This window comes from Anomaloglossus baeobatrachus, unplaced genomic scaffold, assembly GCF_048569485.1.
Source record: "Anomaloglossus baeobatrachus isolate aAnoBae1 unplaced genomic scaffold, aAnoBae1.hap1 Scaffold_52, whole genome shotgun sequence".
NCBI lineage: Eukaryota > Metazoa > Chordata > Amphibia > Anura > Aromobatidae > Anomaloglossus > Anomaloglossus baeobatrachus.
The window spans coordinates 19807-91895 of NW_027444564.1; the positions used below are offsets into that span (position 1 = coordinate 19807).

Below are 72089 nucleotides of genomic sequence, written 5' to 3' on the forward strand. Positions count from 1 at the left end.
CAGCACAGCCCTGTGCACCCCGGTGCTCCGCAGCCTGCAGTGTAAGATCAGTCATCAGCACAGCCCTGTGCACCCCGGAGCCCCGCAGCCTGCAGTGTGAGGTCAGTCATCAGCCCAGCCCTGTGCACTCCGGAGCTCCGCAGCCTGCAGTGTAAGGTCAGTCATCAGCACAGCCCTGCATCAGCACATCCCTGTGCCCCCGGAGCTCCGCAGCCTGCAGTGTGAGGTCAGTCATCAGCACAGCCCTGTGCCCCCGGAGCTCCGCAGCCTGCAGTGTGAGGTCAGTCATCAGCACAGCCCTGTGCCACCGGAGCTCCGCAGCCTGCAGTGTGAGGTCAGTCATCAGCACAGCCCTGTGCCCCCGGAGCTCCGCAGCCTGCAGTGTAAGGTCAGTCATCAGCACAGCCCTGCATCAGCACATCCCTGTGCCCCCGGAGCTCCGCAGCCTGCAGTGTGAGGTCAGTCATCAGCACAGCCCTGTGCCACCGGAGCTCCGCAGCCTGCAGTGTGAGGTCAGTCATCAGCACAGCCCTGTGCCCCCGGAGCTCCGCAGCCTGCAGTGTTAGGTCAGTCATCAGCACAGCCCTGTGCACTCCGGAGCTCCGCAGCCTGAAGTGTGAGGTCAGTCATCAGCACAGCCCTGCATCAGCACATCCCTGTGCCCCCGGAGCTCCGTAGCCTGCAGTGTAAGGTCAGTCATCAGCACAGCCCTGTGCACCCCGGAGCCCCGCAGCCTGCAGTGTAAGGTCAGTCATCAGCACAGCCCTGTACACCCCGGAGCCCCGCAGCCTGCAGTGTAAGGTCAGTCATTAGCCCAGCCCTGTGCACCCGGAGCTCCGCAGCCTGCAGTATAAGGTCAGTCATCAGCACAGCCCTGTGCCCCCGGAGCTCCGCAGCCTGCAGTGTTAGGTCAGTCATCAGCACAGCCCTGTGCACCCCGGAGCTCCGCAGCCTGCAGTGTTAGGTCAGTCATCAGCACAGCCCTGTGCACTCCGGAGCTCCGCAGCCTGCAGTGTGAGGTCAGTCATCAGCACAGCCCTGCATCAGCACATCCCTGTGCACCCCGGAGCTCCGCAGCCTGCAGTGTGAGGTCAGTCATCAGCACAGCCCTGTGCACCCCGGAGCCCCGCAGCCTGCAGTGTAAGGTCAGTCATCAGCACAGCCCTGTGCATCCCGGAGTTCCGCAGCCTGCAGTGTAAGGTCAGTCATCAGCACAGCCCTGTACACCCCGGAGCTCTGCAGCCTGCAGTGTAAGGTCAGTCATCAGCACAGCCCTGTGCACCCCGGAGCTCTGCAGCCTGCAGTGTGAGGTCAGTCATCAGCACAGCCCTGTACACCCCGGAGCTCCGCAGCCTGCAGTGTGAGGTCAGTCATCAGCACAGCCCTGCATCAGCACATCCCTGTGCCCCCGGAGCTTTGCAGCCTGCAGTGTAAGGTCAGTCATCAGCACAGCCCTGTGCACCCCGGAGCTCTGCAGCCTGCAGTGTGAGGTCAGTCATCAGCACAGCCCTGTGCACACGCTGTGCCTCTTCTGCAGGGGATAGAACATGCGGCTTCTCTCCAATCTTCTCCTCTCATTGTGTTTGTGGCGTTCGGTGACTTGTCGCCCAGGGTTATGGGGTACTCGCCCCCAGGGTTATGGGGTACTCGCCCCCAGGGTTATGGGGTACTCGCCCCCAGGATTATGGGGTACTCGCCCCCAGGGTTATGGGGTACTCTGCCCCCAGGGTTATGGGGTACTCTGCCCCCAGGGTTATGGGGTACTCTGCCCCCAGGGTTATGGGGTACTCTGCCCCCAGGGTTATGGGGTACTCTGCCCCCAGGGTTATGGGGTACTCTGCCCCCAGGGTTATGGGGTACTCTGCCCCCAGGGTTATGGGGTAGTCGCCCCCGGGCGGTGTATAACTGGGGAGATGTCACTTTGGTGGCCGTTGCCCGGTTCCGTGTCCTGGGGGCTTTTTGAAAAGGGGGATATTTACCGGGGAGTTTATATGAGAGTTCATCACGTGACGCCACTTGCGGGTTGCGGCTGTGTGGATGGAGCCGCCGCTGCACAGGTCTCACTACTGGGGCTGGTGTTAGACCCTCCACAAGCAGGGCCGGGCTCCAGAGGATGGGTGATGTGGATGGGTGCAGAGAGAAGGTAGCCACACACAGGGCTGCAGTGTAACTGGTGCCTTTACTCACGGTCAGATGGTAACTGGTCACCCGAGGCCGGCTGGTCTCCACCGCAGGTCCCTTAGTCCCAGAGCCAGTTTAGTGACCTGGTGGCTTCTTCCCCCTGCACCTGTCTTTGGTTGGTGGGTCCCCATGGCTTGCAGCGGCTGGGGGTCCCATCCTGGTAGTCCCTTAACGGCAGTCCGTATGACGGTAGCATGAATCCTGTGGGGTCGGAGTCTCTGGTCCTGTTCTCCAGTTTTCCCTTCTGGGTCCTTGGGGGTAGGCCCTGTATCCTGGTGGGGATGCAGTACCTTGTAGATTCCTGTCTGCTTCAGGGGCGCTACACTTATTCCTGTGGATTTTCTCCTGTGATCGTCTTTGTGGTGTTCGGTGTCTTTTCCTGTGGATTTTCTCCTCGGATCGTCTTTCTCTCGTTCGGTGTCTTTTCCTGTGGATTTTCTCCTCTGATCTTCCTTGTCGTGTTTGGTGTCTTTTCCTGTGGATTTTCTCCTCTGATCGTCTTTGTGGTGTTCGGTGTCTTTTCCTGTGGATTTTCTCCTCTGATCGTCTTTCTCTCGTTCGGTGTCTTTTCCTGTGGATTTTCTCCTCTGATCGTCTTTGTGGCGTTCGGTGTCTTTTCCTGTGGATTTTCTCCTGTGATCGTCTTTGTGGTGTTCGGTGTCTTTTCCTGTGGATTTTCTCCTGTGATCGTCTTTCTCTCGTTCGGTGACTTTTCCTGTGGATTTTCTCCTCTGATCGTCTTTCTCTCGTTCGGTGTCTTTTCCTGTGGATTTTCTCCTCTGATCGTCTTTCTCTCGTTCGGTGTCTTTTCCTGTGGATTTTCTCCTCTGATCGTCTTTCTCTCGTTCGGTGTCTTTTCCTGTGGATTTTCTCCTCTGATCGTCTTTCTCTTGTTCGTTGTCTTTTCCTGTGGATTTTCTCCTCCGATCGTCTTTCTCTCGTTCGTTGTCTTTTCCTGTGGATTTTTTCCTCTGATCGTCTTTCTCTCGTTCGTTGTCTTTTCCTGTGGGTTTTGTCCTCTGATCGTCCTTGTGGTGTTCGGTGACTTTTCCTGTGGATTTTTTCCTCTGATCGTCTTTCTCTCGTTCGGTGACTTTTCCTGTGGATTTTCTCCTCTGATCGTCTTTCTCTTGTTCGGTGTCTTTTCCTGTGGATTATCTCCTCTGATCGTCTTTCTCTCGTTCGGTGTCTTTTCCTGTGGATTTTCTCCTCGGATCGTCTCTCTCGTTCAGTGTCTTTTCCTGTGGATTTTCTCCTCTGATCGTCTTTCTCTTGTTCGTTGTCTTTTCCTGTGGATTTTCTCCTCGGATCGTCTTTCTCTCGTTCGGTGTCTTTTCCTGTGGATTTTCTCCTCTGATCGTCTTTGTGGTGTTCGGTGTCTTTTCCTGTGGATTTTTTCCTCTGATCGTCTTTCTCTCGTTCGGTGACTTTTCCTGTGGATTTTCTCCTCTGATCGTCTTTCTCTCGTTTGGTGTCTTTTCCTGTGGATTTTCTCCTCTGATCGTCTTTCTCTCGTTCGGTGACTTTTCCTGTGGATTTTCTCCTCTGATCGTCTTTCTCTCGTTCGGTGACTTTTCCTGTGGATTTTCTCCTCTGATCGTCTTTCTCTCGTTCGGTGACTTTTCCTGTGGATTTTCTCCTCTGATCGTCTTTCTCTCGTTCGGTGACTTTTCCTGTGGATTTTCTCCTCGGATCGTCTTTCTCTCGTTTGGTGTCTTTTCCTGTGGATTTTCTCCTCTGATCGTCGTTCGGTGACTTTTCCTGTGGATTTTCTCCTCTGATCGTCTTTGTGGTGTTCGGTGTCTTTTCCTGTGGGTTTTCTCCTCGGATCGTCTTTCTCTCGTTCGGTGACTTTTCCTGTGGATTTTCTCCTCTGATCTTCTTTCTCTCGTTCGGTGTCTTTTCCTGTGGATTATCTCCTCTGATCGTCTTTGTGGTGTTCGATGTCTTTTCCTGTGGATTTTCTCCTCTGATCGTCTTTCTCTTGTTCGGTGTCTTTTCCTGTGGATTTTCTCCTCTGATCGTCTTTCTCTCGTTCGGTGTCTTTTCCTCTGGATTTTCTCCTCGGATCGTCTTTCTCTCGTTCGGCGACTTTTCCTGTGGATTTTCTCCTCTGATCGTCTTTGTGGCGTTTGGTGTCTTTTCCTGTGGATTTTCTCCTCTGATCGTCGTTCGGTGACTTTTCCTGTGGATTTTCTCCTCTGACCGTCTTTGTGGTGTTCGGTGTCTTTTCCTGTGGGTTTTCTCCTCTGATCGTCCTTGTGGTGTTCAGTGACTTTTCCTGTGGATTTTCTCCTCTGATCGTCTTTCTCTCGTTCGGTGACTTTTCCTGTGGCTTTTCTCCTCTGATCGTCTTTCTCTCGTTCGGTGACTTTTCCTGTGGATTTTCTCCTCTGATCGTCTTTCTCTCGTTCGGTGTCTTTTTCTGTGGATTTTCTCCTCTGATCGTCTTTCTCTCGTTTGGTGTCTTTTCCTGTGGATTTTCTCCTCTGATCGTCGTTCGGTGACTTTTCCTGTGGATTTTCTCCTGTGATCGTCTCTCTCGTTCGGTGTCTTTTCCTGTGGATTTTCTCCTCTGATCGTCTTTCTCTCGTTCGGTGTCTTTTCCTGTGGATTTTCTCCTCTGATCGTCTTTGTGGTGTTCGGTGTCTTTTCCTGTGGATTTTTTCCTCTGATCGTCTTTCTCTCGTTCGGTGTCTTTTACTGTGGATTTTCTCCTCGGATCGTCTTTCTCTCGTTCGGTGTCTTTTCCTGTGGATTTTCTCCTCTGATCTTCCTTGTCGTGTTCGGTGTCTTTTCCTGTGGATTTTCTCCTCTGATCGTCTTTGTGGCGTTCGGTGTCTTTTCCTGTGGATTTTCTCCTCTGATCGTCTTTCTCTCGTTCGGTGTCTTTTCCTGTGGATTTTTTCCTCTGATCGTCTTTCTCTCGTTCGGTGTCTTTTCCTGTGGATTTTTTCCTCTGATCGTCTTTCTCTCGTTCGGTGTCTTTCTTTTTCGCTCCTAATTGGGAGACCCAGACAATTGGGTGTATAGCTACTGCCTCCGGAGGCCGCACAAAGTACTACACTTAAAAGTGTAAGGCCCCTCCCCTTCTGGCTATACACCCCCCCGTGGGAGCACGGGTCCCTCAGTTTTTGCTTTGTGCGAAGGAGGTCAGACACGCACGCATAGCTCCACTATTTAGTCAGCAGCAGCTGCTGACTATGTCGGATGGAAGAAAAGAGGGCCCATATAGGGCCCCCAGCATGCTCCCTTCTCACCCCACTTTCTGTCGGTGGTGCTTGTTAAGGTTGAGGTACCCATTGCGGGTACGGAGGCTGGAGCCCACATGCTGATTCCTTCCCCATCCCCATTAGGGCTCTGGGTGAAGTGGGATTTTACCGGTCTCCAGGCACTGAGACCGTGCTCCATCCACAGCCCCTGGAGAAGCCGCTGGATATGGAGCTGAGTATCGTCAGGGACATGGCCCTGCCCCGTCAAGGTACTCTGTGTCCCCGTGCATACGAGCGCACACCGCAGCATTGCTGGGTGTGTTAGTGCGCCGGGGACAACAGCGCTGCTGCGCTTGTGCCATTTCCTCACTTCAGCTTAGCTGAGTGGGTAGACTCAGGGAGAACGGTCGCGCCGGCCGCTGGGACTGCAACGCGGCTGGGACTTGTGGTGCGCCGGGGACTTCCGCGCTGACCGTGCATATATCACGGCCGCGCTTATTACTACAGTCCCCGGCTTTTGCGGCCTAGTTGGTTCGTTCCCGCCTCCGCACCTGCCAGTCAGGAGGAGGGCGGGACGCTGTACAGAGCATCAGCGCTGAGGGCTGGAGTCTTTTTTACATACTCCAGCCCTCACACCAGGCACAGTAGGACGCAGATTCCCGCACTTTGTTTGTGGCACGCCCACGGTCCGCCCCTCTTCACAGAACGCCGGCAGCCATTCCTGCCTGCACGCTGAGCTGCAGAGGGGAGACGGGGAGACCCAGACACGGGATTCTACGGCCTCATACCCGCTGTTCAGCGGGCGGTAAGCAGCCTCAAGGGCTCACCCCCACTTGTGCCGTTTGTATACTGAGTATTTTGTGTTTGCAAATACTTTGTACTGTACGGTCGCTGGTGATTCTCGGCTATATACCCTCCTAGATTACAAGGAGGCAACAGCATGTCGTCCGCAAAACGCAAGGGTGCTAAGGCACAGACATTATATGCTGCCTGTACCGCATGTGGGGCTGCTCTACCGGCAGGTTCCACTGACCCCCATTGTGTGCAGTGCTCGGCCCCTGTGCAACTTGCACAGCCGGGGCCTCTGCTGGACGTGACCCAGAGTGTACCACCTGTGAATGCTGTCCAGGTGACAGGAACGGAGTTTGCAGCTTTTGCTGACAGATTGTCTATGACCATGTCAAGGATTCTTGAAACATTGCAGTCTAGACCAGTAACTCAGACCATGGACACTGTGGCATCATTGCTCCCTGGTCCCCCTCAGCTGGAACACTTCCAAGCTCCGGGGGTGTCACATGCACCCCAGGGTGACGATTCTGACTCAGACAACAGTCCCAGACAACCTAAGCGGGCTCGTTATGAGGGGCCCTCAACTTCGTCTCACTGGTCAGGATCCCAGCGGGACGAATCTATGGGTGATGAGGCGGATGTAACTGATCAAGATTCTGATCCTGGGTCCGCTCTCAATCTGGATACACCGGATGGTGACGCCATAGTGAATGATCTTATAGCGTCCATCAATAGGATGTTAGATATTTCCCCGCCAGCTCTTCCTGCGGAGGAGGCAGCTTCACAGCAGGAGAAATTCCATTTCAGATATCCCAAGCGTAAATTAAGCACTTTTCTGGACCACTCTGACTTTAGAGATGCAATCCAGAAACACCACGCTTATCCTGATAAGCGTTTTTCCAAACGGCTTAAAGATACACGCTATCCTTTTCCCCCTGACGTGGTCAAGGGTTGGACCCAGTGTCCCAAGGTGGACCCTCCAATCTCCAGGCTTGCAGCTAGATCTTTAGTTGCAGTAGAAGATGGAGCGGCACTTAAAGATGCCACTGACAGGCAGATGGAGCTCTGGCTGAAATCCATCTATGAAGCTATTGGAGCGTCGTTGGCGCCAGCTTTTGCAGCCGTATGGGCACTCCAAGCCATTTCAGCTGGGCTTATACAAGTCGACTCGGTCACACGTACATCTGCCCCCCAGGTGGCACCATTGACCTCTCAAATGTCTGCATTCGCGTCTTACGCGATTAATGCTGTCCTGGACTCTACGAGCCGTACGGCGGTGGCGTCAGCCAACTCCGTGGTTTTGCGCAGAGCCCTGTGGTTGAGAGAATGGAAGGCAGATTCTGCTTCCAAGAAGTGCTTAACCAGTTTGCCTTTTTCTCGCGACCGATTGTTTGGGGAGCGTTTGGATGAAATCATTAAACACTCCAAGGGTAAGGACTCATCCTTACCTCAACACAGACAAAACAAGCCCCAACAAAGGAGGGGTCAGTCTGGTTTTCGGTCCTTTCGAGGCTCAGGCAGGTCCCAATTCTCCTCGTCCAAAAGGACTCAAAAGGATCAGAGAGGCTCAGATTCTTGGCGGACTCAGTCACGCCCAAAAAAGACAGCAGGAAGAACCGTTACCAAGACGGCTTCCTCATGACTTTCAGCCTCCTCTCTCCGCATCCTCGGTCGGTGGCAGGCTCTCCCGCTTTGGCGACATTTGGCTGTCACAGGTCAAAGACCGTTGGGTGAAGGACATTCTGTCTCACGGGTACAGGATAGAGTTCAGCTCTCGTCCTCCAACTCGTTTCTTCAGGACTTCCCCACCGCCCGACCGAGCCGATGCTCTGCTGCAGGCGGTGGCCGCTCTAAAGGCGGAAGGAGTGGTGACTTCCGTTCCTCTTCAGGAACAAGGTCACGGTTTTTACTCCAATCTGTTTGTGGTGCCAAAGAAGGACGGGTCCTTTCGGCCCGTCCTGGATCTAAAGTTGCTCAACAAACACGTAAAAACCAGGAGGTTCCGGATGGAATCTCTCCGCTCCGTCATCGCCTCAATGTCTCAAGGAGATTTCTTAGCATCAATAGACATCAAAGATGCTTATCTTCACGTGCCGATTGCGCCAGAACATCAGCGTTTTCTACGCTTCGTTATAGAAAGCGAACACCTGCAGTTCGTAGCGTTACCTTTCGGGCTGGCAACAGCCCCTCGGGTCTTCACCAAGGTCATGGCAGCAGTAGTAGCTGTCCTGCACTCGCAGGGTCACTCCGTGATCCCGTATTTGGACGATCTACTTATAAAGGCACCCTCTCAAGAGGCATGCCAACACAGTCTGGACGTGGCACTGAAGACTCTCCAGAGTTTCGGGTGGATTATCAACTTTTCAAAGTCAAATCTAACCCCGACCCAATCACTAACATATCTTGGCATGGAGTTTCATACTCTCTCAGCGATAGTGAAGCTTCCACTGGACAAGCAGTGCTCTCTGCAGACAGGGGTGCAATCTCTCCTGCAGAACCAGTCCCACTCCTTGATGCGCCTCATGCATTTCCTAGGGAAGATGGTGGCAGCAATGGAAGCAGTCCCTTTCGCGCAGTTTCATCTGCGCCCTCTACAATGGGACATTCTCCGCCAATGGGACGGGAAGTCGACGTCCCTCGACAGGGATGTCTCCCTCTCTCAGGCAGCCAAGGACTCTCTCCGATGGTGGCTTCTTCCCACCTCATTGTCAAAAGGAAAGTCGTTCCTACCCCCATCCTGGGCGGTGGTCACGACAGATGCGAGCCTATCAGGGTGGGGAGCAGTGTTTCTTCACCACAGGGCTCAGGGTACGTGGACTCAGAGAGAGTCCACCCTTCAGATCAATGTTCTGGAAATCAGAGCAGTGTATCTTGCTCTGCGAGCCTTCCAACAGTGGCTGGAGGGCAAGCAGATCCGGATTCAGTCGGACAATTCCACAGCGGTGGCGTATATCAACCACCAAGGGGGAACACGCAGTCGGCAAGCCTTTCAAGAAGTCCGGCGGATTCTGACGTGGGTGGAAAACACAGCATCCACCATATCCGCAGTTCACATTCCAGGCGTGGAAAACTGGGAAGCAGACTTTCTCAGTCGCCAGGGCATGGACGCAGGGGAATGGTCCCTTCACCCGGACGTGTTTCAGGAGATCTGTCGCCGCTGGGGGATGCCGGACGTCGACCTGATGGCGTCACGGCACAACAACAAGGTCCCGGTTTTCATGGCACGGTCTCACGATCACCGAGCTCTGGCGGCAGACGCCTTAGTTCAGGATTGGTCGCAGTTCCGACTACCTTATGTGTTTCCACCTCTGGCATTGTTGCCCAGAGTGCTCCGCAAAATCAGGTCCGACTGCCGTTGCGCCATTCTCGTCGCTCCAGACTGGCCAAGGAGGTCGTGGTACCCGGATCTGTGGCATCTTACGGTAGGACAACCGTGGGCGCTACCAGGCCGTCCAGACTTGCTGTCTCAAGGGCCGTTTTTCCATCTGAATTCTGCGGCCCTGAACCTGACTGTGTGGCCATTGAGTCCTGGATCCTAGGGACCTCAGGTTTATCTCATGATGTTGTTGCCACCATGAGACAGGCTAGGAAACCATCCTCCGCCAAGATCTACCACAGAACGTGGAAGATATTCTTATCTTGGTGCTCCGCTCAGGGAGTTTCTCCCTGGCCATTTGCATTGCCTATTTTTCTTTCCTTCCTGCAGTCTGGGTTGGAAAAAGGTTTGTCGCTTAGCTCCCTTAAAGGACAAGTCTCTGCGCTATCCGTATTCTTTCAGAAGCGCCTGGCGCGACTTCCTAAGGTACGCACGTTCCTGCAAGGGGTTTGTCATATCGTTCCCCCTTACAAGCGGCCATTGGAACCCTGGGATCTGAACAAGGTTCTAATTGCTCTCCAGAAGCCACCTTTCGAGCCTATGAAGGAGATTTCCTTTTCTCGGCTTTCACAGAACGTGGCTTTTCTGGTGGCGGTCACGTCTCTTCGGAGAGTGTCAGAGCTGGCGGCGTTATCTTGCAAATCTCCCTTCCTGGTGTTTCACCAAGACAAGGTAGTACTGCGTCCAATTCCAGAGTTTCTTCCCAAGGTGGTATCTTCCTTTCATCTCAATCAGGATATCACTTTACCATCTTTGTGTCCGCATCCAGTTCACCAATTTGAAAAGGGTTTGCATCTGTTGGACCTGGTGAGAGCACTCAGGATCTACATTTCCCGCACGGCGCCTCTGCGCCGTTCGGATGCACTCTTTATCCTGGTCGCTGGTCAGCATAAAGGGTCGCAAGCTTCCAAATCCACCCTTGCGCGGTGGATCAAGGAACCAATTCTTCACGCCTACCGTTCTGCTGGGCTTCCGACTCCTTCTGGACTGAAGGCCCATTCTACCAGAGCCGTGGGTGCGTCCTGGGCATTACGGCATCAGGCTACGGCTCAGCAGGTGTGCCAGGCGGCTACCTGGTCGAGTCTGCACACTTTTACCAAACATTATCAGGTGCATACCTACGCTTCGGCGGATGCCAGCCTAGGTAGACAAGTCCTGCAGGCGGCGGTGGCCCACCTGTAAGAAAGGGCTGCCTGACAGCCCGATCACGAGGTATTCTTTTACCCACCCAGGGACTGCTTTTGGACGTCCCAATTGTCTGGGTCTCCCAATTAGGAGCGAAAAAGAAGAAGGGAATTTTGTTTACTTACCGTAAATTCCTTTTCTTCTAGCTCCAATTGGGAGACCCAGCGCCCGCCCTGTTTTTTCTTAGGGTATTTGTTTTTCGGGTGCACATGTTGTTCATGTTGATAAGTTACGTTCTCCGATATTGTTATCGGATTGAATTTGTTTCTGAAACAGTTATTGGCTTTCCTCCTTCTTGCTTTTGCACTAAAACTGAGGGACCCGTGCTCCCACGGGGGGGGTGTATAGCCAGAAGGGGAGGGGCCTTACACTTTTAAGTGTAGTACTTTGTGCGGCCTCCGGAGGCAGTAGCTATACACCCAATTGTCTGGGTCTCCCAATTGGAGCTAGAAGAAAAGGAATTTACGGTAAGTAAACAAAATTCCCTTCTTTCCTTTGGATTTTCTCCTCTGATCGTCTTTCTCTTGTTCGGTGTCTTTTCCTGTGGATTTTCTCCTCTGATCGTCTTTCTCTCGTTCGGTGTCTTTTCCTGTGGATTTTCTCCTCTGATCGTCTTTCTCTCATTCGGTGTCTTTCCTTTGGATTTTCTCCTCTGATCGTCTTTCTCTCGTTCGGTGTCTTTTCCTGTGGATTTTCTCCTCTGATCTTCTTTCTCTCGTTCGGTGTCTTTTCCTGTGGATTTTCTCCTCTGATCGTCTTTCTCTCATTCGGTGTCTTTCCTTTTGGATTTTCTCCTCTGATCGTCTTTCTCTCGTTCGGTGTCTTTTCCTGTGGATTTTCTCCTCTGATCGTCTTTCTCTCGTTCGGTGTCTTTTCCTGTGGATTTTCTCCTCTGATCGTCTTTCTCTCGTTCGGTGTCTTTTCCTGTGGATTTTCTCCTCGGATCGTCTTTCTCTCGTTCGGTGTCTTTTCCTGTGGATTTTCTCCTCTGATCGTCTTTCTCTCGTTCGGTGTCTTTTCCTGTGGATTTTCTCCTCTGATCGTCTTTCTCTCGTTCGGTGTCTTTTCCTGTGGATTTTCTCCTCTGATCGTCTTTCTCTCTCTCGTTCGGTGTCTTTTCCTGTGGATTTTCTCCTCTGATCGTCTTTCTCTCGTTCGGTGTCTTTTCCTGTGGATTTTCTCCTCTGATCGTCTTTCTCTCGTTCGGTGTCTTTTCCTGTGGATTTTCTCCTCTGATCGTCTTTCTCTCGTTCGGTGTCTTTTCCTGTGGATTTTCTCCTCTGATCGTCTTTCTCTTGTTCGGTGTCTTTTCCTGTGGATTTTCTCCTCGGATCGTCTTTGTGGCGTTCGGTGACTTTTCCTGTGGATTTTCTCCTCTGATCGTCTTTCTCTCGTTCGGTGACTTTTCCTGTGGATTTTCTCCTCTGATCGCCTTTCTCTCGTTCGGTGACTTTTCCTGTGGATTTTTTCCTCTGATCGTCTTTGTGGTGTTCGGTGTCTTTTCCTGTGGATTTTCTCCTCTGATCGTCTTTCTTTCGTTCGGTGTCTTTTCCTGTGGATTTTCTCCTCTGATCGTCTTTCTCTCGTTCGGTGTCTTTTCCTGTGGATTTTCTCCTCTGATCGTCTTTCTCTCGTTCGATGTCTTTTCCTGTGGATTTTCTCCTCTGATCGTCTTTCTCTCGTTCGTTGTCTTTTCCTGTGGATTTTCTCCTCTGATCGTCTTTCTCTCGTTCGGTGTCTTTTCCTGTGGATTTTCTCCTCTGATCGTCTTTCTCTCGTTCGGTGTCTTTTCCTGTGGATTTTCTTCTCTGATCGTCTTTCTCTCGTTCGGTGTCTTTTCCTGTGGATTTTCTCTATTGTTTGCTTCTTTGTTTTGTTCGGTGACATGTGATGCTGATTTCCTTTCCACTTAGTAATGTGATATTACAGATGTTGATTTCTTTGTCGCTCCTAATTGGGAGACCCAGACAATTGGGTGTATAGCTACTGCCTCCGGAGGCCACACAAAGCACTACACTTAAAAGTGTAAGGCCCCTCCCCTTCTGGCTATACACCCTCCCGTGGGATCACGGGCTCCTCAGTTTTCATGCTTTGTGCGAAGGAGGCACACATACACGCATAGCTCCACTGTTTAGTCAGCAGCAGCTGCTGACTATGTCGGATGGAAGAAAAGAGGGCCCATACTAGGGCCCCCAGCATGCTCCCTTCTCACCCCACTTTTTGTCGGCGGTGTTTGTTAAGGTTGAGGTACCCATTGCGGGTACGGAGGCTGGAGCCCACATGCTGCATCCTTCCCCATCCCCCTTAGGGCTCTGGGTGAAGTGGGATTTTACCGGTCTCCAGGCACTGAGACCGTGCTCCATCCACAGCCCCTGGAGAACCTGCTGGAATGGAGCTGAGTATCGTCAGGGACAGGCCCTGCTACGTCAAGGTACTCTGTGTCCCCGTACATATCGCGCGCACACCGCAGCGTTGCTGGGTGTGTTAGTGCGCCGGGGACAGCAGCGCTGCGCGCTGGTGCCATTCCTATCTACAGCTTTGCTGAGAGGGGACATGTATTTGAAACTGCCGCGCGGCCGCTGCTGTCAGTTTTTTCGCTGCGGCGCGGCTGGGACTTGTGGTGCGCCGGGGACTTCCGCGCTGGCCGTGCATATATCACGGCCGCGCTTATTACTCGAGTCCCCGGCTTTTTGCGGCCTAGTTTCGTTTCGTTCCCGCCCCCAGGCCTGCCAGTCAGGGGAAGGGCGGGACGCTGTACAGAACGTCAGCGCAGAGGGCTGGAGTCTGCTTTGCATACTCCAGCCCTCACACTGGGCACAGTGGGACGCCAGTTTCCCGCACTTTGTTTGAGGCACGCCCACGGTCCGCCCCTCTTCACAGGACGCCGGCATCCATTCCTGTCTGCAGTCTGAGCTGGAGAGAGGAGACTGGGAGACCCAGACACGGGATTCTGGTGCCCACACACCCGCTTTTCAGCGGGCGGTAAGCTGCCCTCAAGGGCTGACCCCCACTGGTGCCGAAGTGTATATTGTATTTTATGCTTGCAGCTTTACATTGCACTGTACGGTCGCTGGGGATTCTCTGCTATATACCCTCCTAGATTTCTCAGAGGACACAACAGCATGTCGACCGCAAAAAGCAAAGGTGCCAAGGCACAGGCTTTCTATGCTGCTTGTACCGCATGTGGGGCTGTTCTACCGGCAGGTTCCACTGACCCCCACTGTGTGCAGTGCTCGGCCCCTGTGGCACTTGCTCGGCCGGGGCCTCTGCTGGAGGTGACCCAGGCAGAACCTCCTGTGAATACTGTCCAGGTGACAGGGACGGAGTTTGCAGTCTTTGCTGACAGATTGTCTGTGACTATGACTAAAATTCTTGAAACATTGCAGTCTAGACCAGTAACTCAGGCCATGGACACTGTTAACTCATTGCTCCCTGGTCCCCCTCAGTCGGAACAGCTCCGGGATCCGGGGGTGTCTCTTGCATCCCAGGGTGATGGCTCTGACACGGACGACAGTCCCAGACAGCCTAAGCGAGCTCGCTATGAGCGGCCCTCGACTTCATCACACTGGTCAGGGTCCCAGCAGGACTCTCTGTATGATGAGGCGGAGATAGCTGATCAGGATTCTGATCCTGAGACCGCTCTCAATTTGGATACACCAGATGGTGACGCCATAGTGAATAATCTTATAGCGTCCATCAATAAAATGTTGGACATTTCTCCCCCTGCTCCTCCTGTGGAGGAGACAGCTTCACAGCAGGAGAAATTCCATTTCAGGTATCCCAAGCGTAAATTAAGTGTATTTCTGGACCACTCTGACTTTAGAGAGGCAATCCAGAAACACCACGCTTATCCGGATAAGCGTTTTTCCAAACGGCTTAAGGATACACGTTATCCTTTTCCCCCGGACGTGGTCAAGGGCTGGACCCAGTGTCCCAAGGTGGATCCTCCAATCTCCAGGCTTGCAGCTAGATCCTTAGTTGCAGTGGAAGATGGGGCGGCACTTAAAGATGCCACTGACAGGCAGATGGAGCTCTGGTTGAAATCCATCTATGAAGCTATCGGCGCGTCGTTTGCTCCAGCATTCGCAGCCGTATGGGCACTCCAAGCTATTTCAGCTGGTCTTACACAGATTGACACGGTCACACGTACATCTGTTCTGCAGGTGGCACCCTTAACCTCTCAAATGTCTGCATTTGCGTCTTACGCGATTAATGCTGTCCTAGACTCTACGAGCCGTACGGCAGTGGCGTCCGCCAACTCCGTAGTTTTACGCAGAGCCTTGTGGTTAAGAGAATGGAAGGCAGATTCTGCTTCCAAAAAGTGTTTAACCAGTTTGCCATTTTCTCGTGACCGACTGTTTGGGGAGCGCTTAGATGAAATCATTAAACACTCCAAGGGTAAAGATTCATCTTTACCTCAGCCCAGACAAAATAAACCCCAACAGAGGAGAGGACAGTCGGGGTTTCGGTCCTTTCGAGGCTCAGGCAGGTCCCAATTCTCCTCGTCCAAAAGGATCAGAGGAGCTCAGATTCTTGGCGGACTCAGTCACGCCCAAAAAAGACAGCCGGAAGACCCGCTACCAAGGCGGCTTCCTCATGACTTTCGGCCTCCTCTCTCCGCATCCTCGGTCGGTGGCAGGCTCTCCCGCTTTGGCGACATTTGGCTGCCACAGGTCACAGACCGTTGGGTGAGAGACATTCTGTCTCACGGGTACAGGATAGAGTTCAGCTCTCGTCCTCCAACTCGCTTCTTCAGAATTTCTCCACCTCCCGACCGAGCCGATGCTCTGCGGCTAGCGGTGTCCACTCTAAAAGCGGAAGGAGTGGTGACCCCCGTTCCTCTTCAGGAACAAGGTCACGGTTTTTACTCCAACTTGTTTGTGGTGCCAAAAAAGGACGGGTCATTCCGTCCCGTTCTGGATCTAAAACTGCTCAACAAGCACGTAAAAACCAGGCGGTTCCGAATGGAATCCCTTCGCTCCGTCATCGCCTCAATGTCTCAAGGAGATTTCCTAGCATCTATAGACATCAAGGATGCTTATCTCCACGTGCCGATTGCTCCAGAGCACCAGCGTTTTCTACGCTTTGTTATAGGAGACGAACACCTTCAGTTCGTAGCTCTGCCTTTCGGGCTGGCGACAGCCCCACGTGTCTTCACCAAGGTCATGGCAGCAGTAGTAGCAGTCCTGCACTCTCAAGGTCACTCTGTGATCCCGTATTTGGACGATCTACTTGTCAAGGCACCCTCTCAAGAGGCATGCCAACACAGCCTGACCGTTGCGCTGGAGACTCTCCAGAGTTTCGGGTGGATCATCAACTTTTCAAAGTCAAATCTGACTCCGACCCAATCGCTAACATATCTTGGCATGGAGTTTCATACTCTCTCAGCGATAGTGAAGCTTCCGCTGGACAAACAGCGTTCACTACAGACAGGGGTGCAATCTCTCCTTCAAGGCCAGTCTCACCCCTTGAGACGCCTCATGCACTTCCTAGGGAAGATGGTAGCAGCAATGGAAGCAGTCCCTTTCGCGCAGTTTCATCTCCGTCCACTACAATGGGACATTCTCCGCCAATGGGACGGGAAGTCGACGTCCCTCGACAGAGACGTCTCCCTTTCTCAGGCGGCCAAGGAATCTCTTCGGTGGTGGCTTCTTCCCACCGTTTTGTCGAAAGGAAAGTCCTTTCTACCCCCATCCTGGGAGGTAGTCACGACAGACGCGAGTCTATCAGGGTGGGGAGCAGTGTTTCTCCACCACAGGGCTCAAGGGACGTGGACTCAGGAAGAGTCCACCCTTCAGATCAATGTTCTAGAAATCAGAGCAGTGTATCTTGCCCTACAAGCCTTCCAGCAGTGGCTAGAAGGCAAGCAGATCCGAATTCAGTCGGACAACTCCACAGCGGTAGCGTACATCAACCACCAAGGTGGAATACGCAGTCGGCAAGCCTTCCAGGAAGTCCGACGGATTCTGACGTGGGTGGAAGACACGGCTTCCACCATATCCGCAGTTCACATCCCAGGCGTGGAAAACTGGGAAGCAGACTTCCTCAGTCGCCAGGGTATGGACGCAGGGGAATGGTCCCTTCACCCGGACGTGTTTCAGGAGATCTGTCGCCGCTGGGGGATGCCGGACGTCGACCTGATGGCGTCACGGCACAACAACAAGGTCCCGGCTTTCATGGCACGGTCTCACGATCACCGAGCTCTGGCGGCAGACGCCTTAGTTCAAGATTGGTCGCAATTCCGGCTACCTTATGTGTTCCCACCTCTGGCATTGTTACCCAGAGTGCTGCGCAAGATCAGGGCCGACTGCCGTCGCGCCATCCTCGTCGCTCCAGACTGGCCGAGGAGATCGTGGTACCCAGATCTGTGGCACCTCACGGTAGGCCAACCATGGGCACTACCAGAACGACCAGACTTGCTATCTCAAGAGCCGTTTTTCCACCTGAATTCTGCGGCCCTGAACCTGACTGTGTGGCCATTGAGTCCTGGATCCTAGCGTCTTCAGGATTATCTCGAAAGGTTATTACCACCATGAGACAGGCTAGAAAACCATCCTCCGCCAAGATCTACCACAGGACGTGGAAGATATTCTTATCTTGGTGCGCTGCTCAGGGAGTTTCTCCCTGGCCTTTTGCATTGCCTACTTTTCTTTCCTTCCTGCAATCCGGGTTGGAAAAAGGTTTGTCGCTCAGTTCCCTTAAAGGACAAGTCTCAGCGCTATCTGTATTTTTTCAGAAACGCCTAGCAAGACTTACTCAGGTACGCACGTTCCTGCAAGGAGTTAGTCATATCGTCCCTCCTTACAAGCGGCCGTTAGAGCCCTGGGATCTGAACAGGGTTCTAATTGCCCTCCAGAAGCCGCCTTTCGAGCCTATGAAGGATGTTTCCCTTTCTCGTCTTTCACAGAAAGTGGCCTTTCTAGTAGCGGTCACGTCTCTTCGGAGAGTGTCCGAGCTAGCGGCGCTCTCATGCAAATCTCCCTTCCTGGTATTTCACCAGGACAAGGTGGTTCTACGTCCGATTCCTGAGTTTCTCCCTAAGGTGGTATCCCCCTTTCATCTCAATCAGGATGTCACATTACCTTCCTTGTGTCCTCATCCAGTTCATCAATTTGAGAAAGGTTTGCATTTGTTGGATCTGGTCAGAGCACTCAGGATCTACATTTCCCGCACGGCGCCCTTACGCCGCTCGGATGCACTCTTTGTCCTTGTCGCTGGTCAGCGTAAAGGGTCGCAAGCTTCCAAATCCACCCTGGCTCGGTGGATCAAGGAACCAATTCTTGAAGCTTACCGTTCTGCGGGGCTTCCGGTTCCTTCAGGGCTGAAGGCCCATTCTACCAGAGCCGTGGGTGCGTCCTGGGCATTACGGCACCAGGCTACGGCTCAGCAGGTGTGCCAGGCAGCTACCTGGTCGAGTCTGCACACCTTTACCAAGCATTATCAGGTGCATACCTACGCTTCGGCGGACGCCAGCCTAGGTAGACAAGTCCTTCAGGCGGCGGTTGCCCACCTGTAGGACAGGGCTGTTTGACGGCCCTATCACGAGGTATTCTTTTACCCACCCAGGGACTGCTTTTGGACGTCCCAATTGTCTGGGTCTCCCAATTAGGAGCGACAAAGAAGAAGGGAATTTTGTTTACTTACCGTAAATTCCTTTTCTTCTAGCTCCAATTGGGAGACCCAGCACCCGCCCTGTTTTCTTAGGGATTTTTGGTTTTTTCGGGTACACATGTTGTTCATGTTGAATGGTTTCAGTTCTCCGATGTTTCTTCGGGTTGAATTTGTCTTTAAACCTGTTATTGGCTTTCCTCCTTCTTGCTTTTGCACTAAAACTGAGGAGCCCGTGATCCCACGGGAGGGTGTATAGCCAGAAGGGGAGGGGCCTTACACTTTTAAGTGTAGTGCTTTGTGTGGCCTCCGGAGGCAGTAGCTATACACCCAATTGTCTGGGTCTCCCAATTGGAGCTAGAAGAAAAGGAATTTACGGTAAGTAAACAAAATTCCCTTCTTTCGTGCTAAATCTTCTCAAAAATCCTCATCCTTAATTCTTCTACATAGGACATATAAAGCTTTCTGTGCGGTTTGTTCACTTTCTCTTGTAGGTGGAAATGCACGTCTATAGCTCACAGGGTGTCATCTGTTTATACTTGTTTTTTCAAGGATGTAAAAAAGTGTTTCTAAATGAAAAGAAGTTCATATCTGTATAATAAATGGATTGTAAGAAATAACCCATTCGTAAATGTCTTCAAAGGTGGGAAAGAGGGCAGCTTCTCTCATCGCTTGTTAGGCGAGGTTCTTTATCTTACATGTATTCTTGTCCCCTATGATTTACTACATCTTTTTTTTTTTTTTTTTTTTTTGGCAGTTTTGAAGATTCCTTTAAACCATCCACTTTTCTCCTGAATGTTTTTACGAACAATGGATGACAAGAATGACATTACCAGAAGAATAATAGACTTCGCCTTAGAGATCATCTTCCTACTGAGTGGAGAGGTAAACTCCTGTATATTCTATATTATCTGCTGAGTGGAGGGTAAACTCCTGTATATTCTATATTATCTGCTGAGTGGAGGGTAAACTCCTGTATATTCTATATTATCTGCTGAGTGGAGGGGTAAACTCCTGTATATTCTATATTATCTGCTGAGTGGAGGGTAAACTCCTGTATATTCTATATTATCTGCTGAGTGGAGGGGTAAACTCCTGTATATTCTATATTATCTGCTGAGTGGAGGGGTAAACTCCTGTATATTCTATATTATCTGCTGAGTGGAGGGTAAACTCCTGTATATTCTATATTATCTGCTGAGTGGAGAGGTAAACTCCTGTATATTCTATATTATCTGCTGAGTGGAGAGGTAAACTCCTGTATATTCTATATTATCTGCTGAGTGGAGAGGTAAACTCCTGTATATTCTATATTATCTGCTGAGTGGAGAGGTAAACTCCTGTATATTCTATATTATCTGCTGAGTGGAGGGGTAAACTCCTGTATATTCTATATTATCTGCTGAGTGGAGGGTAAACTCCTTTATATTATATATTATCTGCTGAGTGGAGGGTAAACTCCTGTATATTCTATATTATCTGCTGAGTGGAGGGTAAACTCCTGTATATTCTATATTATCTGCTGAGTGGAGGGGTAAACTCCTGTATATTCTATATTATCTGCTGAGTGGAGGGTAAACTCCTGTATATTCTATATTATCTGCTGAGTGGAGGGGTAAACTCCTGTATATTCTATATTATCTGCTGAGTGGAGGGTAAACTCCTGTATATTCTATATTATCTGCTGAGTGGAGGGTAAACTCCTGTATATTCTATATTATCTGCTGAGTGGAGGGGTAAACTCCTGTATATTCTATATTATCTGCTGAGTGGAGAGGTAAACTCCTGTATATTCTATATTATCTGCTGAGTGGAGGGGTAAACTCCTGTATATTCTATATTATCTGCTGAGTGGAGAGGTAAACTCCTGTATATTCTATATTATCTGCTGAGTGGAGGGTAAACTCCTGTATATTCTATATTATCTGCTGAGTGGAGAGGTAAACTCCTGTATATTCTATATTATCTGCTGAGTGGAGGGTAAACTCCTGTATATTCTATATTATCTGCTGAGTGGAGGGGTAAACTCCTGTATATTCTATATTATCTGCTTAGTGGAGGGTAAACTCCTGTATATTCTATATTATCTGCTGAGTGGAGGGTAAACTCCTGTATATTCTATATTATCTGCTGAGTGGAGGGTAAACTCCTGTATATTCTATATTATCTGCTGAGTGGAGGGTAATTTCCTGTATATTCTATATTATCTGCTGAGTGGAGGGTAAACTCCTGTATATTCTATATTATCTGCTGAGTGGAGAGGTAAACTCCTGTATATTCTATATTATCTGCTGAGTGGAGAGGTAAACTCCTGTATATTCTATATTATCTGCTGAGTGGAGAGGTAAACTCCTGTATATTCTATATTATCTGCTGAGTGGAGGGGTAAACTCCTGTATATTCTATATTATCTGCTGAGTGGAGAGGTAAACTCCTGTATATTCTATATTATCTGCTGAGTGGAGAGGTAAACTCCTGTATATTCTATATTATCTGCTGAGTGGAGGGTAAACTCCTGTATATTCTATATTATCTGCTGAGTGGAGAGGTAAACTCCTGTATATTCTATATTATCTGCTGAGTGGAGGGTAAACTCCTGTATATTCTATATTATCTGCTGAGTGGAGGGGTAAACTCCTGTATATTCTATATTATCTGCTTAGTGGAGGGTAAACTCCTGTATATTCTATATTATCTGCTGAGTGGAGGGTAAACTCCTGTATATTCTATATTATCTGCTGAGTGGAGGGTAAACTCCTGTATATTCTATATTATCTGCTGAGTGGAGGGTAAACTCCTGTATATTCTATATTATCTGCTGAGTGGAGAGGTAAACTCCTGTATATTCTATATTATCTGCTGAGTGGAGGGTAAACTCCTGTATATTCTATATTATCTGCTGAGTGGAGGGGTAAACTCCTGTATATTCTATATTATCTGCTGAGTGGAGGGGTAAACTCCTGTATATTCTATATTATCTGCTGAGTGGAGAGGTAAACTCCGGTATATATTATCTGCTGAGTGGAGGGTAAACTCCTGTATATTCTATATTATCTGCTGAGTGGAGGGTAAACTCAATATAGAATATACAGATCTGCTGAGTGGAGAGGTAAACTCCTGTATATTCTATATTATCTGCTGAGTGGAGGGTAAACTCCTGTATATTCTATATTATCTGCTGAGTGGAGGGGTAAACTCCTGTATATTCTATATTATCTGCTGAGTGGAGGGTAAACTCCTGTATATTCTATATTATCTGCTGAGTGGAGGGGTAAACTCCTGTATATTCTATATTATCTGCTGAGTGGAGAGGTAAACTCCGGTATATATTATCTGCTGAGTGGAGGGTAAACTCCTGTATATTCTATATTATCTGCTGAGTGGAGAGGTAAACTCCTGTATATTCTATATTATCTGCTGAGTGGAGGGTAAACTCCTGTATATTCTATATTATCTGCTGAGTGGAGAGGTAAACTCCTGTATATTCTATATTATCTGCTGAGTGGAGGGGTAAACTCCTGTATATTCTATATTATCTGCTGAGTAGAGAGGTAAACTCCTGTATATTCTATATTATCTGCTGAGTGGAGGGGTAAACTCCTGTATATTCTATATTATCTGCTGAGTGGAGAGGTAAACTCCTGTATATTCTATATTATCTGCTGTGTGGAGAGGTAAACTCCTGTATATTCTATATTATCTGCTGAGTGGAGGAGTAAACTCCTGTATATTCTATATTATCTGCTGAGTGGGTATACCACTTTATTAAATACCTTTTTGTATTTAATAAAATCATTTTTACATGCAATTGCTTGGTATTGGGATAGACTAATTATGTTGGAATGTATGTTTGGCACACAAAGTCCTTTTTGCTTTCAATTTTCCCTCTTAAATGTGAGGACGTGCCGGAGCCGCCTTGAGATAGCCGCATCTGTGACTCCACAATTGCGGGTCCTTTTGTTGAGGATAAGAATTAAGTAACCAAAAATACTTAATTCAGCCATTTCATAGACTCAAAGATATAGTTTAGTTGATGTAACCTAACACACGTATTTATGAATGCTTTTGTTTCTTACTAATATTAATATAAATAAATATATATATATATATATATATATATATATATATATATATATATAATCTCTATCCAGTGATTTTCCTTAATACAATATACCAGCACATGTAACTTAAAGATGGCTCCTACATCCTGGACAATGCCCAAGAAGTTGAGAAACAGGAATTCCCAAAGGTTGGAACAATCAATCCAGCATAGACTATGCAAATTCCTATACGTCCTGAGTCCAGCCTACGATATTTGATTGGACTATATTTTGTCTACACCCTTTACTTCTCCTGAACTATAAAGTTTCCCAAACAATAAACTGAAACAGAATCACTGGCGGCGGCGGTCATGAGAGAAAGACATAACTGACTCATAGTCCGTTATTTTATTCTTTCTCGAAATGCACACATGACCATATAATTTGAACACGGCAGTCAGACCTTAAGAGACCCATTGTAGTCTCACCTCAACAGCTGGCGCCCGTTAATCGTGTGGCATCGAAAGAGTGGGTCAGATCTTCCACTTTTCGGATGCATAGGCTGCTCCGCAAGTAACCAAGGGTTGTCCGATGATGGAGGACTTGATCACCCTTATTTTTGGACCACGGTAGGCTTCATATACATTGTATGTGTTGTTTTGCATGTAGTTTCATAGTTTCATAGTTTTTAAGGTTGAAGGGAGACTCTAAGTCCATCTAGTTCAACCCGTGGCCTAAGATGTTGATCCAGAGGAAGGCAAAAAAAACCCAATGTGTCAAACAAGTTCCAATGGGGAAAAAAAAATTCCTTCCTGACTCCACATCCGGCAATCAGACTAGTTCCCTGGATCAACACCCTGTCATAAAATCTAATATACATAACTGGTAATATTATATTTTTCAAGAAAGGCGTCCAGGCTCTGCTTAAATGTTAGTAGTGAATCACTCATTACAACACCATGCGGCAGAGAGTTCCATAGTCTCACTGCTCGTACAGTAAAGAATCCTCGTCTGTGATTATGATTAAACCTTCTTTCCTCAAGACGTAGCGGATGCCCCCGTGTTCCAGTCGCAGGCCTAGGTGTAAAGAGATCTTTGGAAAGGTCTTTGTACTGTCCCCTCATATATTTATACATTGTGATTAGATCCCCCCCTAAGCCTTTGTTTTTCCAAACTAAATAACCCCAAGTGTAATAACCTGTCTTGGTGTTGCAGCCCACCCATTCCTCTAATAATCTAGGTCGCTCTTCTATCTACCTGTAAGATTATGCTATTTATAACCTTCTATACTTTTGCTATCAAGAAAAGCCTCCATTCCTCTCTTAAATTCATTCAGTGAGTGGCCATCACCACTTCCTCAGGAAGAGAGTTCCAGAGCCTCACTGCTCTTACCGTGAAGAACCCTCTTCTATGCTGATGTAGGAATTTTCTTTCCCCCAATCGAAGAGAATGCCCCCTTGTTCTTGTCAGTCCTTGGTATAAACAGATGATGGGTGAGATCTCTATATGGCCCTCTGATATATTTGTACATATTTATTAGGTCTCCCCTAAGTCTTCTCTTTTCTAGAGTAAATAGACCTAATTTTGATAACCTTTCCGTGTATTGTAATGCACCCACTCAATTTATTATTTTAGTAGCCCGCCTCTGAACCCTTTCAAGTTCAGTAATGTCTTTCTTGAGCACCGGTGCCCAAAATTGCACACAATACTCCAAGTGTGGTCTGACGAGTGATTTGTACAGAGGGAGAATGAGGTTTTCATCTCGTGCCCCCAGACCTCTTCTAATGCATCCCATCACCCTATTTGCTTTGGTGGCAGCTGCCTGACACTGGGCACTCCAATTTAGATTCTTATTCACTAAGATGCCTAAGTCTTTTTCCATGTCTGATTTCCCCAGCGGTTTCCCATTTAGCAAGTAATCGTAGCATCTGTTTCTCCTTCCCATGTGCATAACCTTACACTTATCTGTGTTAAACCTCATTTGCCATTTCTCTAGTCCTTTCCACGACAGCATAGGAGGTTGTCTCTCCACGCCCTAATTGGGACAGGAAGCACAAGAGAGGTTAAAAGGACCCTCCCACCTCCCATAGCCAGTGTCTTTCCTGTCCCCATGGGGCATGGAGAGGTTTATTTTTTCTCCTATGCTGTGGTGGCCGGCGAACTACAGTATATGTTTTTTTTGGGTTTTTTTTTTTCTCCCTACCTTAGCCGGGCAGTATCGGTTGGGCCTTCGCCGCTCCTCCCATACTGTTCCCTCACTCTGTGGGGGACCGCTGCTCCAGCCTTCCGGAGCTCCTCTGGGGTGATGCAGGCTGTGTAGCTCCCCGGCCGGCGTCCTCCCTGAGCCGCCGGCCGCCTCCTGCATGCACGCTGCAGTGCGACCCCGAAGTGCTGCCGCGGGCGGGACTTCCGGTCTCGATTTTTTTTTTTTTTTTTTTTTCCGGTATGGGCACTTCCGATCGCGGAGGCAGCGTGAGGGACACGCCGTCGCTTCCACGGCCTGTCAGGGACCTGATGCGGGAAGCGGGGAACGTCGCCAGTCGCTGGAGGGGGGCAGGCCTTTTCCACAGGAAGGCTGCCCTGAAGGCATCAGAACCACGGTAAGGATTCTTCTGTGTGCACTGCCATGTCTTCCTCTGCTTCTGCAGAGCCCAGCGTTTCCCCTGCCACAGTAAGAGGCTGAGGGACGGTCCCTTATGCCTGTTTTCAGGCTGACATGGTGGCTCATTCTGGTCTGTAGTTTCCTAGAGGATGTGCCTGCTGGTATATGTGTCAAGTCTGACAAGTGTGCAAGGCTGAGAGAAACTTTGCCAGCAGTGTACATATGTCCCTTCCATGGGCTAGTGGTAAGCTGATGACCTTGGGTGTGTGAGCTTGGGAGTTTGAATCCCAGTGGACGCTCCTGGATATTGCTGTATCAGGGCATGGGCTAGCTGCCTGGTCTCTGATGACGCCTCTCTGTTTCCATTGAGTGGAGAGGGCAGGCATCGTATGTATAGCTTGTTAGGGCTGAACACCGTCCCTTGTGCCAAGCTGCGGTCCATGATGATACAGGAGATTCAGGCCTCACTAGCCCCCCTCCCTGCTGCTGACCCTTCTGCCACAAAAAAGAGACCTCCAGTCGTCTGATCATGAGGCCCTGATTCCGCCTCGGAGGGTCCCGATAAAGGTTTTTCCTCCGGGAGGCCTGACCGGTTTTTTTTCTTTTTCCCTCAGGCGATTGGGGGATCTTAGTGGAGCAGTTAGGAGCACTATGGGGTTGGAGGATGAGTAGGTCCTCCCCTCCGTTAAGGGCGAAATGTTCGCGGACCTGAAAACCACTGGGCAATGGGGTTTTTCTGTCCATGCTACTGTCCTGGATCTTCTCTCAGGAATGGGATTTCCCTGAGGAGCTTTCCGGAGTGTCCTCTCACACAGATTCCCCTGGAGAGTTCTGGGTTGCATTGGGAGATTCCCATGCAGGTGGCCAAGGTCGCTATACAAACAGCGCTCCCCTTTGCGGCCGATTCCCAGCTTAGGGATCTGATAGGTAGGTCGAGAGTCTCATGAAGAAGTCCTGGGAGGCTTCGTCTTCTCCCATTCGGGCCCATATTGCATCCGCTTATGTCCCCCTGTCCCTCCTTCGGAGGCTCGACCAGTTGAGGCTCATATTCCTGGGGTACTCCTAGGGATGAGTTACGGGAATCCCTTCCCTTACTTAGGAAGGCTACTAGTTGGCAGATACCTCTGTGCAGTAGGTCCGCCTGGCTGCCAGGTCCTCAGTCTTGTCTAACTCGGACAGACGAGCTCTAGGCTTAAGGCTTGGAGTGGGGACTCTACTTCCACACTGAGGCTTGCTCCCTTCCGTTTATGGGGGACTTAGTGTTGGGCCTGCCCTGGATGACATTCTGGTGAAGGCGACTGATCGTCAGGCCTGCCGGATCCGACACCCTCCAGGCAACGGTCCTTTCGTGCCTCGGGCCTCCCAGCCCAAGGGGGAAAGGGGAGTATGGCATTGGAGCTACCCTTAGGGTAGGGGGAGTAATCTTTTCATCCCTTCCCATCCACAAAGTCCTCAGCATGACAATCAGTGAGTCGGCTCGGGTGGGGGGACGGCTCTCTGCCTTTCTTCCCCAGTGGCGGACCTTCCCCGCCTGCCCATGGGTCCTACATGCTCGTCTCAGAGGGTCTATTGGTAGAATTCCCCCCCGCCCCCCTTCTCCCCCCACCTCCACCAGGCCTCCGAGTCGCAGCCCTGTCGTCACAGGGTTCTCAGGATCTCCTGTTCTCGATGATTCGGGAGTTAATACATTCGGGGGTCGTTTCCTCAGTCCCGAGTCAGGAAGTAGGGGTAGGTCACTACTCCATCTCTTCCTTGTCAAAACACCATCTGGAGACGTCCCGATTATCATCAATCTGAAGCGTCTCAAACCAGCGGGTCAGATACCGACGTTTCGAGAATGGAGTCTGTGAATTCTGTTGTTCCCCTACTCGGTCTCCACCACCTGTTGGCCTCGATAGCCCTGAGGGACGCCTAGTTTCAGGTGCCCTTCCATCCTTGTCTCAGGCAGTACCTCAAAATTGGGGAGGGGACATGCTTCATTTCCTATTACACGTACTTCCCTTCGGGTTCTCCTCGGCTCCAAGACTCTTTTCAAAGATCATGGCTGAGGTGGTCGCCTTCCTCCGTTTGCAGGGTTGGACTCCGACAGACAGGCATCCTTCCCCCAGAGGATCACAGTTTGACGCTGCTGGCCAAGATCTCGACGCTTCACAGACAAGCGCACCCGACCCTTCGAGGCGCTATGTAGGCCCTGGGTTCTATGATGTCCTGCATTCCCTCAGTCTTGTGGGCTCCGGCCCACTCTCGTTGTCTACAGGATCGTATCCTGGTTCATTGGTTGGACTCCCTTCCTCCCTGAACACCGGTTTCGCCTCTCGGCAACCGTCTCCTCGTCCCTTCTCTGGTGGCTGTGTCCCAACAACCTGATGGTAGGGGTTGCCTGGACCCGGCCACCCCTGGTTACACTGACATCCGATGCCAGCCAGAGGGGCTGGGGGGCTATGGTGGCAAACTCTCCGTTTCAGGGGGTCTGGAGCCCTTATGTCGGCACCCAGTCCTCCAACCACCGGGAACTCAGGACGGTCGGAGAAGCCATCCTCGCTGCCCAGGATCTCGTCCGGGACACTCACGTCCTAGTCTACTCGGACAATGTCACCACAGTGGCACATCTCCGCCATCAGGGCAGTACTAGCTCAGGCGCCCTGAAGTCCGTGTCCTCCCGGATCTTCCACTGGGCAGGACAGTCCCTGCTATCCCTTTCTGCAGTCCATCTACAAGGATCCCTAAACCTTCAAGCAGACTTCCTGAGTCATCAGGATGTTCACCCAGGGGAGTGGAGTCTGGACCAAGCGGTGTTCTGCTCTCTGGTGGCAAGGTGGGGTACTCCAGAGGTAGACCTCTTTGCTTCAGCAGGAAATCGCAAGGTCGCAACATTTTTCTCCCTGAACCCTCAGGACAACGCGTTGGGGGTGAAAGCCTTCTGCCACAATTGTTCCTTTTGCCTCGCCTACGCCTTCCCGCCTATTCCTCTTCTCGCACGAACCCTGAGGAGGATCAGGGACGACGGAACCACGACTATCCTGGTAGCTCCTCTGTGGCCGCGGCGGAGTTGGTACAGCCTGATCCTGTCTCTCCGAATCGACGGATCGGTCCTCCTAGGTTCAGACCCCAGTTTACTGTCTCAGGATCCGATATTCCATCCGGACCCCCAGAAACTCAAGTTGGCTGCCTGGCTTCTGAGGCCCGTGCACTGAAGGCCCAAGGACTTTCTGACAAGGTCGTGGCTACTCTGCAGAAGAACCGTAAACCCGTGACTGATAGTATTTACTATAAAATCTGGATGAGATTTTCCTCCTGGTGTGGTTCTCGGCCTCCTGACCCGCTCCGGCCTCACATTGCGCAGATTCTCAACTTCCAGAGTGGATTAGACTTAGGCCTTCGGCCCAGCACCCTGAAGATGCAGCTCTCGGCACTCAGTGCAGTCTTGACACGGCTCTGGCAGATCGTCGCTGGATCCGCCGTTTCATGGTGTCCGCTAGTAGGCTCTGTCCGCGGCAGAGTATCCTGACACCTTGCTGGGATCTCAATGTGGTCCTTACCGGACTCTCTGTCGCCCTTTGAGCCTCTGTCCTCCTGTAGAATCCGTTCTCTCTCTCACAAGACTGCTTTTCTCGTGGCTATTCCGTCCGCTCGGAGAGTCGGGGTACTTCAGGCATTATCCATCCGGGAGCCTTACCTGACCGTCAGAGATGACGTCATTTTCTTTCAGCTGGACCCTTCCTTCCTTCCCAAGGTGGTTTCAGATTTCACCGTTCTCAGTCAATCGTCCTGCCTTCCTTCTGTCAGCATCCTCGGACTCCGGGGAAGGAAGTGTTCCATTCTTTGGACGTTCGTCGGACGGTGTTGCGCTACCTAGATCTTCCTGCACCTTGGCGTATTGATCATACCTTATTTATTCAGCCCTTTGGTCAGAATAAGGGCAGGAAGGTGGCTGAGTATTGTTGCCAACTGGATTGTGCGGGCCATTGGAGAAGCCTACCTCGCTCAGCATCTGTCTTCGCCTACCGGATTTACGGCGCACTCCACCAGGGTTACCTCTGTCTCCTAGGCTGAACGGGCAGGGGCTTCTCCTGAGCAGATCTGCAAGGCAGCTACGTGGTCTTCCCTCCGTACTTTCACGAAGCATTATCGTGTGGATCTGGATTCCAACAGGGATTTGGCATTTGGCAGGAAAGTCCTGCAGGCTGTGGTTCGACCCCCCCCCCCCCCCCCACCCCCTTGGTGTCAATTCGTTGGTATTCCTCCTATGCTGTCGTGGAAGGGACTAGAGAAATAAGAATTATTCTTACCGTTAATTCGGTTTTCTAGGACCTTCCACGACAGCACGTAATTCCCTCCCTTATCCTTGATATTCCTGGATGTGTTTGTACTTCTCATATGCTATGGGTTCTTTGTAAGACACTGGCTATGGGAGGTGGGAGGGTCCTTTTAACCTCTTGTGCTTCCTGTCCCAATTAGGGCGTGGAGAGACAACCTCCTATGCTGTCGTGGAAGGTCCTAGAAACCGAATTAACGGTAAGAATAATTCTTATTTTTCAGCCCAATTCTCCAATTTACTCAAATCCATCTGTAGTTGCAAACTGTCCTCCTTTTGTTAACTACCTTACATAGTTTTGTATCATCTGCAAATACTGATATTTTACTCTGTAAACCATCCACCAGATCATTAATAAATATATTAAATAGTAGGGGGCCCAATACAGACCCCTGTGGCACCCCACTAGTAACCCTGGCCCAATCTGAGTATGCGCCATTAATAACCACTCTTTGTTTTCTACCACTAAGCCAGCTACCTACCCATCTACACACACTTTTTCCCCGAGCCCAAGCTTTCTCATTTTACTTAGCAGTCTTTTATGTGGGACAGTGTCAAATGCTTTACCGAAGTCGAGATAAATGACATCCAATGATTCTCCTCGGTCCATGTGAGAGCTTACATCCTCATAGAAGCTGATCAGGTTAGTGTGACAGGAGCGATCCTTCATAAATCCATGTTGATATGGAGTTAAACAATTATTAACATTGAGACATTCCATAATAGTATCCCTTAAAAACCCCTCAAACATTTTACCCACAACAGATGTTAAGCTTACCGGCCTATAGTTTCCAGGTTCCCTTTTGCACCCTTTTTTGAATATTTGTACCACATTTGCCGCCAATCCAGTGGAACAGACCCAGTTTCTATGGAGTCTTTAAATATAAGGAATAGAGGCCTGTCTATCACATTACTTAACTCCCTTAATACCCGAGGGTGAATGCCATCAGGGCCTGGTGATTTGTCAATTTTAATGTTACTAAGTCGGTTCTGCACTTCTTCCTGGGTTAGGCAGGTCATACTTAATGAAGCGTTTACATTATCACTCTGCATTTCCCGTGGCATATGCTTTTCCTGTGTGAACACAGTTGAGAAAAAAGTATTTAAGACATTTGCTTTTCCCACATCGCTTTCTATGATTTTACCCTCATTATTCTTTAAAGGGCCAACACCATCAATTTTAATCTTTTTTTCTGTTTATATAATTAAAGAATAGTTTGGGATTTGCTTTGCTTTCCTTAGCAATGAGTCTCTCAGTTTCTACTTTTGCTAAATGTATTTGATTTTTTTTTACACATTTTATTTTTTTCTCTATATATTTTTAATGCTTCTTCGCTGCCTTCTTGTTTTAGCTTTTTAAATGCCTTTTTCTTATTATTCATTGCCCCTTTTACATCCTTATTTAGCCACATTGGTTTTCTCCTGTTCCTAGCCCTTTTATTTCTGTATGGTATGGCTAGCCCGCAGTGGGTGTTTAATACCGATTTAAAAATTTCCCACTTATTTTCTGTGCTCCCATTTTTGAGGACATTGTCCCAATCAATTTGGCGAAGGTCTTCTCTAAGCTGATCAAACTTTGCTTTCCTGAAATTCAGCATTTTTGTAACCCCCCTCCAAGGCACCTTACTGAAGGACAAGTGGAGTTGTATTATATTGTGGTCACTATTCCCGAGGTGCCCATCCACTCGTACGTCTGTTATTCTATCTGGCCTGTTGCTTAAAATTAAGTCCAGAAGGGCTGCCCCTCTAGTTGGGCCCGGCACAAGTTGGGACAGATAATAATCCTTAGTTACTGACAGAAGCCGGTTTCCTTTCTGAGATATGCAGGTTTCAGTTTCCCAGTCTATATCGGGGTAATTGAAGTCCCCCATAATAATCACCTCATTGTGATTTGCTGCTTTGTCTATTTGTTTCAATAATACATTTTCAGTGGTTTCTGTTATATTTGGTGGCTTATAACAAACCCCTATGAGGATTTTATTATTTTTCCCTCCTTGTATCTCCACCCATAGAGACTCCACCTCTTCATTTCCCTCTTGAATATCTTCTCTTAGTCTGGGCTTTAAACTGGACTTTATATATAGACAGACTCCACCCCTTTTCCTTTTTTTACGATCCCTCCTAAACAATTCATATCCTTGCAGGTTAGCCGCCCAGTCATAACTGTCATCTAACCATGTCTCAGTTATTCCTACTATGTCGTATTTCTCCTCATACATTACCAGCTCCAGTTCTTCCATCTTATTGGTAAGGCTTCTTGCATTGGTCAGCATGCAGGAAAGAAATTTTGCTCCCCTTTTCTTAGCTTCCTTCTTAGTACCCTGTCTTGGGTCCTCTTTACGGCATCTAGTATCCTTGATTAGTTTGTCCTTCTGCTGCATGTTCTTGTCTGCTGTTTTTTCTCCCATCCCCTCTTCTTCTAGTTTAAAGCCCTCCTGATGAGTGTGGCAAGCCTTCTGGCGAACGTGTGTTTCCCAGGTTTTGTGAGGTGTAGCTCGGGAAATCCTTGGAGAAAGCTGTGCAGTGTCTAGTCCGGAGAAAGGTAGAACACCGAAGACCTAGCGGTTTGACTGTCGCTCGCCGATGACCTCGAGAAGGGAAGAACCCAGACTACCTGAGTGCTGGGTGTAGGTCATTAGGATCTGACTGCTCGTGTGTTACGGAGCTGCTGCAAGTGAGGAGGAAGAGCAGGGGGATCAGTGAATAGGAGCTGCGAGTGAGGAATTTTTAGTAGCAGCAGCAAGAGACTAGCGCTGCTCACAGCATCTGTGACTAATTAGGAGAAGAAAGAGGAGGGCCACTAGGCTAGTGAGCAACAGCTGCCCGCAGCTGCTGCGATCTGTAGGAATGACAGAGTTTGTTTGGAATTTGGAACAGGTAGATATGGGAACCAATGCTTTCCCTGTGTTTGTATCACATTTATTGCAGTGTCTATATCCGGAGAAATAGGAACACATGGAGAAGGGAAGTATAGTATCCATATGTTGGATGCGGGAATTGTGTCCTCTTTACATGGCAAGGAGGTGGGAGAGAGTTCAGGTGAACGATAGTGTTAGAATCAGCGTATTCCCCTGTGTATTCGTACATGTGCCACTATTGCTTGGAAGCCGGAAAGGAACGTATGAAGAACGGTATATACTATTCATACGTTGGATGTCATAAGGACGTCCTCCCGTACGCAGCGAGGTGGGAAAGGATTCTGATTGGAGCTGGCCAGTCCAATTAAAGCACTATGTATACTCTGTTCAAGAAGAAATTGTTTCCTGCATGAGCTGAAGGATTGTAAGAAGTTGTGGGTACCTTCGGGACAGGGCTGTGGAGTCGGTAAGCCAAACCTTCGACTCCGACTCTGACTCCTCAATTTCCCTTGCACCGACTCCACGACTCCAACGCACACAAATATTGCTTATAGTTAAGTGAAAAATTTATTGTAGTGCAATGTGAACTTCAGACATTTAACCATTTTTATGATACAATCAAGATATTTAGATAGAACATAAAATCTATTTATTGGAATACAACTTTAGAACACAAAAACTGTAATAAATTGCAAATGTTATAGAATATGTAATATACAGTAGATTACATATATATCTTGTGTGCATGTAAAATATAATTACATATTTATTTACAATTTATTAGTTTTTTGTGTTCTAAACTTGTATTCCAATAAATATATTTCTTTTTCGCTCTATTGGGAGACCCAGACAATTGGGTGTATAGGCTATGCCTCCGGAGGCCGCACAAAGTACTACACTTAAAAGTGTTAGGCCCCTCCCCTTCTGCCAATACACCCCCCGTGCTCCCACGGGCTGCTCAGTTTTTTGCTTTGTGCGAAGGAGGTCAGACACGCACAGCACAGCTCCACAGATTAGTCAGCAGCAGCTGCTGACTAGGTCGGATGGAAGAAAAGTGGGCCCATATAGGGCCCCCAGCATGCTCCCTTCTCACCCCACTTTTGTCGGCGGGGTTGTTAAGGTTGAGGTATCCATTGCGGGTACGGCGGCTGGAGCCCACATGCTGTTTTTCCTTCCCCATCCCCCTTAGGGCTCTGGGTGAAGTGGGATCTTATCGGTCTCCAGGCACTGAGACCGGGCTTCATCCACAACTCCTGTGGAGCCTGATGGATAGGAGCCGATACCGTTCAGGGACATGGCCCTGCATCTTAAAGGTACTCTGTATCCCTATGGGGACCGCGCACGGCATCACCTCAGCTTTGCTGGGTGTGCTAGTGCACCGGGGACCGCGGCGCTGACCGGGTCTATATGTGCCATTACACACTCAGCGTCGCTGAGTGTGTTTATATGTAAGGGCTACCGCACTGACTGCCGTTGCCACGGGACACTGCGGCGCGGCTGGGACTTGTAGTTCGCCGGGGACTTTCACGCGACCGCGCTTTTACGGCGGCCGCGTTTATTACTACAGTCCCCGGCTTCATTGCGGCCTAGTTTCCCTTTTTTTTTTTTTCTCCCGCCCTCAGCCCTGACAGGCAGGGGAAGGGCGGGACGCTGCACGGAGCGAGCAGCAATGAGGGCTGGAGTATGATTTACATGCTCCACTCCCCTCACTGTACACAGTATGAGCGCCCGTTTCGCGCTCTTTCTAGGCCACGCCCACAGCTTCCTCAGCTCGTCAGGACGCCGCAGCCATTCCTGTCAGCTCCACCGACGCTGCAGAGAGGGACATATTCATGGGAGACCCAGACACGGTCTCTGGTGGCCTCACAACCGCTTAGGCGGCTGGTAAACAGCACATGTGGTGCTAGCCCCATGGTGCTGTATTGTATGGGTACATTATTTGTGTACTGTATATAATTTACACTGTATGAGCACAGTTCTTTCTGGCTATATACCCTATTGTGTTACTCAGGGAAAACTATAGCATGGCGCCCATAAAAGGCAGGGGTGCCAAAACACAGGCTTATTATGTTGCCTGCGCCGCATGTAAGACCCAGCTACAGGCAGGTTCCACTGACCCTCATTGTGTACAGTGTTCGACCCCTGTGACACTTCCTCAGCCGGATCCTCTGCTAAGAGGGGCCCAGGGGGAGCCACCTGTTGACACTGTCCAGGTGACGGGGACTGAGTTTGCAGCCTTTAAGGATCATCTCTCTGAGACTATGGCTAAGATACTAGAAGCCTTGCAGTCCAGACCGGTATCTCAGCAAAGGGACTCTGTTGAATCATTGTTCCCTGACCCCCCTCAGTTGGACCAACAATGTCCTCACGGGGTATCTCATACATCCCAGACGGAGGGTTCGGACTTAGAACCTAGCCCCAGATCGTCTAAGCGAGCCCCGCTTAGAATTTCCCTCGACATCATATTGTTTAGGGTCTCAGCGGGGGGATTCTCTGGTTGATGATGCGGAAACAGCTGATCAGGATTCTGATCCTGGGAGCGCTCTCAATCTTAATTCCCCAGACGGGGACGCCATAGTGAATGATCTTATTGCATCCATTCATCAGTTGCTGGATATTCTTCCCTCAGCCCCTCCGGCGGAGGAGTCTGATTCTCAGCAGGAGAAATTTCGCTTCAGGTTCCCCAAGCGTACACAGAGTATGTTTCTAGACCACTCTGATTTCAGAGAGGCAATCCAGAATCACCATGCTTGTCCGGATAAGCGTTTCTCTAAGCGCCTTAAGGATACACGTTATCTTTTTCCCCCGGAAGTGGTTAAAGGTTGGATTCAATGTCCCAAAGTGGATCCTCCAATCTCCAGACTGGCGGCTAGATCCATACTTGCAGTGGAAGATGGGGCCTCGCTTAAAGATGCCACTGACAGGCAGATGGAGCTCTGGATGAAGTCCATCTATGAAGCTATCGGAGCTTCTTTTGCCCCAGCATTCGCAGCCGTATGGGCGCTACAAGCTATATCAGCAGGTCAAGCGAAAATTGAAGCGGCCGCGCCACAAGTGGCTTCCATTACCTCCCAGACCTCGGCAATTGCGTCTTACGCTATGAATGCTGTCCTGGACTCTGTGAGCCGTACGGCAGTTGCGACCGCCAATTCGGTAGTAGTCCGCAGGGCCTTGTGGCTACGGGAGTGGAAGGCAGATTCCGCTTCCAAAAAAAGCGTTTAACCGGTTTGCCAATTTCTGGCGACAGGCTCTTTGGCGAGCGCCTGGATGAAATCATCAAACAATCCAAGGGAAAGGATACATCCTTACCCCAGCCCAAGCAGAACCTCTCCCAACAGAGGAGAGGGCAGTCGAGGTTTCGGTCCTTTCGGGGCGCGGGCAGGTCCCAATTCTCCTCGTCCAAAAGGTCTCAGAAAGAACAAAGGAACTCTGATGCATGGCGGTCTAAGTAACGTCCTAAAAAGGCCATTGGGAGCACCGCTAACAAAGCGGCTGCCTCATGACTTCTACCTCCTCTAGTAGCATCCTCGGTCGGTGGCAGGCTCTCCCGCTTTTGCGACACCTGGCTGCCACAAATAAAAGACCGCTGGGTGAGAGACATTCTGTCTCACGGTTACAAGATAGAGTACATCTCTCGTCCCCCGACTCGATTCTTCAGGTCTTCTCCGCCTCCCGAGAGAGCCGAGGCTCTTCTGCAGGCGCTGGGCACTCTGAAGGCAGAAGGAGTGGTGGTCCCTGTTCCTCTTCATCAACAGGGCCACGGTTTTTACTCCAACTTGTTTGTGGTCCCAAAGAAGGACGGGTCTTTCCGTCCTGTCCTAGACCTGAAACTTCTCAACAAACACGTAAAGACCAGGCGGTTCCGGATGGAATCCCTTCGCTCCGTCATCGCCTCAATGTCCCAAGGAGTTTTCCTTGCATCGATCGATATCAAAGATGCTTATCTCCACGTTCCGATTGCCCCAGAGCACCAGCGCTTCTTGCGCTTCGCCATAGGAAACGAACACCTGCAGTTCGTGGCACTGCCATTCGGCCTGGCAACAGCCCCACGGGTTTTCACCAAGGTTATGGCTACTGTAGTAGCGGTCCTCCATTCTCAGGGTCACTCGGTGATCCCGTATTTGGACGATCTGTTGATCAAGGCACCCTCTCTAGAGGCATGCCAACACAGCCTCGACGCTACCCTGGAGACTCTCCAGAGTTTCGGGTGGATCTTCATTTTTCCAAAGTCAAATCTGACACCGGCCCAATCGCTCACATACATTGGCATGGAGTTTCATACCCTCTCAGCGATAGTGAAGCTTCCGCTGATCAAGCAGCGGTCACTACATACAGGGGTACAATCTCTCCTTCAAGGCCAGTCACACCCCTTGAGGCGCCTCATGCACTTCCTGGGGAAGATGGTGGCAGCAATGGAAGCAGTCCCTTTCGCGCAGTTTCACCTGCGTCCTCTTCAATGGGACATCCTACGCAAATGGGACAGGAAGCCGACGTCCCTCGACAGGACCGTCTCCCTCTCTCAGGCGACCAAAGCTTCCCTTCGGTGGTGGCTTCTTCCCACTTCATTGTCGAAGGGGAAATCCTTCCTACCCCCATCCTGGGAAGTAGTCACGACGGACGCAAGTCTGTCAGGGTGGGGAGCGGTTTTTTCTCCACCACAGGACTCTGGGTACGTGGACCCGGCAAGAGTCCTCGCTTCAGATCAATGTTTTGGAAATTCGGGCAGTGTATCTTGCTCTGAAAGCGTTCCAGCAGTGGCTGGAAGGCAAGCAGATCCGAATTCAGTCGGACAAATCTACAGCGGTGGCATACATCAACCACCAAGGCGGGCACACGCAGTCGACAAGCCTTCCAGGAAGTCCGGCGGATTTTGATGTGGGTGGAAGCCACGGCCTCCACCATATCCGCAGTTCACATCCCAGGCGTGGAAAACTGGGAAGCAGATTATCTCAGTCGCCAGGGCATGGACGCAGGGGAATGGTCCCTTCACCCGGACGTGTTTCAGGAGATCTGTTGCCGCTGGGGGGTGCCGGACGTCGACCTCATGGCGTCCCGGCACAACAACAAGGTACCAACGTTCATGGCACGGTCTCAAGATCCCAGAGCTCTGGCGGCAGACGCCTTAGTTCAGAATCGGTCGCAGTTTCAGCTCCCTTATGTGTTTCCTCCGCTGGCACTGTTGCCCAGAGTGTTACGCAAGATCAGGGCCGACTGCCGCCGCGCCATCCTCGTCGCTCCAGACTGGCCGAGGAGGTCGTGGTACCCGGATCTGTGGCATCTCACGGTCGGCCAACCGTGGGCACTACCAGACCGACCAGACTTGCTGTCTCAAGGGCCGTTTTTCCATCTGAATTCTGCGGCCCTCAACCTGACTGTGTGGCCATTGAGTCCTGGATCCTAGCGTCTTCAGGGTTATCTCAAGAAGTCATTGCCACTATGAGACAGGCTAGGAAACCAACGTCCGCCAAGATTTATCACAGGACGTGGAAAATTTTCCTGTCGTGGTGCTCTGCTCAGGGTTTTTCTCCCTGGCCATTTGCATTACCTACTTTTCTGTCCTTCCTTCAATCTGGACGGGAAAAGGGTTTGTCGCTCGGTTCCCTTAAGGGACAAGTTTCAGCGCTCTCTGTGTTTTTCCAGAAGCGCCTAGCTAGACTTCCACAGGTACGCACGTTCCTGCAGGGAGTTTGTCACATCGTTCCACCTTACAAGCGGCCGTTAGAACCCTGGGATCTAAACAGGGTGCTGATGGTTCTTCAGAAACCACCATTCGAGCCAATGAGAGATATTTCTCTCTCACGCCTTTCGCAGAAAGTGGTTTTTCTAGTAGCAGTCACTTCACTTCGGAGAGTGTCTGAGCTAGCAGCGTTGTCGTGCAAAGCCCCTTTTCTGGTTTTTCACCAGGACAAGGTGGTTCTACGTCCGGTTCCGGAGTTTCTCCCTAAGGTGGTATCCCCCTTTCATCTCAATCAGGATATTTCCTTACCCTCTATTTATCCTCATCCAGTTCACCAATGTGAAAAGGATTTGCACTTGTTAGATCTGGTGAGAGCACTCAGACTCTACATTTCTCGTACGGCGCCCCTGCGCCGCTCGGATGCACTCTTTGTCCTTGTCGCTGGCCAGCGTAAAGGGTCACAGGCTTCCAAATCAACCCTGGCTCGGTGGATCAAGGAGCCAATTATCGAAGCTTACCGTTCGGCTGGGCTTCCGGTTCCCTCAGGGCTGAAGGCCCATTCTACCAGAGCCGTGGGAGCGTCCTGGGCTTTGAGGCACCAGGCTGCGGCTCAACAGGTGTGTCAGGCGGCTACCTGGTCGAGCCTGCACACTTTCACGAAGCACTATTAGGTGCATACCTATGCTGCGGCGGATGCCAGCCTAGGTGGACGAGTCCTTCAGGCGGCGGTTGCCCACCTGTAGGAAAGGGCCGTTTTACGGCTCTCTTACGAGGTATTATTTTACCCACCCAGGGACTGCTTTTGGACGTCCCAATTGTCTGGGTCTCCCAATAGAGCGAAAAAGAAGAAGGGAATTTTGTTTACTTACCGTAAATTCCTTTTCTTCTAGCTCTAATTGGGAGACCCAGCACCCGCCCCTGTTTTTTTGTGTACACATGTTGTTCATGTTGAATGGTTTCAGTTCTCAGAGTTTCCTTCGGATTGAAGTTAAACCAGTTTATAATTATTTTTTCCTCCTTCTTGCTTTTGCACCAAAACTGAGCAGCCCGTGGGAGCACGGGGGGTGTATTGGCAGAAGGGGAGGGGCCTAACACTTTTGTGTAGTACTTTGTGCGGCCTCCGGAGGCATAGCCTATACACCCAATTGTCTGGGTCTCCCAATTAGAGCTAGAAGAAAAGGAATTTACGGTAAGTAAACAAAATTCCCTTCTTTATGTTCTATCTAAATATCTTGATTATTGTATCATAAAAATGATTAAATGTCTGATGTTCACATTGTACTACAATCTATTTTTTACTTAAATATAAGCAATATACTAAATGTTAGTGTTTAGTATGTTTTTGTTGAAAACTTTTTTTGCCACTTACATAGTGTATTACATAGTGTTATATATAACACACACATATATATATATATATGTGTGTGTTATATATAACACTATGTAATACACTATGTAAGTGGCAAAAAACAGTTTTCAACAAAAACATACTAAATAACATTTGTGCAGTCTATGAATTTGTTCTAAGAAATAGAATTGCCTCCATCAGAGATCCTCCTTCGCAGATGACCTCAAATCTGACCTAGTAATATTAAGGCTAGAGAACAACCTCTCTACAGTACCTTGGTTGGAGGCAAAGCCGTAACCACATGGGCAGCATCTCTAAGAATTTCCGGGTATAAAGGAATGGCCTCATGCACAGTCAGTTTTGATGAACGGTTGAATTTTTCTATTTCTTTGAGAGCAAGTGAAAAATTTTACTGAAATCTGGCCAATCTGCTGCTATAGGAGACTAAGTGAAATCTTTTTCCTTGCGGCAACACTTTGCTGCTCCATGTCATCCAAATACTTATCAAAGTTAAACTCCTCATCTGATGAGGATGAAGATATGGCAGCAGTAGCACTGTCAGGCCCCAAGTCCTCTTGCGCCTGGCAGTCCTGTAGCCGCTCATCCTAACTGCTACATCACTCAAAGCTTCTTTTCCTTTAGTAAGCTGTTGATCATCAAGCAGTATATGATGACTTGGGTCCACATAAACAGCTGCCAGAAGAATTTTATTTTCCAATAGCTGTGTCTCTCTCCGTTTCATTGAAGCAGAAATGCCATCTGTGATTAAACCTCCTCTTTGGGACAGGCTAAATAGCAAGTTCTTCCACTCCCTTATGAAAATGCCAAGAGTTAAATCCTCAGCTTGTAATTTTTTAGTAACGGTAAATGGGTGATTAAGCAATTCCTTCAATTTAGCCACCTGTGTCCATTGACCTTCATTTAAGGTTACTTGAGGGTTCACCATATCTCTAAGAAACGATTTTAGTTCAAGGACTCGCTCAGTCATTAAATAAGTGCTGCCTCACCGAGTGGCTTGATCAACAATTGCCCCTTTCCAGCACGTCTCTTCAAGATGGAATCAATTTTAGGGGTTCTGGCGGCAATAACCAACTTCCTTACTTTTCCAATCAGATTTCCAGCATGTCCGCCCAGTTTCACACATACGGCTTTTCGACTGTTTGGCAGATGTGGCGCACGCCAGTACAGTACGATACAGTACAGTGGCAGCACCACAACGTCCGGGTCACATGCTCCGGGCACATGAAAGCATGTGACAGTCGTTTGTCGCTCTGCCACTGTACTGTATACACTGTACTGGAGTGCGCCGCATCCGCCAAATTGGCGAAAAGACGGATGTGTGAAACCAGGGTCTCTTTTGCAGACTCTTATTGCCAGCTGCAGCGTGTGCACAACACAGCGCATGTGATGAATATGAAAGTGATTTGAAGCAGCTTTAACAAGATCTACTCCTAAAGTATTATTTTGTCGTTCTTCTGTTGTAATATCTGCTTGTTCCTCAGTTACATGAGCAGCGCTGCGGCTCCTTCTCACACATACTAAATCCTAAATTTTCCTCTAGATGTTGTTCATTACTCTCATTCATCAGTTTAATTGTACTTATGTTTGAAGCATTGTTCGTTACAATGGCAAGAACCTGTTCTTTTTTGCGTTCCTAATCTTGCAGAACTTTTTCCACTAAGGCCTGCAGAAACTGGCTGATGATGATGCGCTAGCTTTTACTGCCAGTGTCTTACTAACAATTTCCTTCTTGTTACAAACTTATCGAACATTGATTTCAAAATAATTCAGTGAAATGCAGTGACTCCGGCATCCAGCAAAGGCAATGGGTTTCAAGATAGGACATTCAGACACAGCGTTTTGTGAGGATCTTCACTAAAAAAGAGCATGTCAGTTTGTGTGGTGTTTTTCTAATCTGCTTTTGCTATTGAAAGCATTATTTATGAGCTCAAAAACCTTTCAGGTAATGCATTTTTTTTAAAAAGCTGATCTGCTTTTGCAGCTGAAAAACGTATCCTCAAAAAACGCTGTGTGTGAATGTAGCCTTAGATCAGAAATAGAACAGACATTTATAGGACATTTCATACGTTTCCCAAATTCCTATGAAAAAATGTCCATCACACTCTGCATTGCACTACTGTCCCCAATTTATTATATATTTTAGGAGTCTTAGTCGGTGCATTTTATACCGACTCCAACTCCACGACTCCACAGCCCTGCTTCGAGAGAAAACGTTGCAGCCCAGTACGATTGACATGGGTAGTGTAAAGAATCTATGATAAGATTGTGGAGTTATCACTTCTTAGTTCAGTTTCAAAAATGCTCCTAACAGGATCATTCTAACAAAGAAAGCTGGGGAAGAGACAGGCAGCACAGCACCCCTTCGCAAGCTGGAATGCACATTGCTCCACAGGTACCACTGCCCCCACATCTAGAAAGGGGGGCTAAGGAGCTGTGGAGGAACAGCAGAGACAGGAGAATAAAACTTTGACCAAGTGTTGAATGTACATGTAATTGTATTGGGTTTTCTATCTTAAAGCATTTTTTTGATAATTGGAAGATTTTTGGGATTCTTTTAGCCTGGTGAGAATTAAGAGTTTACAAGTACATACCGTATTTTTCGGACTATAAGACGCACCTGACCATAAGACACACCCTGGTTTTAGAGGAGGAAAATAGGAAAATAAAATTTTAACCAAAAAATATGGTCATGACACACTGTTATGGGGCGAGGATCTGCTGCTGACACTGTTATGGGGGTAATGTCCCCAAATTCTCTACTAAGGTACCCCATTCTGATAAGGATCCTCCTGCCTTGTATATGATCCTGCTCATATACCCCCCATCCTGCTAATAATATAACCCCCATCCATCCTGCTCAAGATATGCCCCCATCCATCCTGCTCAAGATATGCCCCCATCCATCCTGCTCAAGATATGCCCCCATCCATCCTGCTCAAGATATGCCCCCATCCATCCTGCTCATGATATGCCCCCATCCATCCTGCTCATGAAATGCCCCCATCCATCCTGCTCATGAAATGCCCCCATCCATCCTGCTCATGAAATGTCCCCATCCATCCTGCTCAAGATATGCCCCCATCCATCCTGCTCATGATATACCCCCATCCATCCTGCTCATGATATACCCCCATCCATCCTGCTCATGAAATGCCCCCATCCATCCTGCTCATGAAATGCCCCCATCCATCCTGCTCATGAAATGCCCCCATCCATCCTGCTCATGAAATGCCCCCATCCATCCTGCTCATGAAATGCCCCCATCCATCCTGCTCATGAAATGCCCCCATCCATCCTGCTCATGAAATGCCCCCATCCATCCTGCTCATGAAATGCCCCCATCCATCCTGCTCAAGATATGCCCCCATCCATCCTGCTCAAGATATGCCCCCATCCATCCTGCTCAAGATATGCCCCCATCCATCCTGCTCAAGATATGCCCCCATCCATCCTGCTCAAGATATGCCCCCATCCATCCTGCTCAAGATATGCCCCCATCCATCCTGCTCATGATATGCCCCCATCCATCCTGCTCATGATATGCCCCCATCCATCCTGCTCATGATATGCCCCCATCCATCCTGCTCATGATATGCCCCCATCCATCCTGCTCATGATATGCCCCCATCCATCCTGCTCATGATATGCCCCCATCCATCCTGCTCATGATATGCCCCCATCCATCCTGCTCATGAAATGCCCCCATCCATCCTGCTCATGAAATGCCCCCATCCATCCTGCTCATGAAATGCCCCCATCCATCCTGCTCAAGATATGCCCCCATCCATCCTGCTCAAGATATGCCCCCATCCATCCTGCTCAAGATATGCCCCCATCCATCCTGCTCAAGATATGCCCCCATCCATCCTGCTCAAGATATGCCCCCATCCATCCTGCTCAAGATATGCCCCCATCCATCCTGCTCAAGATATGCCCCCATCCATCCTGCTCAAGATATGCCCCCATCCATCCTGCTCAAGATATGCCCCCATCCATCCTGCTCAAGATATGCCCCCATCCATCCTGCTCAAGATATGCCCCCATCCATCCTGCTCAAGATATGCCCCCATCCATCCTGCTCATGATATGCCCCCATCCATCCTGCTCATGATATGCCCCCATCCATCCTGCTCATGATATGCCCCCATCCATCCTGCTCATGATATGCCCCCATCCTGGTAAATGGCCTGTATCCTGTGGCACAGGAAAAAAAAAACATAAACGTTTATACTTACCTTTCCTCACTCCCTGAAGCACCGATCTCTGTCTCAGCTGCAGCGCCGCTGTGTGGAGCCGTTACCGTTGTCTGCAGCATCGCGTCTTCCTGTCTGTGCCCGGCGGTAAGCTGATCGATTCTGGTGGATACTAGCGGCGCGCACAGCGATGACGTCATCGCGGTGCGCGCCGCTAGTGTCCAGATCAGCTGACCGGCACAGACAGGAAGACGCGATGCTGCAGGGGGGCGGCTCCACACACGGTGACGGGTGAGTGCACTGATTCACTGCACCCCGTGCTGATAATGATGCACGGGGGGCAGTGAATACAGCCGCACATGATCACTCCAGGCTGTAGTTGCCAGGGGTGATCACGGCCGGCTGTTAATTATGCACGCACCCCCCCTCGCCCATCACCCCGCCCACCTGTCAGCGCCGGTTTCGCTGAGAGATGATGGGCGGGAGGATGGGCGTGCATATGTAATGAGCGGGCCCACGTGGTCACGGCAGGCTGCTACAGCCTGCTCGTGCCGCCGATGACCCGCTCCACCGCGGCACCCTCATTCCCCGCAGCTTTATAGTCAGACCATAAGACGCACCCCCCACTTTCCCCCAACATTTGGGGGGAAAAAAGTGCGTCTTATGGTCCGAAAAATACGGTAATTTGTTATTTTGAATCCTTCGTCCTGAATAGGAATCATGCATAAATGTAGGTTTTTATAGAATAGTAGCCAATAGCAGAGCGCATAAATGCATAATAATGTAGACACTCCCCGTATACACCCAGCTTAGCTAGGCCCCTCTCAATGGTTCTTTTGTCCAAACTTCTTAACCCCTCCCCTTTAAACTTTTTATCTTTTTTAGGGGGAGAGGTGTTTTCTGATATACATGTCTAAAACATTTAAATAGTAAAAAATAGTGTGGTTACTCAGCTATCCAATAAATGCAAGTCAGATATAAATAAGTGAAAATCTTGAAGAATTGGTTATAGAAAGATGTAACTGCCCGCATAAAACAATTGGTATTTTAAAAGTCCAGCAGCATTATATATTAAAAAGAAGAATAGGGGCAGGTAAATACATATCATTGTACCGTGTTAGCTAATCTAAAAATCTTAAGACTTACCCCAATGATGTCATAAGGTATTATATCCATATTATTGTAAACTAATTAAACAATACAGTATGTCCGAAGAACAGAGCGGGAAGTTAAAAAGGCTATCTGGAGTTTAACATAGAGGGAATGAGAATGGAATGTGACCTGTCCCAACTGGAGAAGAGTTCGATTAACCCTTTAAGTTCAGGATTTCACATTTTAGTTTCCTGCTCATACCTGAATGATTAAATTAACTTTGCAGGGAAAATTAGATTTCTTGAGATATGCAAAATCGTCTTGTGTAGGGTTTTGTTTTTGTTTTTTTTTTTTTTTATGGTGATTTATTCGGACAATATATTTTTCTTTTGTGACTCTGCATACAGACTGCCATTATTTTATTAATTGGTTTTCCTTTCTTTTATAGATATAGTATATACGAACCGTATTGTCTATCGTAAGGTTTCAGAATTCCCCAGCAGTGTATGGGTTATATCCATTGCTTGTTTTAATTGGGCTTTATAGTAATATATTGCCTGCTGTCTTATTTTTCCTTTTAGAGAATAGCAGCAGAAAAACTATGAACTTTGCCAGATTGGTACACAAAAACAAAAAAGGGGGGAGAAGTCATCATCTATTATATTTACCAGCAGTAGAGGGTGCAGCAGACCTATTATGCAAGTTCGGAGGCTGACCCTTCCCCCGCAAGTCATATTTACTGGATTACTACGAAGCATATCTGTTAACTGAAATAGGAAAATCTTGTCCTAATTTATTATATTTAGTTTTTTCAACTATCTAAAGTATAGATGACCCCTATCTGTATCATGGTCAGAGTTAAAGTTCTAAGAATGATCTAATGCATATTTTTAGTTTTTTGTTTTCATAGATGGAACAAGATGTTGGTCGATTCTACACTGGAAATGCTTCGGTTTACACAACATGAAGTAATCTAAATTTGAACCACTCCCTCCCCTCATATCAGTACAGGAGGCAATGACATATTAATGCCCTCTCTAGATGGATAGAACAGGAGTGGGTAAGATGGTTAAATGTGTATGTAGGTTGTAGATTTTTCCTGTTGTGAAATGAGCCAGTTATACTGAAGATAAAGTCTAGACCTGAGCTGATGGTGATGGAGCTAGAGGAGATGATCGCACAGGTGTAGCCAACAAAGAAGCAGTGAACGGGCCTAGAGTTGAGTCTTTCACCAATACGGACCATACCTCGGTGACACCTGCCACTCCTTGTGTTCTTAAATCCCTACAGGAACAAATGGTTCAACAAGGAATGGAGTGTGAGACACAGGGAGCCAGCTGACTGAGGAAGGTCTGTGGGTAAAGGGTGGTAAGCTTTCTCTGCCATGGGATCTCTTCTCATTGATGGCCCAGGTAACTTATGGACTAAAATCTGTGAAATACAATTATCAGTGTGTGCTTTGGTGACACCAGATGGGCAGACTCACCCAGTCTTGTTAGACACGTGCCTTAAATAAGGTGAGAAAAAAACCCTGTAAAGAGTCCGCAAAACACACCATGCACCTGCTCTACCCATTCCAGAGACGGCAGACTGATTATAGATGTATACCATGAGCAGGTTTGTTCGTGTTGTGTAAATTTCTTTCCAGGGTTGGTCAGAGGCATTCCAGTGCAGAAAACGACGTTATTGCTGAAAAGCATATGATGAAGGTGGTATGTTAAAAAAAAAAAAAAAAAAAAAAAATGGGTTTACAAAAAAGTGTATATTTTATAGAAAAGTGGAAACTGGCAAATCGTGAACAAAATGTATGTTTTGTTTTCTTTTCGTAATAAACAGGTCTTTATGTCAGATATTTTTTGGTTTAGCACAGGCATGCACAATTTTTTAAATGATTGACTAAATAGTGTGATAAACAGGTGTATTTTCCAATTCCAAATTTTAAATCAGAGCTAGTAGTATATGGTCTTCAGTCAGGAGACTGATCCTAAAAGGACAAGCGAGAAAGAGCCATGAGTCAAGACTAGATGAGCTGATCCAGTTTCTCCCAACCACAGAAATTTCGATGAAGCTCGAAGGCAGGACAACATGGATTCATGCCTCGCATTGCAGAAGGGACGATCCACCGGAGCTGCACTGAGCGTCCTGCTCATATTTATCCTTCTCAAAAGACCTGTACAGTCTCAGACCATCATTGCCAAAATAGGTAGAAGAGAGGACTTAGAGAGCATTGAGACATGGGAAAGTCCAACTACAAAGGGTGAGGACTCACCTAGGAGTCCTTGGTCTCAAACCGGTGAAGAAAACCACTTTCCCTATCCGCCCATGCCTCAATGTTTAGTTGGGCAGGTCTTCTGCACATAAATTTTCTTCCTCTCTTCCTAGTATTCAGAAATGGCAGAAATAAGTCTTTAGGGGGACTAAACACTTTTAATTATATTTGTATATTATCTGCTGAGTGGAGAGGTAAACTCAGATAAGTCTTGACTACCCGGGCTCAGGTGATAGCATTCGTGTTTCCCCTGTAGTGTTTCCTTTTGTCTTCCTTTTAGTATTAGTGGTGTTGACTAGTGCTCATACCTGCCATCCTTACTTTCGGCCCTTTTGCCAGGAGAAGACAGGGCCCCAGGTATCCAGCTTGGCGTCAGGTGAGGAACCTGTATTGGGTCGGTGAGGGCAGTGAGGGTGAACTGCAGATTGTTGTTAGAGGTCATCAGTTCCCCCTTTCCCTAGTAATAAGGCATTCCTTTCTGTGTGTTGTCCTATAGGGCTGGTATGGCCTCTCTCCTCTGCCGTGACATTGTGTAAATGTTTGAAGATCTCTATTGACTTTACTTAGTATACGTGTGACCATGTCACTGGCAGGTGTGACAATGGCCTCCACACACTGGAGTCTGGGAGGTGTGAAGGACGCCTAATACCAGCATCTCTCTTTACACAGGATTACAAAATAGTGGAGAAGACGACAGGTGACTGTGTGGTCCCCATCATTCATCTCCACATATCCGGAGGACGGAGCAGTAATGAGCGCCCCATCACAGACGCCTCGCACTCCCCGATGCCTGAGCAGAAGATCCTAGACCTCACCAGAGAGATGACAGAGCTGTTGACCGGAGAGGTAACTGCAGGGAATGCTGGGAAATTCTACAGTATACACTGGAGGATTCTGGGTAATGTCGGTATATATGTCTCTCAGGTTCCTATCAGGTGTCAGGATGTCGCTGTCTATTTCTCCTTGGAAGAGTGGGAGTACATGGAGGGGCAGAAGGATCAGTACCAGGACGTTAGGCGGAAAAATGACCCCACTAGGGTAGATGAGGACAAAAGCAACATGGCAGCACGGATATGGCTCCTCACCCTAGAGATGATCGACTTGTTAAAGGGAAAGGTGAGAATCTCCCGAGAGATCACACTTATCTCTATTACTATAACAGGAATGACTGAAAAGATGGAGGATTATTAGAATCTATGTGGTGATCACCGTCTCTCACTGTATACAGGAGCAAATGGTGGTGAAGACGACGTCTGGGGAGTGTGTGACCCCCCATCTGTGTGGAGGACGGAGCGAGATCCAGAGCCGCAACACAGAAGCCCCGCACTCCCCGACACCTGAGAAGATCCTCCACCTCACCAACAAGATCACCGAGCTGCTGACCGGAGAGGTGACTGCTGGGAGATTATACAGTGTACACTGGAGGATTCTGGGGGATGAGAGGTGACTGCTGGGAGATTATACAGTGTACACTGGAGGATTCTGGGGGATCAGGAGAGGAGACTGCTGGGAGATTATACAGTGTACACTGGGGGATGAGAGGAGACTGCTGGGAGATTATACAGTGTACACTGGAGGATTCTGGGGGATGAGAGGAGACTTCTGGGAGATTATACAGTGTACACTGGAGGATTCTGGGTGATTTTGGTCTCGTTGGTTGTCAGGTTCCTCTCCGGTGTCAGGACGTCGCTGTCTTCTTCTCCCTGGAGCAGTGGGATTATGTGGAAGGACACCTGGATCTGTACTCGGACGTTAAGGTGGAAGAGCACAGTCTATCTGTATCACCAGGTTAGTGGAAACCTCTGTCTTTCTTCTTGACCGTTGTTTTCTGTGGTCGGCAGATGTCATCCAGCCTTACCAATACATGTCACACACTTGTCTACAATCACCTGTTCGGAAATATGGGGTAATATCTTCCTCCTGGGACCTCCATGGGGCAGATATCCTTAATATCGGGAATGTTCTTATTTTTGGTACCTGAGCCGCATCTGTTACCTGCCTCCAGTGGAGCTCTCCTGGGGAGGTAGGTGGGAGCAGCTGGTACCTAATGAAAGCAGATCATGGCCCTGATCCACTGTTCATTTTGGGAGATTCAGCGTGCTGTAAGTACTGTACCATTTTCCAAACAGTTTTCCTCCTCGCAAGAGCTGTTCCAGTCCTTTGACCACTCATCTAGTAACTTTTTTTTGTTTTTCCTATATATTTTTTTTTTTTTTGTGTTTTGTCCCCTTTGTAATAATTTCTCTTGTGTATTTTTAGAAGCACTGCCTAGTTGTTGAATAAAATATATATAATTTAATAGCTTTGTTCCTTTTGCTCTATAAATTGCATCCCTGAAGCCATGTGATGCCAGACGTTACCAGGATCAGGCATCCAATCGGCCTGTACAAACGATTGGTGGTAGCAGCTAGTATTTCTTGGGTTATTGCGGAACTTGGGAGTGAGCATATTAATATAATTAATGTTTAAAATAATAAAACAATACTAAAAACTTATTATTATTATTTATATTTATTATTATAGCGCCATCAATTCCATGGCGCTTTACATGTGAAAGGGGTATACATAATGGGGACAAATACAATATTCATAAACCATACAAGACACAGACAGGTACAGGAGGATAGAGGTCCCTGCCCGCGAAGGCTCACAGTCTATAAGGGATAGGTGAGCATATAGTAGGTGAGGGTAGAGCTGATTCTGCGGCGCTGTATCAGACTGAGGGTTACGGCAGGTTGTAGGCTTGTCTGAAGAGGTGGGTCTTCAGGTTCCTTTTGAAGCTTGTCAAGGTAGGCGAGAGTCTGATGTGTTGTGGCAGAGCATTCCAGAGTATGGGGGAGGCACGGGAGAAATCTTGGATGTGATGGTGGGAAGAGGAGATGAGAGGGGAGTAGAGAAGGAGATCTTGTGAGGATCTGAGGTTACGTGCAGGTAAGTACCGGGAGACTAGGTCAGAGATGTAGTGAGGAGACAGGTTGTGGATGGCTTTGTAGGTCATGGTTAGGGATATGATGATAATTTTCACGTAATAACATTTTTATATCATTGGTGTAATTACCTTTCCAACTCGTAAGTGGCAATGTGTTTAACCCCTTAACGACCGCCGATACGCCTTTTAACGGCGACAAATTAGGGTACTTCTTCCGAGCCGCCGCTTTTTAACGGCGGTCGGAAAAAAGGGTCTAGCGCCCCCCAGAGTCAGAAAATTTCCGGGGTCTCAGCTGCCGGGGGTAGCTGAGACCCTGGAGATCATGATTCGGGCCGGTTTTTCCGGTCCCCAGTCACGTGATGACCGGTATACACCGTATACCGATCATCAAGTTATAGTAAATGACCGCGCCGGTAAAAAATTATTTATCTCCCATCTGGCATGATCAAACATGCCAGATGGGAGATAAATCTTTTTCCCGGTTCCCTCCGGTCCCCTCGGTATCCCCAAAGTGCCCCCCCCCCCCCGACCCCCAACCCCCTCCCGAAAATCCAAGATGGCCGCGCGCACCGACGAGCACAGCAGCGCGCCGGCCGCATTTACACTGTTCCTATGGTTTCTGTCGTATGTGCCATAACACATACGACAGAAACCTGCTCCCTAGGCCCTGCCGGGTTTCCCCCCTATCCCCCCCGGTGTTCCCCGGTGTCATACATACCTGTCAGAGCGCTGATCCCCCGCGGCCCCCTCCTCCGGCTCCTTCTCAGCAGACGCCGGTCACATGTGCCGAGCAGCTGACAGCTTCCTGTGTTCAGGACACTGGCTGCTGCTCGGCACTGTGCAGCTGTGACCCGGGGAGGGTGGGTGCAGATTCTTTGCACCCACTCTCCTCAAATGGAGGGTCTGCCCTCCTAGAAAATGGGGGATACGTTCCCTGAACGTGCCCCCCATATTCTAGAAGATCCAGAGTCGACGTGGGACGTCCAAATGGATTATAGTGGATTTTTTTTTTTTTCTTTTCAATAAATTGGTCAATCAGGGAATGTTTTGGGGAGTGTTTTTTCAAATTTTTGTCAATTTTTTTTTTTTTATTACTGTCAATTAGTTATGTCGGGTATCTGATAGACGCCGTGACATAACTAATTGCTGGGCTTGATGCCAGGTGACATTACACACCTGGTATCAACCCCATTCATTACCCCGTTGGCCAACGCACCAGGGCGCGGGATGAGCTGGGGCGAAGCGCCAGAATTGGCGCATCTAATGGATGCGCCACTTCTGGGGCGGCTGCGGCCTGCTATTTTTAGGCTGGGAAGAGTCCAATAACCATGGCTCTTCCCATCCTGAGAATACCAGACCCCAGCTGTCAGCTTCACCTTGGCTGGTGATCTAATTTGGGGGGACCCCACGTTTGTTTGTTTTTTTTTAATTATTTATAAATAATTAAAAAAAAAAACAGCTTGGGGAGCCCTCCAAATTGATCACCAGACAAGGTGAAGCTGTCAGCTGTGGTTTGTAGGCTACAGCAGTCTGCTTTACCCTAGCTGGCTATCAAAAATAGGGGGGACCCCACGTCATTTATTTTAATTATTTTTTTTTTGGGGGGGCTAAATACAAGGCTAGGCATCCTTTAGTGTCACATGAAAGGCACTAAAGGGCGCCAGCTTAGAATATGCAGGGGGGTGGGACGTTATATATGTTTGACATCTATCCATTCATCCATTGTAGCATTTTACGCTGTGTGCCCACAATCAGGGTTTGCAACGTTTTGGGCGCAGAGTGTTTTCCCTGCGTCCATAACGCTGCGTTGTGCAGTAGAAGCACAGTGGCAGGATTTTTAGAAATCCCGTGCCCACTGTGTTTCTTTTCTCCGCAGCATAAATCGACCTGTGGCGCAGTTCCCGAGCCTCAGCATGTCAATTTATGCTGCGGAGATGAGTGTTCTTTGCAGGTAGAATAGAACTAAAGTCCACAGCAGCCTGAACCCAAATCGTGGGCATGGGCAGCTGCGTTCTCCCGTGGACAACACTCACATTTCTGCAGGAGGCTGACACTGGGTACTAGACGCCGTGTCGCTGGATCATGGCCACATAGCCTAAAGGCTACTTTACACGCTGCGATATCGGTCCCGATATCGCTAGCGTGGGTACCCACCCCCATCTGTTGTGCGACACGGGCAAATCGCTGCCCGTGCCGCACAACATCGCGCAGACGCGTCACACATACTTACCTGCCCGGCGACGTCGCTGTGACCGGCGAACCGCCTCCTTTCTAAGGGGGCGGTCCGTGTGGCGTCACAGTGACGTCACTGAGCGGCCGCCCAATAGAAGCGGAGGGGCGGAGATGAGTGGCCGGAACATCCCGCCCACCTCCTTCCTTCCTCATAGCGGCCGGGAGGCAGGTAAGGAGAGCTTCCTCGTTCCTGCGGCGTCACACATAGCGATGTGTGCTGCCGCAGGAGCGACGAACTACATCGTTACTGGTGCAGTAACGATAATCGAGAATGGACCCCCATGTCACCGATGTGCGATTTTGCACGTTTTTGCAACGATGCAAAATCGCTCATCGGTGTCACACGCAGCAACATCGCTAATGCGGCCGGATGTGCGTCACCAATTCCGTGACCCTAACGACTCCGCATTAGCGATGTCGCAGCGTGTAAAGCCCCCTTAACAGTGAGAAATTTGTTGCTACAGCAACATTTTTGTGAAGTACCTGTGGATTCAAAATGTTTACTATACTCTTGAATAAAATCCTTGAGGGGTCCAGTTTCCAAAATGAGGTCACTTGTGGGGGGTTTCTCATATATAGGTACCCAAGGGGCCCTGCTAATGTGACATGGTGCGCGCAATTTACTTCAACTTTTCCAAAATTCAAATGGTGCTCCTTCCATTCCAAGCCCTCCCATTTATCCAAACAAAGGTTTTTGGCCACATGTGGGGTATCCCTGCTCTCACAAGAAATTAGATAACAACCTGTGGGGTACACGTTTTGTTGTTGCCTCTTGAAAAAGTGAAAAATGTGTCGCTAAATCAACATTTTTGTGAAAAAAATGAAAATTTCAATATGGCAACCTAAGCTTATCAAATTCTGTGAAGTATTCGTGGATTCAAAATGCTCAATATACACCTAGATTAAAGCCTTGAGGGGTCTTATTTCCAGAATGGGGTCACTTGTGGTGGACCTCCACTGCTTAGGCACCTCAGGGGCTCTCCTAATGCAACATGGCGTCCGCTATTGATTCCAGCCAATTTTGCAGTCAAATTGCACTCCTTCTCTTCTGAGCCCTGTAGTGTGCCCAAACAGTTGATTTCCACCACATACAAGATATCAACAAACTCAGGAGAAATTGCGCAATAAATTTCATGGTGATTTTTTTCCTGTTACCCTTGTGAAAAAAAAAAGCTACCTGGTTGAAGTAACAATTTTGTGGTAAAATTTTATTTTTTTATTTTCATGGCTCAACGTTATAAACTTCTGTGAAGCACCTGGGGGTTCAGGGTACTCACCAAACATCAAGATAAATTCCTTGAGGGGCCTAGTTTCCAATATGGGGTCACTTGTGGTGTTTTTTTGCTGTTTACGTACCTTAGGGGTCCTCCAAATGCGACATGGTGCCCGCAATCTTTTTCAGCCAAATTTCCTTTCCAAAATTCAAATATTGCTCCTTCCGTTCCAAGCCCTCCCATTTCTCCAAACAAAGGTTTCAGACCACAAGTGAGGTATCACCGCGCTCATAAAAAAGTGGCTAACAAACATTGGGGGCAAATTTTTGGAATTACCTCTTGAAAAAGTGAAAAAATTGATGCTAAAGCAACATTTTTGAGAAAAAAATGAAAATTTTCAATGTGACAACGTAACGTTATCAAAATCTGTGAAGTACCTGTGGATCCAAAATGCTCACTATACCCCTAGATAGAAGCCTTAAGGGGTCTAGTTTCCAAAATGGTGTCACTTGTGAGGGGTTTCTGCTGTTTAGGTACCTTAGCGGACATGTAAATTCAACATGGTGCCCGCAATCTATTTCAGCCAAATTTGCTTTCCAAAATTCAAATATTGCTCCTTCTGTTCCGAGCCCTCCCATTTGTCCAAACAAAGGTTTCTGACCACATGTGGGGTATTGGCGCGTTCATAAGAACGTGGGTAACAAGTTTTGGGGTTCATTTTGTTGTGTTATTTCTTCTAAAAGTGAATAAATGTGGGGTAGAGCAACATTTTAGGTAAAATTTTATTTTTTGCTTTTTTTCATTCCACTTTGCTTTAGTTCCTGTGAAGCACCTGAAGGGTTAATAAACTTCTTGGATGTGGTTTTGAGTACTTTGAGGGGTGCTGTTTTGAGAATGGTGTCACTTTTAGGTATTTTCTGTCACTTAGGCCTCTCAAAGTCACTTCAAATGTGATGTGGTCCCTAAAAAAATGGTTTTGTGAATTTTGTTGAAAAAATGGGAAATTGCAGATGAACTTTGACCCCTTCTAACTTCCTAACCCCAAAACATTTTGTTTCAGAAATTGCGCTAATGTAAAGTAGACATGTGGGAAATGTTATTTATTAACTGTTTTTTGTGACATAACTCTCTGGGTTAAGGGCATAAAAATTAAAAGTTTGAAAATTGCAAAATTTTCATCAAATTTCTGATTTTTTCACAAATAAAAGCAAAAAATATCGTTCTAAATTTATAACTATCATGAAGTACAATATGTCACGAAAAAACAATGTCAGAATCACCGGGATCCGTTGAAGCGTTCCAGAGTTATGACCTCATAAAGTGACACTGGTCAGAATTGCAAAAAATGGCCTGGGCATTAAGGACAAAACTGGCTTCGTCCTTAAGGGGTTAAATGTAATTAAATGTTGTTATGGAAAAGTTCTTTACAATTCGAGTAATTGTGGAATGCCGAACACAAGAGGTAATAATGACTAACACTATCACAACAGCTATAAGAGGCTCGATAAGTTCCTCAGTACACACAATATTGTGGATTATAAATGATTTAAATGACAAAATATTTATATTTGAGGTAAGAAGGTTGAAATAGATGAACCTTAGAGTAATCAAGATGAAAATAGAGGTTGGAAAAGACTAAGAAAAATGTATAAGTGGGGGGCGTGGCCTGCACGCTGATGGCGACGGCTGCTTGAAAGAGAGCTCTGTGCTGAAGCAGGATAAGGGTAAGTTCACACAGTGCGTTTTTCGTGGCGGTTTTGCGTAGTTTTCGGGTGCGTTTTTGCTCAGAAAACTGCATGACTTTGCTTCCCCAGCAAAGTCTATGGGTTTTCATTTTTTTTTCCGTCACAAAAGAAATCCCCAAATGAGGACACCAGCATGCCAACCAGCCACCATGCGGCAGCCTTTTAAATGAGAGCGGGAGCCATTACATTTCCGGTCCCAGCCGCCTCCCATCATCCATCGCTACCGCGCACACGCGCAGTCACGTCATTCATCCTGCTTCACACACAAACCTGATGTCACTTCCCGTATATCTCATCAGAGCCACCACGCTTGCGCAAACCTGCGCCAACCACGCAACCGCCCATATTCTCAAAAGCAGCACAACGAAGTTAAATTGACCAGTTGAGGATGTGATTTGGATGTCGAGTAGTGGTCATAAAAATATCAAAAAGAGTGACCAGGGATAATTTTTGCATTAGTGTGGTTGTATGGTCTCTAAAACTGGATAGGGGTTGGAACTAGATAAAGAGACGAAATATCTTTTTTGTCTCTGTATAAAGTTCCTAAAACCACTGTGTGACGGTGAGTTTAATAGGTTTCATATAAAATATAATGTGAATAATGGTATGAAGTATATATAAACCTTTGAAAAATTGCAATTTTTCCCTCTGAAGAATTTTTTGATGAGGAGAAATATGTATCTATTTGTGAAAGAAGGATGATTATGTATTGCTATGCATCTACCCCCCTATTGGTTTAATCCAGCTGAGACACTGTATGTATTTATGTTTATGAGTTTGTTTAGCTTTTTGATATAATAAAGGAATATTTTTAAAATTTGGGGTTTATAATATATATTATGAGATAAAATTGACCCCTGTAATATATCAAATTGAGTTTGAATAGATGTATCTTATATAGAATTCATTGTATGATAATTAGTTATAGAACAGAAAAAGTATTTTCCTATATCTTACTTGATGGCTTGTTTTAGTGTTATAATAAAAAATAGTCAATTTCTCTTAATAAATCAGTAAAGTTCATTTCTTTCTTCTTCATCCATACCTGGATCCTGGATTGATTGAGTTATGCTGCCAGGCCTTGGAGATGTCCTCTATCAGGATGTCCGGATGTCTTGTTTCTGCTGAGGCCTAGCACATGTCCTCCAGCGCTCACACAAGCTGTTGCAGCAATGACCCTCTGGAGTGCAATGAGCCCTTCAGAGTGATTTGGCCCCTTGTATGTTATGTGATGGCTATTTATAGGTTTAAGGTTCAACTCGTGATGTCCATTTTAGGGAATCCTGGTATACACCTGATGTAAGCCCTGTTCCAAGGTTATGACTAGGCAAAGTAATGTCAACATATTTTCACTCATTACAGACTCCAAATATTAATTATTAAAATTAGATTTCTTAAATGGCCTGATATCTGCCTGTTGGTGGATAGGGCTTTATTTGTAGCATTTGCAGTGGGATTTAAGTTTTCCCTACAGGTAATTTTGATTATAGTGATTAGAGGGAAACTGAAGCTCTGATATACTGACATTTTTTGGTGTATTTTCTCTGCTTTTTATGTCAGCATGGTTTTTGATTTTGTTCTGATTCTTTGATATCTTTGTATTGTTAATTTTTTTACTATTTATTTTGTATATATGTGATGTTCTATTGAATTAACCGTGAGATTTTAAATGATAAAACATTTTTTTGATGTTTTTTTTTTTATTTATTAACTTACTCGTATGCTTGTCTGTGTCACATTTAATTTTGAGTTTAAATACTGTTACTCTTTCATACTGTGGGTATGTTGATGTATTAATAGAAATGTTTGTAAATTTGTAAAAAATAATGAAATCTATTTTTATCTCCAACAGAAAAGGCAAGTGATCATTCTGGGGGAAATATGATGATATTGCTAGAATGTAATGTCAAAGATGAAGATAACCTGTGTCAGTCCTCAGGAGAAAACCTTATTATCCTTAATGTACATCAACAAGATCCTGTTAAATGCAAGAGAAATCACACAACAGAGAAGCCGTATTCATGTTCAGAATGTGGGAAATGTTTTAAAGTAAAATCACATCTTGTTACACATCTAAGAATTCACACAGGAGACAAGCCGTATTCATGTTCAGAATGTGAGAAACATTTTTCAAACAAATATCATCTTATTAGACATCAAAGAATTCACACAGGAGAGAAGCCGTTTTCATGTTCAGAATGTGAGAAACATTTTTCAAACAAATATCATCTTATTAGACATCAAAGAATTCACACAGGAGAGAAGCAGTTTTCATGTTCAGAATTTGGTAAATGTTTTTCAAAAAAACCTAACCTTGTTAAACATCAGAGAATTCACACAGGAAAGAAGCGGTTTCAATGTTCAGAATGTGAGAAATGTTTTCTAAATAAATCAGATTTTGTTAGACATGTGAGAATTCATACAGGAGAGAAGCCGTATTCATGTTCAGAATGTGAGAAATGTTTTATTACAAAAGCACATCTTGTTGTACATCAGAGAATTCACACAGGAGAGAAGCCGTATTCCTGTTCAGTATGTCAGAAAAGTTTTGCAGATAAATCAAGCCTTATTAGACATGAGAATGTTCACACAGTAGTAAAGCCGTACTCATGTTCAGAATGTGGGAAATGTTTTAAAGAAAAATCAAATCTTATTCAGCACAAAAGACATCACACAGGAGAGAAGCTATATTCATGTTCAGAATGTGGGAAATGTTTTATTGCAAAATGTCATCTTGTGCGACATGAACGAATTCATACAGGAGAGAAGCCGTATTCATGTTCAGAATGTGGGAAATGTTTTTCTGTAAAATGTCGTCTTGTGCGACATGAGCGAATTCATACAGGAAAGAAGCCGTATTCATGTTCAGAATGTGGGAAATGTTTTAAAGATAAATCAAATCTTATTGAGCATAAAAGAAATCATACAGGAGAGAAGCCGTATTCATGTTCAGAATGTGGGAAGTGTTTTATTGGAAAATGTTATCTTGTGCGACATGAGCGAATTCATACAGGAAAAAAGCCGTATTCATGTACAGAATGTGAGAAATGTTTTATTACAAAAGCACATCTTGTTATACATCACAGAATTCATACAGGAGAGAAGCCGTATTCATGTTTAGTATGTCAGAGAACGTTTGCAGATAACTCAAGCCTTATTAGACATAAAAATGTTCATACAGGAAAAAAGCCGTATTCCTGTACAGAATGTGAGAAATGTTTTATTACAAAAGCACATCTTGTTATACATCAGAGAATTCACACAGGAGAGAAGCCGTATTCATGTTCAGTATGTCAGAAAACTTTTGCAGATAAATCAAGCCTTATTAGACATAAAAATGTTCACACAGTAGTAAAGCCGTACTCGTGTTCAGAATGTGGGAAATGTTTTACTATAAAATCTCGTCTTGTTATACATGAGAGAAGTCACACAGGGGAGAAGCCATATTCATGTTCTAAATGTCATAAAGCTTTTAAGCATAAAACAAGTCTGACAGCGCATGAGAGAATTCACACAGGAAATACATACTCCTGTTCCGAATGTGGAAAATGTTTTTTGAATAAAGTAAATCTTCTTTCTCATGTGAAAACACACACAGAAGAAAATACGTATTTATATTCAGAATGTGAGAAACAGTTTAATACTGAAGCCCTGCTAAGTGATCATCAAAGAGATCACACTGAAGAGAAGCCATTTACATGTAGCGAATGTGGGATATGTTTTATATATGAATCAAGTCTTTTTAGACATAAGAAAGTTCACGATCAGAGTGTGGAAAATGTTTCTTTACACAAATCATTGGAGGTTAAACATCTGAGAAGTTACACAGTAGAGAATCCGTATTCATGTTCAGTATGTGGGAAATGGTTTAATACTGAAGCCCTGCTAAGTGACCATCAAAGAGATCACACTGAAGAGAAACTATTTACATGTAGCGAATGTGGGATATGTTTTATATATGAATCAAGTCTTGTCAGACATAAGAAAGTTCATGATGATATTGTGGAAAGTGTTTCTTTAAACAAATCATTTGAGGTTAAACATCTGAGAAGTTACACAGTAGAGAAGCCGTATTCATGCTCCGAATGTGGAAAATGCTTTATTAGCAAAGACAAACTTCATACTCATCAGAGAAGTCACACAAAGGGGAAGCTGTTTTGATGTTTAATATGAAAAAGTGTTTTTACAAAGAAATTAAAGCAAAAATCTTTTTTTTTCAAGTCAATAATGTTATTTGTAGAGATTAAACGTTTTTTTATTTATTTATTGCATAAACTGAAGCTGCCAAACATCTAAATTACATTTACCTGGTGTCATCTGTGACATCGATCCTTTGGGGACAATAATTGTGGACATAAGGATAAAATAAACATGTATGTAATTATGTATATATCAGTTTTGATTTTTATTCAAATGGTGTATAAGGATAAAGTGATGGAATTGAGCAATATATTCAGTATCCTGCAATTAGTGTTTGTAGTAGAATAGTAAGCCAGGCACATACATGAATTGTATGCTGTACAAATAAAAGTAACACAACGTTTCAGTCAATACTTTGACCTTCTTCAGTAGAACCAGCTCCATGTATACATGAAAGAGGGCAGTGCGCAAATTGAAGAGCCCTGCTATGTTATATGTAGACACTAGTTGTATTGAACAAGAGCCAGTAAAGATATATGGTAAAATGAAAGAAGGGAAAATGTGAACGTTGTTTGCTGCTATCTTAGATGACAAATCTTGTGACAGCGACAACACAGGTGTATAGAAAATATGTGCATGTAGAATACTGCTAATGCAGTGGGCTATTACCCAATAAGGCTGCCTGTGTGAGCCGCTTTGTAGATTATAATGATCACTGGCAGGTCACTTTTATACTCCGAGGTAACTTGGGAAATTTGCACGCAGTATCCACTGCTACTGCGATAGCTTACTGCCTGGAAAGACTTCCTGCAAAAGCCGCTTGTCACAATATAAAAAACAGGGCACAAGTGTATCATGAGTTCACCCAAGCCAGGAGCAAGTCCCAAACATTAAGGACATACAAATGCTTTGATCGTACTTAGGTTTTTTTCTTTTTCTACTGTTAGTTTCCAAATACTAATTTAAGATGTTGCCTAAAATATGCATAAATAAGTGCAGATTTCCCCTGTCTGCTGATCTATGGGGATTTTGTTTCCTTCTTTCCCATTGATATCATGCACAGGAAATCTTACATTGAGCCAATGCATCTTTATGGGATTTAGAATAAAGCTTTGAGCAATATATAAAACACAAACTCCTAAAACTTCAAATTTATTGGACATACATTAAAAATGAGATGGATTTCCACATAATAAACAACACAAAACACTTACTGTGGTAATATTAATATCACATACAAGGAAAGCTGACACTAATAGGCAGTGGCGTAACTAGAGTGTGATGGGCCCCAGTACAAAGTTCGGACCTGGGCCCTTCCCTCCACCTACACTGACACTTGGGGTATGGGATAATGACATTGACACTTGGCTTTTACCCTCAGCACCCAGGTTTCCCATTATCTGAAATCCCTCTATCAGCACCCAGCTTTCCTGTTCTGATATCCATCTTGTCCTCAGCACCCAGCTTCGCTATGCTCTGCTATACATCTTTCCCTCAGCACCCATCTTTCCCATATCAGAGCATGGGAAAGCTGGGTGATGAAAGATGTATAGCAGAGCATCGAAAAGCTGGTGGTGAGGGAAAGAGCCTTTGTCCCTCAGCACAAAACGTTCCCATCCCCTGCTTGTATTTTTGTACCCCCTCGTATATAGTTCTCCAAATACTATAATGGCCCCCACATAGCATAAAGGGTCCCACATAACCCTTCATATATTAGAATGTACCCCCATAGTCCTCCATGTATTATAATGCATTTCCCATAGTTCTCCATATATTATAATTCAACTCACAGTTCTCCATATATAATGCACCACGTAGTCCTCCATGTATAAGTAGCCCTCATAGCCCTCCAATTATTATAATGAATTTCCCATAGTTCTCCATGCATTATAATTCACCCCATAGTTCTCCATATATTATAATGCACCCCATAGTAATCCATATATTATACTGCACCACATAGTCCTCCATGTTTTATAATGCACCCCCATAGTCCATGTATAACGCAGCCTCCATAGTCCTCCATATATTATAATGTAGCCTCCCATTGTCCTATATGTATTATAATGCAGCCTCATAAACCTTCTTATTGTATTATGCAGCCCCACCCTCCGCCGTGTATAATGCACCCCTATAGTCCATGTATAAGGTGTCCTTCATGTTGTATAATGCATCCCCATAGACCTCCATGTATAATGCAGCCAGCCCCACAGGCCTTCATGTCTAATTCAGCCCCCTAGGCCTCCATGTATTATGCAGCCTCACAGGCCTCTGGCCACTGTGTATTCACTGATTAAAAAAAAAAAAAAAAAGTACTCTTCTCTCTCCTCATTCCATCGTTGCTCTGTCATCACCTCGCTCCACCGCTGCTGTCCTCACCTCTCTCCTTTGTTCCCCCACTGCTCCGGTCTGCGTCCTCCTGTCCTGTGCGCTGTGCTCTGCATGCCTCATCACATCAGTTGCACAGGATTGACGTCACCGAGCAGGCACAGGGGAAGAATGATGGAACAATGAGCGGCACGCGCCGCTTGATGCTTTATCATTGCTGTGTGCGATGACAGGGCAGGGTGGCCCGGTGCCGCTGACCCCTGGCAGGGGGGCCCGATGTTAGCGGCGGTGGCACAGAGTCATATAGTGGCCGCGTGGTCTGCGACAGAACAGCGCAGCTCCTCTCACAGACGGGAGCTGGCTGCTGATCTGCAGGGCGACCGCCAGGCCCCTAACCTGCCGGCCCTGGTCACAATGGCAACCTCTGCAACCGCGGTCATTACGCCCCTGCTAATAGGCCCTGTTCTCCCTACTATCTTGCCGTGGAGGTCGGCACCCTAATCCTGCGCATAAGGTGCCCCCACTCACCGATAGCTGACCCTTAAGGCCCTAAGAAGTTCTAAGCAGATTAGATAGGGGACAGCAAAAATTACCACACAAATTTAAAACTACCACCAATTCTAAACAACTACACACACTTCCAGAAGCACTAATATATAGTCTGGAAAGTAGATCGGCCCAATAGCCTACAGAATAGACCACTCAATCAAAGTGGTCAAAGGACCACCCGACGCGTTTCCCCTCAAAATGAGAGGTTCCTCAGGAGTGGAAAGGAAAATTTAAGATAATCCGTAGTACTTTCCAAAATACTGTATTAACAAGGTGCATGTGCCTAAAGTGCATATCTGAGGCCAAGCAGAGAAAATATATAAACAAGCAAGGTGGTTATTAAACCATACAGATGACTCGGTAAGGAAAAAATTCATACCACCACATCTATAGATAGAAATTGGGCCATAGGGCTCATTTCATTGCTACATCAGGAGCCTCACCGTATCGCTATCGGGATGGGAACTCTGTTCATGGGTTGAGACCATACAGCACTGTGCCTTTGGCAGTATATCACAAGATAAGTGTCATACAGTGGGTATGGAAACAAACAAAAAAGTCCAGCTCATCCCAATATAAAGATGTGATCCTGAGACGGTGCATGGATGGAAGGCAAATCCACAGCATGTAGGTAGGTAATGAAAATCCAGCAACTGCGTCCAGTAAAATAAAAAACTTCGACTTTTATTTCAACAAGGTTAAAAGCGATAAAACCAATTCACATGAATGGAAAGGAAGACGCGTTTCGGACAGTGTATGTCCTTAGTCATCTAACCTTTACTGGACGCAGTTGCTGGATTTTCATTACCTACCTACATGCAGTGGGTATGGAAAGTATTCAAAACCCTTTAAATTTTTCACTCTTTGTTTCATTGCAAACATTTGGTAAATTAAAAAAAAGTTCATTTTTTTCTCATTAATGTGCACTCTGCTCCACATCCCCCATCTTGTCAGAAATTCTTCCTTGCAGATCCTCTCCAGTTCCGTCAGGATGGATGGTGAACATTGGTGGAAGCCATTTTCAGGTCTCTCCAGAGATGTACCTTTGTGATTAATGGCTATTGCAGTTATTCTATCTATATTGACTCTAGTTATCTTTGGATAGCTATATATGTGGGCCCATTGTATGGCTTCTAGACACTTGTTTGTAGTGGATTACCATATGGAACCCTCTATGAATTTTTTCTGGAAGTGTGTGTAGTTGTTTAGTATTGGTGGTAGTTTTTGTTGTTGGTGCTTGTTTTAATTTTGTGTGGTAATTTTTGCTTACTCCTATCTAATCTGCTTAGGCATTCTTAGGGCCTTAAGGGTCAGCTGTCGGTGAGTGGGGGCACAATATGTGAAGGATTAGGGTGCCGACCTAATCAGGCTTCAAACAAAGATAAAAATTTTAATATTATGGTGAAGAATCAACAACCAGTGGGACACAATTGTGAAGTTGAACGAAATGCATTGCTTATTTTAAACTTTTTTAACAAATAAAAAACTGAAAATAGGGACGTGCAATATTATTCATCCCCTTTACTTTCAGTGCAGCAAACTCACTCCAGAAGTTGATTGAGGATCTCTGAATGCTCCAATGTTGTCCTAAATGACTGTTGATGATAAATATAGTGAAGAAAGGGTTTTAACCAGCTCACCTGTATAGGAACACCTCCCTGTTTTAGAATCCAGGATAACAGCGTTGCTGGTTCAGGGACTTGAAATAGAAAAGATCTCCAGCTTCCAAATGCATAAAATCAATTTCTTTTATTCCAAAAATTAAAATCTAAAGTACAGGACTTGATCCCAAATAGTAAGAGCAATTCGAAATGCAACGTGTTTCAGACAAGATGTCCTTTGTCAGAGCATATAGCTTATGTTTCATAAAGGCTCACTTTTAACCTTTAGGGGATGAATGACACAGGTGGTATAATCAAATAATCCCAAATGAAGGGGAAATTAGTACCAAACTGTGGCAGTATAATACCCGTAAAGGCTTTACAAAATGTGTACAAATACAAAGTATAATGCATTAATCATTAAATAGTAATAATAAATTGAGAATCAATTTTGTATATTATATACCGACAACAAAATAAACATTCCAATGGGACACCATTATAGTCACATGATTTATACATACTGTATATTAGATATAGTAAAGACCCCCTTCATTCTGTCTCCATGAGTTAACTGGAGACCCATAACATGAGACTTCCTGTTATACCTGTGATTCAAATATGAATGCAACCGATTTTACAGCGAAAATTAAAAAAAAAAGAGGGAGAAGGTCTCATTATGAGAATGGTTAATAATGCTCAACATGCTCTCTCGTCGTGAATTAAATCCATAAGGAGAACATGTGCCTAAGTTAAATATCCAAAACGCTTTGCGTTTTTCAATGATAAATATAATCCACCTGTGTGTAATCAAGTCTCCATATAAATGCACCAGCTCTGTGATAGTCTCAGTGTTCTGTTTAAAGCACAAAGAGCATCATGAAGACCAAGGAACACAACATGCAGGTCCGTGATACTGTTGTGGAGAAGAAGCACTGTGCAAGCGATCATATTGAAATGGAAGGAGTATCATACCACTGCAAATCTACCAAGACCCGGCCGTACCTCAAAACTTTCATCTCAAACAAGGAGAAGACTGATCAGAGATGCAGCCAAGAGGCCCATGATCACTGAATGAACTGCAGAGATCTACAGCTGAGGTGGGAGAGTCTGCCCATAGGACAACAATCAGTCGTACACTGCACAAATCTGGCCTTTATGGAAGAGTGGCAAGAAGAAAGCCATTTCTCAAAGATATCCATAAAAGTGTTGTTTAAAGTTTGCCACAAGCCACCTGGAGACACCAAACGTGGAAGAAGGTGCTCGGGTCAGATGAAACCAAAATCAAACTATTTGGGCACAATGTCAAACGATATGTTTGGCGTAAAAGCAACACAGCTCATCACCCTGAACACACCATCCCCACTGTCAAACATGGTGGTGGCAGCATCATGGTTTGGGCTTGCTTTTCTTCAGCAGGGACAGGGAAGATGGTTAAAATTGATGGGAAGATGGATGGAACCAAATACAGGACCATTCTTGAAGAAAACCTGTTGGAGTCTGCAAAAGAACTGAGACTGGGACTGAGATTTGTCTTCAACAAGACAATGATCCAAAACATGAAGCAAAATCTACAATGGAATGATTCACAAATAAACGTATCCAGGTGTTAGAATGGCGAAGTCACAGTACAGACCTGAACCCAATCAAGAATCTGTGGAAAGAGCTGAAAACTGCTGTTCACAAACGCCTCCATCCAACCTCACTCAGCTCCAGCTGTTTACAAAGGAAGAACGGGCGAGAATTTCACCTCTCCATGTGCAAACCTGATAGACACATACCCCAAGAGACTTGTGCAGTAATCGCAGCAAAAGGTGGCGCTACAAAGTATTAACTTAAAGGGGATGAATAATATTGCACGCCCCAATTTTCAGTTTATTTTTTTTTAAAAAGTTTAAAATAAACAAAGTTCATTTGACTTCACAATTGTGTCCCACTTGTTGATTCTTCACCATAAAATTAAAATTTTTATCTTTATATTTGAAGCCTGAAATGTGGGAAGAGGTTGAAGAAATCAAGGGGCCGAATACTTTCGCAAGGTACTGTATATCCAATAAATTCAAAGTTTTAGGAGTTTGTGTTTTATATATTGATCTCTTGATACTTCTAAATTTCATTCGGTTTTGGTTTTTCAAATAAAGCTTTTGTCCCACGAAGAGCACATGGAACCACTGGAGCCAATGTGCCTATACAGTACACAAAGCAGATTTTCCATATGGACTAATGGGTTAAGTTATGTGTAGCAGGCGTTATACTGGTCAGATTTATGGGCCAGACTAGTGCATATATAATTTGTCTGACATTTCCACTTATCTACAGTTTTCTGTCTCGTTCAATGATTGGAGCAATTTTTTTGGCCATCTTCCTTTTCCAGACTCCTTGGTATCCAAAATTCCCTATTCTGAACTCCTCAGAGCATCCCGGATCTAGATTTGATGATGCCAAGTATCAACATTTGCAAATATCCTCTTCAGAAAGAAAGAGGACTTATACTTATTGCAACACTTATTGGATTTAGCAATCCTAAAAGTCAATATCACCCCTATACTGGGCCTTGCCACATGCCTTGGGATATAAAGGCAAACCATTAACTCCATTAGCAGACACAATAATAATCAACAGTAATGAGCACAGCCGGCATTTTATCTGTAACTAGGTCACAATCCTCCGAGCTCCTCTGTATCATAAAGTCACACAGACGCTGCAGATGTTGCAGAAATGTCTTGGAATGGTCCATTTTTCTGAATGCTGCTCCCACTTCCAGAAATCATGTGCTTTACACCCACAAACCCACTCACATCTTCAGTTACAAAACTTTCCACTACAAATCTATGAATATTTCCTCCTCCGCTCCTGATTCCATGTTGTGTCTTTAGTGAGAGCTATCCTAGCTGATGTCTTATGACTTAATTGTTTCATAAAAACTGTACATGTCTTCCTTTTAGCAATGATCTGTAGAGACAGCCTGCTGGGGCTTTTGTCTGATATTTATTTATTAAACTTATCAAAAAATAAACATGTCTACATGTTAAAGGGGTATTCCGAGCTGATGTTTTTCTCAACTATTTACTGCATAGAGTATCTGTTATACTTGCGAGTGGAGACCCAGTGCGCCATAGACCGGGCTAACTCTGGAGAGCACGACTAAATACCTACTGGGTTTTCATCAGACCGTCGGATGGTGAGCATGGACTTTGCTGCTGGTAGACACCAGGTACCACTCCAGGGCAGTCTTCGGTACTTCAGAAGCGGACCCAAAGGTCAGGGATGCAGGTAAAGAGGGCAGGCAGGGCAGAGCGGGTAGTGGAGGCTGATCAGACAGAGTACATTCAGGAGACAAGATGGACGAGCAGGTACTGGAGACAGGCATAACGGGTACAGGTCCTGGGGACGGACCAGCTGAACAGGTTCTGCTTCAGGACACAGGCAGGACAGGTTTGGGTACATAGAGAGGGAGGACGAGTCAGGAACTAAGACAATTAGAAACCATGCAAAAAATTGTGAATTTTTGATCAAAAACAGTGTTTACTATGTACCCTATGTTTATATGCACTATGCTTTTATTTAGTTACAGCAGGGTATTTTTTCACAATTTTTTCCATGGTTTCTCTTTGTCTCATGGCCAGTGTGAACATGGTCTCACAAGTACCATGTATACCATCTCATACTCCGGCTCACTTTTTTGTTTTTATGTAGTTTTTTTGTATTCAGTACAAACAGGGAGTGGCCCCCTTCTCAGCGAGCTGGACATTTCATTCTGTGAATCCCCCTGACTGTGTGTGTCCTGTTGGGACCCAGTCGCTCTCAGCCCTTAGCCACATTGAGGCCTATTTTAGACCCATGGTAAGGTTTTAATATTAGAGAGTGTAGGTACTATCCCAACTGGGTACACCTTGGCGTTGGTGGGATAGCTTTATGCTTTTTTTGATCAAAAACAGTGTTTACTAAGTACCCTATGTTTATATGCACTATGCTTTTATTTAGTTACAGCAGGGTATTTTTTCAGAATTTTTTCCATGGTTTCTCTTTGTCTCATGGCCAGTGTGAACATGGTCTCACAAGTACCATGTATACCATCTCATACTCCGGCTCACTTTTTTGTTTTTTTGTTTTTAGGAACTAAGACAATTAGCAGACTGGAGTACTGACAGAATCAGACTAACCAGAAACCTAATTTCTCAGGCACCTCCCTACAGGAAAAGGTGCCTTAAATACCCAGTGCCTCTCAGCACTAGGCTAAAGAACATTTTCTGTGTATGCGCTCAAGCCATAAGGACGTTGCCATGAGATCTGCGCGACGTGCACAGGCCCTGGAGCATGGGAAAAGCAAAAGGAGCAGAAGAGTGAGCGGGCTAGCCATCGTTGTGTATATGTTGACGTTCCTACAGAGGAGAAGAAGCAGGACAATGCAAGATTCTGGCATTATAGCACCCCTTTTTACGCCCCTCCTCACCATGACAGAAGGGAATTTCATTAGGAAAAGGGGAGCGTGAATATTCCCCCTAGATTCCTACAATTTATCTTCAAGATCAAATGTCTTCCAGTAAACTAAGAAAAGAGTCTTTCCTATTACCACCATCACAGAAGCACTTCAAAGACATCCTCAGAGCAGACAGGCGCAGCAGTGGAACAAGGATCCCTGGAGAAGCGGCTCATGATGACTGGCTTGAGAAGGAATCCATGAAAGGAATTGGACACACATAATGAGGCAGGAAGATTCAATTTGTATGACCAATGTTGCATGGACCCAACTTGTAAAATGACCCCTTGAGACAAACATATTTTAAGGAGAGCCATACCTTATGCCCAGGATGGATATGAGGTGAATCTCTGTGCCTCTTGTCAGCATTTTTATTCATCCGTTCGGACGATTTCTTAAGAGAGGTTTTAGTGTGATTACAAATTTTAGAGAAATCCCTAGTGAGAGCTCGGCTGAAGGGATATCAGAGGTGATTGTCACAGGAAGAGGTATGTTAGGCTGTTGACCACAAAGAATGAAGAAAAATTATTTCATGGAGGCATTGATCATGTGATTGTTGTAAGAGAATTCCGCCTATGTCAGCAGCTTAGGCCAGTCATCGTGGTGCGCATTCATGAAATGCTGCAGAAAAGTTGTAAGAATCTGGTTGACCCGCTCTACCTAGCTATTGCACTGAGGATGGTATGCAGATGAGAAATTTAACGACACATCAGTAGTTTACACGCAGCCCTCCTTAATTTGGACATGAATTGAATACCTCTATCAGACACAATGTGAAGAGGGAAACTAAAGACGGAAGATATGCTGAAAGTTTCTCTTGCCAGCGTGGGAGCTGAAGGAAGACCACACAGCGGAACAAATTGAACTATCTTCGAGAAGTGATCTACTACTACTCAGATCTCCTAGGACACAGGAAAATCCATAATAAAATCCATAGCTATAAGGTGCCAGAGAGCCGATGGAACAGGATGGGGTAGTAGCAGACCAGATGGCCATTGCATGGGAGTCTTCTTTTGAGTGCAAGAAGAGTAGGCAAAAATGAACTCCAGAATGTTCTTCCATATGAATGGCCACCATTAATGTCAGGAGATGAGCTGAATGGTCTTTGTCTGCCCTACAGTGCCAGCCACCTTAGACAAGTGAACCCACAACATAACTTGCTTTCGATGAGACTCATATATGAAATTCTTCCCAAGGAGAATTGGAGACAAGTCCACTGGAGTCAAGGTAATCATCTTGGTGGACTCAATGATATGTTGGAAATCCTCCTACTGGTTGTGAGGAATTTGAGGCCTAAAGAGGGCATCCACCTTAATTTTCTTGTTCGATTAACAAAAATGGGGAATAAAATCAAAGCAAGAAAAGAATAAGTACCATCTATCTTGTCGTGGATTCAGCCTCTGCAGTTCGATAAGGTTCTTTATGGCCAGTATAGATGATAACTGAATGATTTGCCCCGTCGAGCAGGTACCACCAATCCTCTAAGGCCATTTTAATTTCCAACAATTCTTGATCGAAAAGAGAATACTTTTGCGCATGAGAGCCACCTCAGCCCCAGAAGACGAAGCATCTACCTCTAGGAAGAATGGTTTATTAACATCAGCCCATGAAGCATCGGAGCAGAAGAGAAGGCCCGTTTTAAGGAAAGAAAGCAGCCTCTGTCTCCTGAATCCAAAACTTCAGATTCACACCCTTGGGGATCATTTCTGAAATCAGACTGATCAGAGATGAAAAATGAAGGATAAACTGGCAGCAGTAGTTTGCAAATCCTAAGAACCATTATATTGTTTTCATACCAGAAGAATGCCATTGAAAATTCCAGGATCCATCATCAGTCCAGTATTTGATATTATATAGCCTAAGAAGGGGAGACCGGACTGCTCATATACAAACTTCTCAAAATTGACATATAGTCTATTCTCCCAGAGTCGTTGCATGCAAGACTTGGCGAACATTCCTCCTGTGGGAAGCCAGGTCTGGACTGGAAACCAGGATATCATCTAGGTACATCACCACTCAAGTGTAGAGGAGATCTCTGAAGATATCTTTACAAACTCTTGAAAAACAGCTGGGGTAGTACTTAACCCCAAGGACATAATATGGTATTCATAGTAACCATTACAGGTGTTGAAAGCAGTCTTCCATTAATCTCCCTTGTGAATACAGATTAAGTTGTAAGCCTCTCTTGAGTTCAAGCTTGGTGTAGATATTTGCTGCTCTTACACTGTCATGAACCAGCCAGGGGTGTCACGCAGACATCCCACTGCTGCCACCAATATGTGATATGGCCTTGTCACTTCTGCCAACACTTGACATACTGCACCCTCAAGGGGTATGTAAGGTCAGCTTGGCATAGGGTTACACTGACCCTTCCTGTTCACTCAGACACAGGGAGGCATGTGAAGGGAGACAGAGCGGGCTGGTTGAAATCTCACTCGCTCACAACCCATTCACTAGTCTTAATGAACACAAGGCCAGCCAGATGGGTAGCCTGCCTCCGGTTTCTAGATAGATATAAGCCTGGTCTGTTAGTAGGAATATATTGGGCCTGAAACCAGCCTAAGAAGCATGTTATACTAAATAAAGAGCATGGATATGGGATTCGTGGATCAAGATAAAAGGACAACCCAAGATTAAATTATGCATTTATTCGCCTTAAGGGCGCACTAGATAATGCACTATATACATGATGAGATTTACAGAGACTATGGTCAGAAATGCAGATACACGTAAGAGATAATTGCAAGCAGATTAACTGATTCATCTGTATCCTTTTTCCTTGTTGCTAGGCCTTGGTGCTGGCTCTGCACAGGGGAGGCGCTGTGGAGCCAATGGTTTCTTTGGTACTCCCCACACATTTACTGGACGTGACCTCTCTGAGAAGAACTGTTGAGGAGGGCCTTTCCATCAAATACTTGGTTAACTTCTTGACATAGGGGATTGTGGGAAGTATGTCGATTTGCCTTACATGAGCCAGCATCAGACTCCCTGCAGATCCGCCCCGATGACATCATAGACCCACCCATCAGCATCACCGCAGATCTGCCCCAATGACATGATAGACCCGCCCATCAGCATCACCACAGATCCACCCCGATGACATCATAGACACGCCCATCACCATGACCACAGATACACCCATTGGTTAACCCATGGACTGTCTCACTGATCAATGGGCATTTCCCAACATGCCCACCGCTCCTAGCCTATATAAGATAGCTTTTATTTGTTATACTCTCTTTCAATGCTTTTTTTTTTTTTTTGCTGTAATCAAGAAGAGAGTTCACATCTGACCCTTCATCCGGTGTTGATTTCCCTTAAGCATGCACTTGATCCTCATTAATTAGGTAAGGCATCAGGTAACTTGTGAACCTTTGTAAGAGTTCACCTTAACAGAACCACCTCCTATAATGTCTGTTTTGTTTTTTAGGAACCCATGTACCTACCACATACCGCCCACCTGGTGACCTATAACAGGGGTGGACATGAGATGGGCTTTGGGGTTCCAGAAAATTATGAATTGGCAGTTTTCCTCATATCTCTGCTTGTGAGTGTCCCATGATGAAGATATTAACATCGTGTTTCCTGTTATGATTTTATCCATCCATAACTAGGAAACATGATGGGTCTATTGTCTTCCCTCAGCTAGTTATTAATTTTTAATTATGGGCTGATACTTTTCCTTAATAATGGGATGTGCATATGTGTGATGTGTATCCCGATGTCCTGAGGCCGAAAATATTCCTACCCTGTTTGCAGGAGCTACGCACGCCCAATATTGTAACTTTTTTCACTGGAGCCGGGTCGACTCCTGGTATTCTTTGAAGCTTCCCTGAAATCGGCAATCGCTCGCCCCCTTCCCAGCTGAAATACTTTCTCCCTAGGGGTCTAGCTCTGCTCAGGAACTTCATCCTCCCTATAATTAACTTTGTCACCTACCATTTGTTCCAGGATCTTGGGATTAGATTTCTATCCTGAATCTGGTGACCTCTTAGATGCAGGTCAGCATGTGTGTAAATATGGATGATTGCCAGGTGACTGGCATGCATGGATATGCCATATTCCTCACACCTCTCCCCTTTAGAGGGCGCTAGAGGGCAGTACC

The 72089-nt window shown here is 46.6% G+C and overlaps 1 protein-coding gene across 1 annotated transcript; it reads left to right on the forward strand.

Moving 5' to 3' along the window:
- Window positions 1-1116: 1116 nt before the first annotated feature.
- On the forward strand, window positions 1117-59424 carry LOC142282745 (uncharacterized). Its single transcript, XM_075333022.1, has 7 exons — window positions 1117-1145; window positions 19109-19236; window positions 47436-47612; window positions 47691-47882; window positions 47995-48156; window positions 48431-48554; window positions 56739-59424. The coding sequence occupies exons 2-7, from the start codon at window positions 19147-19149 to the stop codon at window positions 59045-59047; spliced, it is 3054 nt and encodes a 1017-aa protein (XP_075189137.1). The 5' UTR covers window positions 1117-1145; window positions 19109-19146; the 3' UTR covers window positions 59048-59424.
- Window positions 59425-72089: the final 12665 nt, after the last annotated feature.

Excerpts from the sequence above, each read along its gene's own strand:
- LOC142282745 (XM_075333022.1), top strand. The coding sequence starts at position 19,147 with ATGTTTTTACGAACAATGGATGACAAGAATGACATTACCAGAAGAATA. Across the intron at positions 19,237-47,435 it reads TCTTCCTACTGAGTGGAGAG|GATTACAAAATAGTGGAGAA; the intron begins GTAAACTCCTGT and ends CTCTTTACACAG. Across the intron at positions 47,883-47,994 it reads TCGACTTGTTAAAGGGAAAG|GAGCAAATGGTGGTGAAGAC; the intron begins GTGAGAATCTCC and ends CACTGTATACAG.